Source organism: Hibiscus syriacus, unplaced genomic scaffold (genome assembly GCF_006381635.1).
Source record: "Hibiscus syriacus cultivar Baekdansim isolate YM2019G1 unplaced genomic scaffold, ASM638163v2 tig00003454_pilon, whole genome shotgun sequence".
NCBI lineage: Eukaryota > Viridiplantae > Streptophyta > Magnoliopsida > Malvales > Malvaceae > Hibiscus > Hibiscus syriacus.
Genome location: NW_024061972.1, coordinates 1,226,200 through 1,298,288, shown reverse-complemented (window position 1 = coordinate 1,298,288; position 72,089 = coordinate 1,226,200).

Genomic DNA, 72,089 nt, shown 5'->3' with positions numbered 1-72,089 from the left:
GCATACATTGGAATATTAGACTATACTTGAATTATCATAACATGTGCATTCATTCATTATGTCCTATAGTTTGCATCATTGATTGATAGTCAAGCATATAATCTATAGTTATAATAACAATGTTAATTTATTATCATATGATGCATGAGTTATTATAATTTATAGTTCACATCTTTATAATATAAGTTATTTACTTTTCATACTTAGCTTATAAATGCTTTCTTTTGTCGGAACATGTTTGGCCACATGATGGGAGCAGACTTAAAGCTAGCATTGAAGTCATTGAGATAAGGAAACTTGACTAAGACAACTCCAGGACAGCTCAACGACATTTTGAGATGAAGTTACCAGCTGACCCCCGAGCTCATAGCTGACTTGAGCTGGACTTTTGAGCTAGCTAGAGACCTCATTTCAGCTGGAGAGTTGCACCATCATCTTCACCACACAGAGCACTACAAATATGGTCTAGGTGAAATTTTGTGGATTCATACCTTTCCGCAAAGAGTTACCATTCCGAGAAGTGCCTTTTCACAAGGAGCTATCCTAAGACTCATCTACATATCCTTCATCTATGTCCAGCTTATCTTCAGCTCAAACACATGGGAAATAGCTCAAATGATGAAAGATTACCTTACACACATGTGACCTTTCATGACAAGTTGCTTCCCATTGAAGACCATGACACCTATATGCACGTTGGAAGCTAAGTCATGCCTAGTTGCTGCCTATCTTGATTCCATGGACTTCAAGACATAATCCGATGGTTAAAACCTCACCAAAGCATTACAAGAAGACCTATGTGCATTCAAGTAGGCTGCCATGTGCATCATTCTAGCATGTGCACTCCATGTGACATCAAATTGGTGCCAAAACACCAAGGGATGCTTCCTATTCGCCCAAAGAATCTTTCCTCTTCATTTTGGAGCCCAAATAACTTCCAAATGCCTTCAAATCATCCTTAGGGCAGAACCAACACATAATAATTCGACCAAGAGCGTGTTTCTTAATTTAAATCATGTAGTTTCATCAAAAATCATGTATTTTCAAAGGGGTTTCAACCTAGGCCGAACCATCAAGTATCTATTCGGCCTAAACCCTTTGAAAACTAAAAATAGGCTATTGATTTCATTTATAGCTAAACCCTTTGATAAATTAAAACTCTTGTGAGATTATTCTCTCTTCAAGTTCTTTTTAGAACTGTAATGATTAAGCAAGCTTAATTCTTAAGTTTGTGGCATCATTCCTTCCCCTTGATACTTCTGGTTCCTAGTTCATATAACTGATGGGTCAAAGTCCTTGCTACCGTCCCTTATAAAACTTATAAGAAACGGGTCTTTGCTCTTTTATAGCATTGGTTCCTTCTTAGTTTTATAAGATATTATCTATAACATCACCATCTTCCATATCACGCCTATATCATCACCATCTTCCATCTCCATTTCATGCCTATATATAATCACCATCCCAATATCATCTATTCACCATTAAATCATCCTTCATCATCAACAAGGCATACATCCATTACCACCATTGGAGGTTGAATTCATCAACACTTGAAGGATATTTATTCAACTATTCCGCAGCATACATTGAAATCATTTCTTTCCATTTCCTTTCTTATCATTTCGTTTCTTCTTACATTTCTTATTTATATTTCCATCTTAATCATTTCTTTCTTTTAATTTTGCAGATTACTTATCAATTTAAACTTTAGCATTTGGTGTCTCTCCTAGATCGGGAAACAACAAGGTTGCCAACTTCTCCATTATTGAAGAAGCCTGGTTAGCCTTACATCAAAATGTCACTTGAAGAATCAAGAGTTGTGTTTGTTGACATTCCAAGTGCATTGCCAATTATGAAAAGAATTCAGCAACCAACTCCCATTAAACATCCACCCTGGTTTCATATTTCCATTCATATTGTCAATAGTTTTTCATTTACTTATTTTGATTAATTTTGCAGTAATTCGATTCATGTATGTGGTATTATCTTATCAATTTGTGATGGCAAGGATGATTCAAAAGACACAATTTGTCAAGGCAAAGAGCCAAGAGACGTCACTCATAAAGGCTTAACGGACGTGACCATTCAAGAGCATAAAATTGTGAATTTTCATGATCCAAGGGACATGAATTTTGGGATGCCAAGGGACATGATCATTCAAAGCAACATGTCTTCAAAATTGTGAAGTACAACTTTCAATTATTTGTATTCAATCGTGTTTTTACTTATGAGAGTTATCTTTCTTTTCAGGTCATGTACATTCAATGCACTTATTCAAAAGACATGACTTATGAAAAGAATCTTTTCATAAAGATCCCTGTTGCATCTATTGGATGGGACGAAACTAAGGAGAAGTCACATTTCGATTTTCGGACAAATCACCCAAAAGAAGGGGAAAATGATGTGATCCTATCTAGCTCCAACTTTCTCCATGATTTGATCACACCATGGATGTTATTCAAAGCTGATTCTAAGGGAGTTCTTCCTTACTTTATCCTTTATTATCTTCTTTATGCATCACTTAATGTTATAAGCATGTTTTTTCTCTTTAAACTATACTTGAATAATCATATTTTATCATTCACTTTCATACTATATGATTTTCATGCATAACATATATTTCCACATCTATACTTAGCTTTATATTATGTTTACATATGTTTTAGATTATTTTATTATGAATTACATATCATTTACATATCATGGAAACATGTATTCATTCATTCATTAACTCATGTCATGTTATTCTAGCACATGTTATGTTTACATTAGCTCACTAGCTTTAAATCCATGTTTCTTTAGCTCATTTGCATGCATGCATCTATTTTCTAGCTCATATATATTTTCATGAAGGTCATGAATATCCTATGCCTTCTATCTAGCTTATATACATGTTATCTTAGCTTCTAGGCAATCATTCATAGCTCATATCACTCAAACACGTCACGATAACATGCATTTTAACTTAAATGAACTCACACATTGCTTATTTGATTTGTTTGTTGATTCCTATAGGTGAAATAGAAAGGAAGGGATATTATGGTAGCATGGTTAGCTAAAAGGACAAGCATAGCAGCTAACAATAGCTCTTGAATGTTATGGCAGCTCATTTCATCATTTAAGGAGCTTTAACTTAGCTAGAAGAGCTAGCATGTAGCTGAACTTAGCTGGAGGAGAGCTTTGAACCAAATTACTGAAAAGTTGACTAAAGGTATCTGAAAGTAGCTGGGAGAGTAGATGAGGAACTGAGAAGACCAAAGCTAACTAGCTTGAGTTCATCAAGCTATAACTCACCTAGTTAGCTGCCAAGACACTCAACTAGCTTACCTTGAAGCTAGTTCATCTCTAGGCTTCCCATGGACTTCAAGACATCATCCTATGGTTGCAACCTCACCAAATCATTGCAAGAAGACCCATGTGCATTCATGTAGGCTGCCATGTGCATCATTCAAGCATGTGCACTCCATGTGACATTAAATAGGTGCCAAAACACCAATGGATGCTTCCTATTCGGCCAAAGACTCATTCCTCTTCGTTTTGGCGCCCAAATAACTTCCAAATGCATTCAAAACATCCTTAGGCCGAACCAACACCTTACTATTTGGCCAAGAGCATTTAGCTCCATTAAAATCATGTATTTTCATTAAAAATCAAGTATTTTCAAAGGGGTTTCATCCATAGCCAAACCATCATGTATCTATTCAGCTTAAACCCTTTGAAAATTATAAATAAGATATGGCATTTCATTTGTAACACAACCCTTGATTAATATATACTCTTTGTGAGAAATTCTCTGTTCAAGTTCTTTAAGAACTATATCGATTACGCAAACTTTCTAAGTTTGTGGCGTCAACCCCTTCCATTGATACTTTGGGTTTCTAGTTCTTATAAATAGAGGGTTCAAGTCCCAATATACCACCCCTTACTTAAGTTTATAGAGAACAGGGATAAGCTTTCTATAGCTTTTCTTCTTCTTTGACTTATTTAAGATACTACCTTCATCCTTCCATATCCCATCACCTTCACGCCAACATCAAAACCATTCCATTACCATTTCTTCACCATTGAATCATCCTTCATCTATCATCAAAGTCAATGTCCATTATCACCATTGGAGGTTGAATCATATTACATTTGACGGATAATTCTACAACACTTCCACATCCTATCTTTGATAAGATCTCTATTCCTTCATTTCATTTTCAATTCATTCCTATCTTATTTTTCTTACTTCCATTTAATTATTTCTTTCCATTATTTGTATAGATTGCTTATTAATTCAAGTGTAGCATTTGGTGTCTCTCCTAGATCGGGAAACAACAAGGCTGCCAATTTCTCCATCATTGAAGAAGCTTGGATAGCCTTACATTAGGAAGTCTAAGCTTTTGCCAATAGGTGATGATCTATTTTAGATTATCGAGAAGATCAATGACAATGCATATAAATTGGATCTTCCCGGATAATACAATGTAAGTGCAACTTTCAACATAGTTGTCCTTTCTCCATTCAAGGATGATGACGATTTGGGGATAAATCGCATCAAAGAAGGGGGATGATGTGAACACACCAACGCCATCTTCAAAGGACATAGAAGTAATGCCACAAGGACCGATCATTCGATCAAGGGCTAAATTATTCAGGGAAGCTCTTACTTCTAAATGCATTAAAACCTTTGAATCTTTTAAAAATGCATCCTCAAGCAATAGATTATATATTATGTTTCATGTAAATATATATTATAATCTATGAACCACATCTTTACATGTTTATTGCTTTTAAAACTTAGCTTATATTATGCTTTCTTTTGTAGGTACATAGCCGGCCACATGATGGGAGCTAACTTAAAGCTAGCATTGGAGTCCAAGAGCTATGAAAACATGACTAGGATAACTCTGGGTAAGCTCAAGAACATTTTGGGATAAAGTTGTCATCTACCTTCCGAGCTCATAGCTTGGGAAGAGGAAATATAAAATAAAATTGTTACTAAAAGAATTGAAATGTGAAAATTAGGACCTTACCAAATTCACACAACAAAACCTCACGGTCACTCCAAAAAAAAATTGTGATGTCACTCTACTCAAGCACTCGTGTTTTACTTGGGAATATGCCTTTGGCTTTTGTAATTCCCCTTCTGATCTCACACGCTCTTTATGCCTTTTTCCACTCGTTTCTCTCTTGTTAAGCTCTAAAATAACTAACTCAAGACCTTCAAATGAAGTGCGTAGGCGTTTGCTGCAAAATGATGTTAGGTAGAAAAAACAAATAGATGGTAAAAGGTTGGCTTAAGAAGAAAGGAAATAAATTGATAGAAGGAAAGGGGTTCTTACTACAAGACACTAACAACCTTCCCTAGCCCTTGACCTTCAAGGAATTTAGCTCATATAAGCTCAATGCAATGGACTTACCTTGTTTCCTTGCACATGTAGGTACATTAGAGCATGACACACGTCGGGGTAGCTTGGTGGATTATTTGGACATCATATGCAGCTCACAAATAGCTCACAAATTACATGGTAGCTCTTGGAACACTAAGGAAAGTTCAACCCAGTTGGAGGAGCTCAAGGCTAGCTAATCTCAGCTAGTTTGATCATTTGAAGCCATGTTGATAAAAGTGAATCAAGTGTAGCTTAATATAGTTGATTGTGTTGATATGAAGCTTGCAAGGTCTCGGCTAGGAAGCTCATTCACAACCAGCCCTTGCTTGCTAGCTAGCTACACACTCAAGCAAACTTGGAGGAAGACACATGCACACCCAAGAAGATGCACATGACCAACCTTCATCCTATGCACAAGGTTGCACCACAAGGCTCCCTTGAACACCCATGTGTGTACCATAGGACCAGCCCTCATGTGCCTTGCATATGGTCTCATTTAGGCGCCAAGATGAAGAGTCATCTAACCATTCGGCCAAGCATCATCTCCTCTCCATTTTGGTGCCAACTTGAAGGGATACAAGAGATATTTAGCCAAGGGTTATTACCCTTCATTTAAACCAAACCATCATCTCTTTTTGTATTTAAATTATGAATTTATAGGGAGACACAAGGGATGGCTGAACCACCATGTGTCTATTCGGCCATGCCCCTCTAAAACCTACAAATAGGCCATCATATTTCATTTGTAAATAGACCTTTTTTATTAATTAAAGTGAGATTATTCTCTTTGCTTATGTCCTTGTGACTTTTATCGACTTATCAAGTATTTTAATACTTGTGGCATCAATCTTTCCCTTTGATATTTGTGGTTCTTATCTCCATATAGATAGTGGGTCCAAGTCCTTACTACCACCCCTTAAAGAAGCAATATAAAGTATGGGTCATTGCTCTCTATAGCATTGGTTCATTAACCTCATGAAAGTACTAGGGCCATTGGTTAATCCAAAGGGAATAACCAACAATTCATACAATCCTTGCTTTGTTTTGAAAGCGGTTTTCCATTCATCTCCTTCTCGCATCCTAATATGATGATATCCACTTTTAAGGTTAATTTTGGAGAATATAGTGGCACCACATAGTTCATCTAGCATATTGTCAAGCCTTGGAATGGGATGTCGATATTTGATGGTGATCTTATTAATTGTTTGGTAATCTACACACATTCTCCATGAACCATCCTTCTTTGGTACAAGTAGAACTGGAACATCAGTTTTTGAAGTTCCTTTGTTTCCTCCGGATTACTTCTATAGGCTAGTTTATTTGGAATGGTAGCACCGGGAATGTAATCGATTTGATGATCAATTCCTCGAAGGGGTGGAAGTCCTTTTGGTATATCTTCTGGGAATAGTGCTTTAAATTCCTATAAACGATAAACAACAGAAAAAGGCAAGCCTTCTTGGAAATTAGTTAAATGTAGACTTTCCTTGTACATTAGTACAATTAAAGCCTTGTGTGACAACAAGTGTTTTCTAATCTCCTTTCTTCTAGTATAGATGTTCAATGCTTTAGTTGTCTCTACTTCAACGTTTTTGAATGATTCCATGCTTTTCTTCAAATGGTTTTGGTCTTCATTCACTTGACTAGGAGAAAGTGGCGCCAAAGTGATTTTCTTACCATTATGGATGACATAATATCTGTTTGTAAACCCATAATGGATTGCTCGTTTGTCAAATTTCCATGGTCTTCCCAAAAGTATATGTCCAACATCAATTGGTACAACATCACAAATAACTTCATCTTGGTATTTACCAATTGAAAACAAAATGAAAACTTGCTTTGTGGCCTTTACTTCTCCTCCTTCATTTAACCATTGAAGTTTATATGGATTCGGGTGCTTAGATGTATTCAAGCCAAGCTTTTATACCATAAGGGTACTAGTAACATTCGTAAAATTTCCTCCGTCGATGATCATGAAACAAACTTTGTTGTTTACATGACGAGTATGAAAGATGTTTTCTCTTTGGTCATATTCTAAGATTTGAGTGCTTAAAACCTTTTTAACGACAATAACTTGTCTTGAAGCTGTATGAAAATAAGCAACTCTTGTGACATGGTTAGTGAAATAAAAATAAATTGAAAACCTTACCAGCACGCTCACAAAGCCTAACTTGGTTTCTCCAAAGAAAATTCAGATTTCACTCCACTCACACTCGTGTTTGCACTCAGTGATATGGTTCTTGGCCTTTTTTTCTGATCCCCCTTATGTTTTCACCCTCTGTTGACTTTTTCCTCTCAATTCTCTCTTGTTGGGTCCTTTAGATAACTGACTCAAGATTGAGTAAGTTTCGTTTGTACGTAAGCTAAAAAATGGTTATGGTATAGAAATGGATATGGTAAATGTAAGATAGAATTGGCAAGAAGAGATAAGGTAATGAATAGGAAATAATGAACGAAAAGGTAATGAATATAACTTACTGATAGGGAAGCAGTGGCGGATTGATGAACGTTGCTCTTGTTGAAGAATCAAACCTAGAAAAGATCTAGACTCGATGAAGAAGAATAAGGGATGAATGAGAAAGGTGGCGGCAATAGATAGGGTTCTTTAGGATTTCTTTTTGGTGCTGGAAACAAGATAAAAAATAAGATTAAAAAAAGATAAAGAAAATATAAAGGAATTGCAAATAAAATAAGATAACCAAGAAATCAAAAGATCTCCCTTATGAAGGTGAACGGTAAAGATGATTGCTGACGTGGATGGATATGTGGAAAATCGATGGATAATGTCATATCGAGCCCTCCTGGTCGCAATGAAAAGGCAAACACGATAATACGGCTCTAACCAACCCACCTAGTTGCGATGAAAAGGCAAATTGGAGTGTGAAGATTAATCTCCCTCACAAGAACTTGAAAGAACTCAAGGAGAAGAAGCTTCGAAGGTACAAGGCAATCAGCACTTGCAAAAATGAACTCTCGTTGTATTATTAATCAAAGAAATCTTCAATTACAAAGTTTAATGAAGCCTCCTTTATATAGAGGCTGAGTTCTAAAGGCCTTAAACAACTAATGAATAAAATAATAATAAACTAAACATATCTTAACTCTAATTCCAAATAAAATAATAATAACTAAAGATAATATTTTTAACCCAACCTTAATTCCTAATAAAATAATAAATCTAATCCTAAAAGATAATGCATCATCCTATATTAAGTTATATTAAAAATAATCAATAAAAAAATTGAAAATTCGTAATATTTACAAAATCCCGTATTAATCCCGTATAGGATTTTCTGCATGCACTGTCTTCAGTAAAATAGCCATATCTTGAGTTTCCGATATTGGATTGATGCGATTCAAGAACCGTTGGAAATATAAGAGACATACGATTGTATCTGCAGAAGACATCTTGATAAAATAAGATCAGGATTCCATTCAAAAAGTCGTTGTAAATCTGCTTCTGTTCTGATCTTCTTTTCCAATGCTTGGACGAGTGGATCATTTGGAAGAGTTATTACTTCTTCCTTTGATGTGAGCCTTCTGATGCATGTATCATCCTCCCTTTTGTCAAAAAGATTCGACCTCGAATCTGAAACATTAAAGGGAGCAACATTAGAATCGTTTAATGATTCATTCACATTATACTTACCGAATAGATGTGCTTTGAATCTTCAAGACTTTGATCTTCTAATAGGTTCGAGTAGAAACATTAGTCCAAAGAAGCATGTATTATGGAATCTAGTACATGTATCATTCCCCCACTCCTCAAAAGGATTCGTCCTCGTATCTAAAAATCCAAGAGAAAGAGACTTAGATGTGTTGAAAGGAAAACTTGTGACACATTTACCAGGATCAATGTGATGTGTCTTTATGTGTTTCAGTCGAGGTTTCTTCTTTGTAGGAACTGATTTCTTGTAGTCTTGAAATCCTCTTTTGCATAAAAGTCTTGTAATATGATGTTTAGGTTAAAATTCAACATGGTGTCAGCCACTATTTGCTTTCTGTATGATTTCTTCAGATAATTTCTCCATGGTTTTATTCGTGTGTGGTGAGAATGAGTGTTTAAAAACCATGTCAACTGGTTTTTTAAAGTAATCCCTTAAGTCTCCTAAGTGTGATTTATGAATTAATAATTCTCGGTAGGAGATTTGTGGATTGTAGAACCTATTTAGTTGGCAAGGAAACTCATATACAAGATAAAACTCATTAAAAGTACTTTTAAAAGTATGGGTAGAAATATCAGAAATATCTGAGTTATCGTGATATACATCTTTTATATGTTCAATTCTTGGAATAGTAGTATGCTTAAAAATATACCTTCGTGGTAGTGCATCGTCTAATGTATTTTGCTTTCCTCGGTCAGCTACACACTTAAAGGAGTTGTGTTTAGTATGGATGACAACTTCACGAGCCTTACCTTGTAAGAATGAGAAGAAGTATGTTACAATGTTATTAAAATGAGTAATAAAATACTTACCTTTGGACACTCGTAAATCGTAACTCTTCATTGATATGGCATAGTGATTAGGGTTTTCAGGTGGTAACCCGTCAGGAGGGTCACCTAATATTATTCAACAGCTCTTGGCTATGGAAGATGGTGTGGGCCAGTCTCGTGTTGCTTTTACTATTTCATCATTTACAAGGATTTCCTGTGCACGAACTATAAAGCTTGTAGAGTTGTTCAAATCATGTTTCGTCATTAAGATGGCGTCACGACTAAGGCTTTCCTGGAAGTAGCCTTTTTGTAACAAATCCAACTCTTTGGTTTCTTCGAGATTGTATGTTTGACGAGGTATGATGGAACATTGAATTAGATTGCTTTGTCGTTGTCTTCCTCTTTTTAGTGGTAGTTCGTTAGGTAGATCACCTAACACTTCTCGATAATCTTGTAAAAGAGATGAAAACACACTAGGCAAATCCTTGTTATTGTTAGAAATCGAAAAAATTGATTCCCTAAAGCGAACAAGGATGCAAGGCTGTTTGTAAAGAAGGTTCTCTCTTAATTCTTTTATGCTCACACATAGATTTTGAGTCACTATTTTCTTCTCACATTTAGGTTCACTCACCTCCCATGGGTCATTATTCTTTTTGCTATTATAACTAGTGACCTCTTTTGCTTTTGCCTCTTTCTCAACTTTTTCTTTTTTTTACTTTCCGTACCTCCTCATAAACTATCATTTGATCATTAGGGACTAGAAGTGTCATTCTTTGCTGGTCGTTCTTTCTCCTTGTCAGGTTTGTCATCTCTTGGTTTTTTTAACAAAGATGGAGTAGAAGATGAGGAAGGATTTGAAGGATTACCTTGGTAAGAGGATGAAGTACCTTGGTTATGTTCACTGAATCGATATCTCCTTTGGATTTGTGCTTTGATTGTCAGTGCTTTCTATAGTGCGTCTTCAAGGTATTCGTACCCTTGTAGATCAAGAAGATTAATGATGTTTGAGTTTAAGACGACGATGAATCTTGACACGGTGACCTCTTCGTTTTTGGTTATGTTAGCCCTATTGAGTAAGGACTGCATCTCCTTATAGTATTCTTCAACTGAACTTCTACCTTGTCGAAGTCGGTCTAGTCGTAGTTTAACTTCTCGTGTATAATGTGTCGGTAGGAATCACTTCCTCATTGTTTGTTTGAGGTCGGTCCAAGAAGTGATTGTTGGAATTTGGAAGATCTGGATCTTTTTCCTTGTTTGCATCCACCAAGTTCGAGCATATCCTTCGAATTGTGTGGCGATGAGGTGAACTTGTTTAGCTTGGGGGCAGTCATGGTGATGTGATACGATTCAACATCATGTTTATAATGGCTATTCCACCCTTACAATGGAATAAACTTTCTAAATTTACACATATATATTTTTATTTCAAGTATTTTAATATAGTTATTTTCATTTTCATTTACATATACTATATCTATAGCTATTATGATGATAACTTAACCATTAATATGTAAGATATAAGTTATCATAATATACTATAGTCACATTCTTATAATATACACATTATATAGTTTATATACTTAGTTTATTTTCTTATGTTATGCATGTCGGCACATTTGGCCAACAATTGGGAGCTGCATTAGAGCTAAATGGAGCATGTAACATCAAGGAAACTTACATGGGATTGATTAGGAGAGCCCAAGGAACAATTGGTGAAAAGTTATCCGAAGGCCGTGAGCTCATATATGGATTGAGCCGAAGATTTGAGCTACAAGATGACTTTATTTCAGCTGGGGAGTTGCACCATCAACATCACCACATAGGACACTTCAAATATGTCCTAAGTCAAAATTTGTGAAATCATACCTTTTCGCGAATAGTTGCCACCTCAAGAGGTACCTTTTAACAAGGATCTGCCCAAACGTTCACAATGTTACAAGTCATCTATGGCCAGCTCACATTTAGCTCATTCACACCCAAAGTAGCTTAAACATAAAGGGTTACCTTTCCCAAACATTATGACCTTTCATTAATGATGCTGCCCATGAAGATGCCTTTTCATCTAGGAGCACGTTGGTGAAGGAATTGCTAGCATTGGAAGCTTAAATCACCAAGAGACATGAGATAGATCTCCATGCCTATTCGGTCACACCACATGCCTTGCACATGGAAGCTTTGGCGCCAAACATGATAAGGCACGTGACTATTCGGCCAAGGAGAGGAGTTTGGTGCGAAGATGAACAAGCATGTACCATTCGGCCGAGGGAGATATCTCTCCACCCTTTGACCGAATCATTAAGGCCTTTCATGAAGAGTTAGCCGAACCATCACAAGCCCAAAGGACTTAATCATTCATCTCAAGCATTATGTATTTTCCTAAAGACATGTATCTAGTCGAAACATCGTGTAACCATTCGGCCAAGCCCTCTCATTTCCTATAAATAGAGTGGCTTGCCTTCATTTTTACTCATCACATCTCTTATATAAAATATACTCTTGTGAGTTATTTCTCTTCAAAGTTCTTTGTGAACTTTATCGATTGAGCAAGTATAATTCATATACTTGTGGTGTCATTCATTCCATCATGATTCCAAAATTCCTATATTGATATCTAGTGGGTTGAAGACACTATCACCACCCCTCAAACAAGTTTGTGAAGATCAGGATTGTTCTCGTTAGCATTATTTCATCTTTGGCGAGTTTGAGATACAAATCAACACCATCTCCATTTCATCATTGCCACCATCAATAACATCCATCAATACCATCAATTCCCCAGCCATCTCTATCCAATCTTTATTTCATTTCATTACTTTTATTATTATTCCTTTATTTAAGTCCATTATTAATCATATTTTCTTATCTTATTTTTTATCCCAAACTTATAAATTCAAGGACATCAGTACTTGTCAATCCTAGATCGGGACACAATAAGGCTATCTACTCTCTTCTCCCAAAGCGTGTAGATCAGCCTACATCAAGCGGTAATCAGAGCATAGTTGGATTGACAACAAAAGTGTCATTGACGTTCAAAGCAAAAAGAAGTTCAAAAGCAAAAAAAAAAGGCTCCTTCAACAAAATTGGAGTGCAAAAAGAAAAAAAAAGACAAAGAAAAAAAAAATTCAGAAAAGAAAAAGAAATTTCAAAGAGAAAGCAAGCCAAGGAAAGTGCTCTGCCATTGTAAGTACATCAAAGAGGCCTATATACACTAAGAGAAGATAACCTTATTGTTTCTTAAGAAAGGTTGCAGTAAGTGCTGTTTATTGAATTGTAAGTCACCTATTTGTTTTCCATAATTTCATTTTCCTTATCTTTAACCATTTCCTTCTTTTAAAATACCTTTGAATACTTTATTCTACCTTCCCATTTCTTCTATTTTCTACCATAACCTATTTGCAGCCGACGCACACAAGGAAAGAATTAACTTGCTCTAATCTTGAGTAAGTTTTTCAAAGGACTTAGAAAGAGAAATTGAGTGGAAAAAGGCTATTGAGATAATGAGATCAGAAGGGGAATTGTTAAAAGCCAAATATATATATTCCCGAGAGTAAACATGAGTGTTGAGTGGAGTGATCTTATCTTTTGTTTGGAGTGAACTTGTGATACTTTGTGAGTGTGCTGGTAAGGTTTATTTTTGTTTTTATTTACTAACCATGTCTCAAAGTCCTAAAGGAAATGCAGGTCAACCCAATTTGCAAATGCAAGAACTGATTGGAGAAATGATGAGAATGTTTCGAACAGAATTTGATGCTCTCCATGAGAAACTAGACCAAAGATAATATCAACCACAAACTAGAAACAATGATACTCCTCAGAGGCAACAACCTCTTCCAGAAGATGATGTTGCAAATCCTAATGATGAAGAAGAACCAGCATTGATACAAGGACTTAGGCGTGCCAATGTTGATGATAATATGAGCAACATCAAAATCAAAATTCCTCAATTTCAAGGGAAGACTGATCCAGAAGCCTATCTTGAATGGGAAAGTAAGGTGGAACATGTGTTTAGTTGCCATAACTATTCCGAACTCAAGAAAGTCAGATTGACAGCTATGGAGTTTGTTGATTATGCTTTGATATGGTGGGATCAACTTACTATTACCCGGAGGAGGAATGGAGAGAGACCAATCTTAACATGGCTCGAAATGAAAGGTATCATGCGTAAACGTTTTATTCCTACTCATTATCACCGGGATATGTTTCAGAAATTACAGAACCTGAAGCAAGGCCAACAGACTGTAGAGGATTATTATAAGGAAATGGAAGTGGTAATGATCCGAGTTAATATTGAGGAGGATCGTGAAGCAACCATGGCTCGATTTCTTCCTGGAATCAATCCCGAGATTGCCAACACACTAGAGTTGTACAATTACATAAAACTTGATGAATTGGTGCAAATGGCTATGAAAATAGAAAGACAACTACGGAGAATACCTATCTCTCGTACTTCAATGCCTAAATTTTCAAGATGGAGTCCAAACAACAATTTGAGGAAGTCTACCCCTATTCCTACCAAAGAGAAGGTTGAATCATCAAATGCTTCCCAAATTGGTAAGGAGAATCGAGGAAAATAGATCCCTGAACGATCAAGAGACAATTATTTCTTTAAATGTCTTGGGAGGGGACATATATCCACACAATGTCCCAATAGAAACACCATTTTACTACTTGGAAATGGTGAGATAGAATCTGACCATGAAGAAGAAGAAGTGCCACCACCACCAACAGAAGTTGAGGAAGAAACAGAAATTAGTGCTCCGGTAGAAGGTGAAGCCTTAGTGGTTAAAAGAAGTCTGAATGCTCAAGTAGTAGAAGATGACGCACAACGAGAAAACATCTTTCATACTCGATGCCATGTGAATGAAAAGGTGTGTTTCATGATTATAGACGGTGGGAGTTGTACTAATGTTCCCAGTACCATCATGGTGGAGAAATTGGGATTGCAAACGGTTGAAACATCCAAATCCCTACAAACTACAATGGCTCAATGAACGAGGTAAACTTAATGTCAACAAACAGTTGATGGTTCCTTTTTTAATTGGTAAGTACAAGGACAAGGTTATGTGCGATGTTGTTCCTATGCATGCTAGCCATTTACTCCTTGGAAGACCATGGCAATATAATAGGAGGACCATTCATGATTATTTTACCAATCAATATTCATTAAACCATGGAGGGAAGAAGATCATCCTAACACCCTTTACGCCTAAACAAGTCCAAGTTGATCAAATCAAGATGAAATAAAGTGTTGAGGCCATGAGGAAAGGAAAATCGAAGTTAAGCCATGAAGAAAACATTCCAAAAACAAGTTCTTATACATCTAAGCGCTTGTTACAAAGATGTTTACTAACGAGGCGCAAGATCAATGAAGATTTTTCTAACTTTGACAATGTAGGAATTTCCTTTGATTTGCAGGATGATCCAAGTGACACAATCCATCAATTTGGGAAACTAAAGGACGTGACCTTTCAAGAGTCAAAAGGTGCGATTTTTGAAAAGAAAAGAGTGGTAATTCTTCATCGAAAGGACGTGATCCTTCAAGAATCAAGAGTTATGCCTAATGAAAATCAAAGGGAAACGATTTTTCAACAAAGGGGCGTGACTTATGAGAACATCACCATTCCAAGAGTCATCATCTTTCATGAATCAATGCATTTATCTATGGAAAGGGGCATGATTTTTGGAATACAAAAGGGCACCAACATTCAAAGCCAAATGTCTTCAATAGACATGAACTTTGAACCTACATCTTTCAGGAAGTATTTATTAACCTTAATTTTATTTGATCACAAACATACTAATGAAAGTTTTCTTTCTTTTCAGATCAAGAACTTACAAGGCATTCTTTCCAAAGATATGAATTTTTTTATAAAGGTACTTATCGAATGGAATGACTCAAAGAAAATAAGATCTTTCGATTTGAGGACAAATCGATTAAAAGAAGGGGAGGATGATGTGATCCGATTCAGCATCATGTTTATCATGGCTATTCCACCCTTACAAGGGAAGAAACTTTCTAACTTTACACATATATATGTTTATTTCAAGTATTTTAATATAGTTATTTTCATTTACATATACTATATATATAGTTATTATGATGATAACTTAACCATTAATATGTGAGATATAAGTTATCATAATATACTATAGTCACATTCTTATAATATACACATTATATAAGTTTATATACTTAGTTTATTTTCTTATGTTATGCATGTAGGCACATTCGACCAGCAATTGGGAGCTACATTAGAGCTAAATGGAACATGTAACAGCAAGGAAACTTACATGGGATCGATTAGGAGAGCCTAAGGAACAATTGGTGAAAAGTTATCCGAAGGCCGTGAGCTCATAGTTTGATTGAGCTACAAGATGACTTTATTTCAGCTGGGGAGTTGCACCATCATCATCACCACTTAGGACACTTCAAATATGTCATAAGTCAAAATTTGTGAAATCGTACCTTTTCGTGAATACTTGCCACCTCAAAAGGTACCTTTTCACATGGAGCTGCCCAAACGTTCACCATGTTACAAGTCATCTATGGCCAGCTCACTTTTAGCTCATTCACAGCCAAAGTAGCTCAAACATGAAGGGTTACCTTTCCCAAACATTGTGACCTTTCTTGAATGATGCTACCCATGAAGATGCCTTTTCATCTAGGAGCACGTTGGTGAAGGAATTGCTAGCATTGGAAGCTTAAATCACCAAGAGACATGAGATAGAGCTCCATGCCTATTCGGTCACACCACATGCCTTGTACATGGAAGCTTTGGCACCAAACATGATAAGTCACATGACTATTCGGCCAAGTAGAGGAAATTAGTGCCAAGATGAACAAGCATGCACCATTCAGCCAAGGGAGATGTCTCTCCACCCTTTGACCGAATCATTAAGGCCTTTCATGAAGAGTTAGCTGAACCATCACAAGCCCAAAGGACTTAATCATTCATCTCAATCATTATGTATTTTCCTAAAGACATGTATCTAGCCGAAACATCATGTAACCATTCGGCCAAGCCCTCTCATTTCCTATGAATAAAGTGGCTTGCCTTCATTTGTACTTATCTCATCTTTTATATAAAATATACTCTTCTGAGTTATTTCTCTTCAAAGTTCTTTGTGAACTTTATCGATTAAGAAAGTATAATTCATATACTTGTGGCTTCATTCATTCCATCCTGATTCCAAAATTCCTAGATTGATATCTAGTGGGTTGAAGACACTATCACCACCCCTCAAACAAGTTTGTGAAGACCGGGATTGTGCTCGTTAGCATTATTTCATCTTTAGTGAGTTTGAGATACAAATCAACACCATCTTCATTTCATCATTTCCACCATCAACAACATCCATCAATACCATCAATTCCGCAGCCATCTCTATCCTATCTTTATTTCATTTCATTACTTATATTATTATTCCTTTATTTAAGTCCATTATTAATCATATTTTCTTATCTTATTTTGCAGCCCAAACTTATAAATTCAAGGACATCAGTACTTGTCAATCCTAGATCGGGACACAATAAGGCTATCTACTCTCTTCTCCCAAAGCATGTAGATTCAGCCTACATCACATGGTATGCGAACATGAGATCAACTTTTCCTTCCCATTCGATGTAACTGTCTGGATCATTGTCTCCTTTGAAAGATGAGACCGTGAACTTTGGTTTTGCAAAGAGTTCGAGTGCTTGAAAACGTGGTTTTTCTCACCCGGGAACCAAATGTTTAACTTGGATTCTGGTTTGGTAGACCCAGTTGTGGTTTTTGTCGTTCTCTCACGATTTCATCAAATCTTTCAACTTGAGTCATGAGTCGGGTAAGTGTGGCTAAGATAGTCATAAGTGTCTTGTTGTTATTGTCGCCCATCCTGAAATCATAACACTCAAAAGAAAATTTTAAAGTAAAATAAAAATAAAAGGAAGAAAATTCAACAAAACAAGAAACCTCACAAGTCACTCCAAGAAAGTAACACAACGAGAGGCAAGTAAGCCGATCTTGTACTCTTTAAAACTCAATTTACCAAGTAGTCTTCCACAGTTCGTATCGGAGTTTGATTACTAGCAAAGGCGATAAGAAAAAACTTAAAAGTTCTAAGAGGCCAAACAAGGGTTAGACTCCAAGAGAACGAGAATGCAAGGAAGGAAGAAGTATGCAAACTCTTTAGTACTACTAACACAAGAAAGATAATGTGTTAGATAATGCACAAGAACAATAAAAAGAAAAAACAAAAGAACTTAAAGCACTAAGAGTCAGAAAAAAAATAACCAACCCAGAAACCTGGAAAACGCTGGATCAACTTGAGCAACGTTTTTGAGGGTGTTACCAGTGTCCAAAAATTTTGGGAAAATTCTTGAATGTCTTTCGATGCGTCAAGAAACCACCTGTAAAATGTCATAACCAAATACCTTCATTAGTATCTAGTGGACTCTGTTGAACGGTAAGTCCTCAAACAATCTATTTTTCTTGATCACTTTGTTCGAAGGTGTTCTTGATCTCCAAATATTCTGATTTTTTGTGAAACTAATCTTCAATATATGAAGTTTCAATCTGGAAATTTTCACCACGAAATTACTCCTGTATAATTTTAAAGAAATTCGACAAGATCCTAGACCGAATCTACCGATGAATCTTGAAGAATGTATTTGAAGGCTCTAATGAACTCCGATTTGGGTGAATTTCGGACTGGAGAATTGTATTAGGATAAATATGATATCTGGAGAAAATAAGCCCTAAATACCTTTGTTTACATTTTTTTTTTTGAAATTTCCCTTTTTTTGTTTGCCTTTTTTTTGTTTTTTTCTAAAAAAATAGAAAACTAACAAGAAGGATTTGAATATAAATTAAAATTAAAAAAAAGAACCTGAAACAATGAATCTTCTCTGGACTAGCTCTGTTGGGATACCTTGACGGTTTTGTGTGTAAGAACAAGCAAGATTACTTGCTTCTTTCCATGAATCGGCCCAAATATGATACCAATTGATAGGGAAGCGGTGGCGGATTGATGAACGTTGCTCTTGTTGAAAAATCAAACCTAGAAAAGATCTAGACTCGATGAAGAAGAATAAGGGATGAATGGGGAAGGTGGCGACAATAGATAGGGTTCTTTAGGGTTTCTTTTTGGTGCTGGAAACAAGATAAAAAATAAGATTAAAACAAGATAATGAAAATATAAAGGAATTGCAAATAAAATAAGATAACCAAGAAATCAAAAGATCTCCCTTATGAAGGTGAACGGTAAAGATGATTGATGACGTGGATGGATATGTGGAAAATCGATGGATAATGTCCTATCGAGCCCTCCTAGTCGTAATGAAAAGGCAAACAAGATAATATGGCTCTAACCAACCCTCCTAGTCATGATGAAAAGGCAAATTGGAGTGTGAAGATTAATCTCCCTCACAAGAACTTGAAAGAACTCAAGGAGAAGAAGCTTCGAAGGTACAAGGCAATCAACACTTGCAAAAATGAACTCTCGTTGTATTATTAATCAAAGAAATCTTCAATTACAAAGTTTAATGAAGCCTCCTTTATATAGGGGCTGAGTTCTAAAGGTCCTAAATAACTCATGAATAAAATAATAATAAACTAAACATATCTTAACTCTAATTCTTAATAAAATAATAATAACTAAAGATAATATTTTTAACCCAACCTTAATTCCTAATAAAATAATAAATCTAATCCTAAAAGATAATGCATCATCCTAAATTAAGTTATATTAAAAATAATCAATAAAAATATTGAAAATTCGTAATATTTACAAAATCCCGTATAGGATTTTTTGCATGCACTGTCTTTAGTAAAATAGCCATATCTTGAGTTCCTGATATGGGATTGATGCGATTCAAGAACCGTTGGAAAGATAAAAGAAATACGGTTGTATCTCCAGAAGAAATATTGACTAAATAAGATCAGGATCGCATTAAAAAGTCTTCGTAAGTCTTCTTCTGTTCTGATCTTCTTTTCCAATGCTTGGACGAGTGGATCATTTGGAAGAGTTATTACTTATTCCTTTTATGTGAGCCTTGTGATGTATGTATAACTTACAACCCAAGATGTAACACATATTATCTTCCTTCACAAGATACAACAAGGATACCTCCTTCAAGTTTGATGTTAGGAAGATTGTAATGTGCTTCCTTTTTAATATAATTGCAACTTCTCTTCAACATTTCTTTGTTGGAATTTTGCTTTTGAATTCCTTCTTTTCTTTTCTTTTCTTTTTTGTACTCCAAATTTAATGTAGGAGTTCTTTTGTTCTGTTTTTTGTTTTTTTTCTTATTTCTTTTTGTTGCAGAACTTTGTATGTCAATCCAACTAAGCTATGATACCACTTGATGTAAGGCTATCCAAGCTTCTTCAATGACAGAGAAGTTGGCAGCCTTGATGTTTTCCAATCTATGAGAGAAACCAAATTCCACACTTTAATTTATAAGTAATTTGTACAAGTAATGAAAGAAATGATTAATGGAATAAGAATGAATGAAAGAAATGAATTTAAGAAGAAATAAAGGAATGAAATGGTTATCAAAGTGTGATGTGGAAATGATGAAGAAGTATCCTTCAATGGTTCATGAATTGGCCTTCAATGATGTTGTTGGGTGTTGCCTCAATGATGAGTGAAGGACGGCTTCAATGGTGATAAAATAGTGATGGTGTTGGCATGAAGAAGATGGTGATGGTGATGGTTTAGAATAGTATCTTAAATAAGCCAAAGAAGAAGAAAAATTATAGGAAGTTTAACCCGTTTCCTAATAAACTTAAGTAAGGGATGGTATAATAGGACTTGAACCCTCTAGTTATGAAAACTAGGAACTCAAAGTATCTAGGAAAGGGATTGATGCCACAAACTTAGAAAGTTTGCTTAATCGATAAAGTTCTTAAAGAACTTGCAAGAGAATTTCTCACAAAGAGTTTATATTAATGAAATGATTGAGTTTACAAATGAATACGCCTTTTTATTTATGGAATTTCAAAGGGTTGGCCGAATAACTACATGCCTATTCGGCTAAGTACATAACTTAATTAAAAGTGCATGATGTTTAGGATGAATGATAATTTTCTTTGGCCTTGGTGTTTCTTAGGCTAACTCTTCATGTAGAAGAATGACCATTCGGTTGAAGATACATCTCCCCTGGCCAAATGATTAAGTGCTTTGTCACTTTGGCGCCAAGCCTTGGGCATGTGCTAGGCGTGTGCTAAGGGTTTTGCTGAATGGTGGTTAGGGTTGCCTCGTGTCTCCTTACAAATTAAGCTTCATTTGGTTTCAATAAGCTCACCAATGTGCACCTATGTGACATGGCATCCAATGGACAGTCACTTGTTATGAAGGGACACATTGTGCGTAAGGTAACATTTCATTATTTGAGCTATTTCCCATGTGTATGAGATGAAGATGAGCTGGTCATAGATAAATTACATGAAGATGAATCATTGAACAACTCCTTGTGAAAAGGCAACTCTTGAAATGGCAACTATTCGTGAAAAGGTATGATTTCACAAAAATCGAACTAGGCCGTATTTAAAGTACTCTGTGTGGCGGTGGTGATGGTGCAACTCTCTAGCTGAAATGAGATGTCAAGCTAGATCAAAAGTTCAGCTCAAGTCAGCTATGAGCTTGGAGGGTAGCTGACAACTTTGTCCCAAATTGTTCTTGAGCTGTCCCGGAGTTGTCCTAGTCATGTTTCCATAGATCTTGGACTCCAATGCTAGCTTAAGTTAGATCTCATCATGTGGCCGCCTATGTACCTACAAAATAAAGCATAATATAAGCTATGTATTAAACATATAAAGATGTGGTTCATAGATTATATTAGATGTTAACATGAAACATAGTATATAATCTATTGCTTGAGGATGTATTTTTAAAGGATTAAAAGGTTTTAATACATTTAGATGTAAAAGCTTCCCTGAACAATTTAGCCATTGATCGAGTGATTGATCCTTGTGGATCACTTCCATGTCCTTTGAATATAGCATTAGTGTGCTCACATCAATGTATCATCCCCCTCTTCTTTAAGGTGATTTGTCGTCAAATCGAAGCTCTTCGCCATTGATTGTTTCTTTTGTGGAGAATGAATCTACTCCATGTAGAACGTTCAACTCCATTTGTTCAGATTCTCCCCTTGCATAAGCATGTGTCTCTTGAAAACCTCTATTGTGTCCTTTTGAATCATTGTGTATGTTTGGAAATTCATCAACCTTGGTGATAGGACATAATCCTTTGAAGTTTTCCTTTGAACCATCATGTGCCCTTTGATGAATCTCTAACTCTTCAATGAAATCATCTCATTTGCGGGTGATTAATCTTACCTTTTTGCTTGAAACTACACATTTGATTGAAAAGGCACAAGTCCATTGTGATCCCTCTTTAGAAACGTGATGTGCTTTTGGAATAGGACTTGTCTTTTGGATTACTTGATACATGCATCACAAGGCTCACATCAAAGGAAGAAGTAATAACTCTTCCAAATGTTCCACTCGTCCAAGCTTTGGAAAAGAAGATCAGAATAGTAGTAGATTTTCGATGACTTTTTGAATGGGATCCAGATCTTATTTGGTCAACATGTCTTCTATATATACAACCATATGTCTCTTATCTTTCGAATGGTTCTCGAATTGCATCAATCCGATATCAAAAACTCATGATATGGCCATTTTACTGAAGACGGTGCATGTAGGAAATCCTATACGGGATTAATACGTGATTTTGTAAATATTACGAATTTTCAATATTTATATTGATTATTTGTAATATAATTTAATATAGGATGATCAATTATATTTTATGATCAGATTTATTATTTTATTAGGAATTAAGGTTGGGTTACAATAATATTTTTAATTATTATTTTATTAGGAATTAGAGTTAAGACATGTTTAGTTTATTATTATTTTATTCTTTAGTTATTTAGGATCTTTAGAACTCATCCCCTATATTAAAGAGGCTTTGTTTAACTTTGTAAACAAGATTTCTTTGATTAATAATACAACGAGAGTTCATTTTTGTAAGTGTTGATTGCCTTGTTCCTTTTAAGCTTATTCTCCTTGAGTTCTTTGAAGTTCTTGTGAGTGAGATTAATCTTCACACTCTAATTTGCCTTTTCATCGCGAATAAGAGGGTTGGTTAGAGCCATATTATAATGTTTTCCTTTTCATTGTGACTAAGAGGGCTCGATAGGATATTATCCATCGATTTTCCATATATCCATCCACACCATCAATCTTCTTTATCGTTCACCTTCATAAGGGAGATCTTTTGATTTCTTGTTTATCTTACTTTATTTTCAATTTCTTTATCTTTTGTTTATTTTGTTTTAATCTTGTTTCTTACCTTGTTTCCAGTATCTAAACGAAACCCTAATAACCCTACTTACTGTTGCCACCTTCCCCTATTCATTCCCCATTGTTCTTCATCGAGTCTAGAGCTTTCTAGGATTGATTCTTTAACAAGAGCAACATTCATTAACCCACTACCACTTCCCTATCAATTGGTATCAAATTTGGGCCGATTCTTGGAAAGAAGCAAGCAATATTGCTTGTTCTTGCACATAAACTGTTAGGTACTCCAACAAAGCTAGTACACAAAAGATTCATCATTTCATGTTCTTTTTATTTAATTTTAATTTAGATTCAAATCCTTCTTGTTAGTTTTCTATTTTTTAAAAAACAAAAAACAAAAAAGGAAGAAGAAAAAAGTCAAAATTTAAACAAAATAGCAAAAGAAGGAATTTAGGACTTGTTTTCTCCAGATATCATATTCATTCTAATAATAATCTCCAGTCCAAATTTTACCCCAATCGGAGTTCATTAGAGCCTTCAAATACACCATTCAAGTCTCATAGGCAGATTCGGCCTAGAATTTTGTCGAATTTCTTAAACATTATATAGGAAGAATTTCTTGGTGAAAATTTACAGATTTAAACTTCATATATTCAAGATCATTCAAACAAAAAATCAAAATATTTGGAGATCAATAACACCTTCGAACAAAGTGATAAAAATAGATTGTTTGAGGACTCACCGTTCAACAGAGTCTACTAGATACTACTGAAGATATTTGGTTCTGAAATTTCACAGGCGGTTTCTTGAAGCATCGAAAGACATTCAAGAAGTTTCCAAATTTTTTGGACACAGGTAACCCCCTAAAAACATTGCTCAAGTTGATCTAGCATTTTCTAGGTTTCTGGGTTGATTCTTTTTATTTCTTTGGCTCTTAGCGCTTTATGTTCTTTTGTTTTTCCTTTTTATTGTTCTTTTGCATTATCTAACACATTATCTTTCTTGTTTTAGTAGGACTAAAGAGTTTGCATACTTCTTCCTTCTTTACATTCTCGTTCTATTGGAGTCCAACCTTTGTTTGGCCTCTTAGAGCTTTTAAGTTTTTCTTATCGCCTTTGCTAGTAATCGAACTCTGATACGAACTGTGAAAGACTACTTGGTAAAGTGAGTTTTAAAGAGTATAGGATCAGCTTACTTGTCTCTCGATGTGTTACTTTCTTGGAGTGACTTGTGAGGTTTCTTACTTTGTTGAATTTTATCTTTTATTTTTATTTTACTTTAAAATTTTATTTTAAGTGTTAAGATTTCAGGATGAGCGACAATAACAACAAGACACTTACGGCTATCTTAGCCGCACTTGCACGACTCACGACTCAAGTTGAAAAATTTGATAATATCGTGAGAGAACGATAATAACCACAATTGGATCTACCAAACCTGAATCCAAGACCAAACAATGATGAACTTTTGGTACCCAGGCGAAAACAACCACATTTCCAAGCACCCGAACTCTTTGCAAAACCAAAGTTCATAATCTCATCTTTCAAAGGAGACAACAATTCAGACATGTACATCGATTGGGAAGGAAATGTTAATCACATGTTCTCATACCATGACTTCCACCAAGCTAAACATGTTCCCCTCATCACCATGCAATTCGAAGGATATGCTCGAACTTGGTGGATGCAAACAAAGAAAAAGACCGAGAACTTCCAAATTCAAGCAATCACTTCTTGGACCGACCTCAAACAAACCATGAGAAAGCGATTCCAACCGACATATTATACAATAGATGTTAAACTACGACTACACCGACTTCGACAAGGTAGAAGTTCAGTTGAAGACTACTATAAGGACATTCATTCCTTCCTCAATAGGATTAATAATGTGATCCAATTCAGCAACATAAATAGACTTGTATCTCCAACCTTTCACAATACTCAAAGGGGGATTTTCTTTAACTTAATCTTTCCTTATACTATAGTTATAATAATAGTTTACATACATTATATTTATAGCTATGATGATAATATTATGAATGTATGAAGTTATTATTATGAACCATATATTTACATAATTATATCTTATATTACTTAGCTTATAAATGTTTTCTTTTGTAGGTACATGTTTTGCCACATGATGGGAGCTAACTTAAAGCTAGCATTGGAGTCTAAGAGCTATGGAAACTTGACTAGGACAACTTCGGGACAGCTCAAGATCATTTTGGGACAAAGTTACAAGCTGACCCCCGAGCTCATAGCTGACTTGACTTTTGAGCTAGCTAAAGACCTCATTTCAGCTGGAGAGTTGCACCATCATCTTTACCACACAGAGCAATACAAATATGGTCTAGGTTAAATTTTGTGGATTTGTACCTTTTCACGAAGAGTTGATATTCTGAGAAATGCCTTTTCACAAGAAGTTGTCCTAAGACTTATACACATGTCATTCATTTATGGCCAACTCAACTTCAGCTCAAACCCATGGGAAGTAGCTCAAATGATGAAAGGTTGCCTCACTCAAATGTGACCTTTCACAGAAAGTTGTTGCCCCATTGATTCCATGTCACCTAGAAGCAAGATGGATGCCGTGTCACACCTAGTTATTTCTCATCTTCACGCCAAGGAGAAGCCACACCATAAGCACCCTATTCCACCCATGTGTGTGCCTCGTGACCAGCCCACACATGTGCCTCGTGACCATCCCACACATGTGCCATACATATGGATGAAATGGGTGCCAAAATGAAGAGGGTTCTCTCTATTCGACCAAAGCATTATCTTGTTTCAAAGTTGGCACCAATATGAAAAGCAAGGAGACCATTCAGCCAAGAACATCTCCATTCATTAAAACAACATGTATTTACATTTAAAAGTCATGTATCTAGCTGAATGGACACCTATTTATTCGACCAAACCTATGCAAGCCTATAAATAAGGCTTTGGCATTTCATTTGTACACAACCCTTTGATAAATTATATCCTTGTGAGATTATTCTCTCTTCAAGTTCTTTTTAGAACTATATCGATTAAGCAAGCTTAATTCTTAAGTTTGTGGCATCATTCCTTTCCCTTGATACTTCTGGTTCCTAGTTCTTATAACTAGTGGATCAAAGTCATTTCATACCATCCCTTATAAGACTTATAAGAAACGGGTCTTTGCTACTTTATAGCATTGGTTCCTTCTTAGTTTTAGATACAAGCACGTTTTCAATAATAAAAGGAGTACTCTTGAACACCTTTATATTGAAATTAATATATATTAGTTATATACTATATGCTTTTATAATACAATTCATGATAAAAATTCTTGTTATGTAGTTAAAGAATAACTTAGTATGAACACAGTATGCACATTGATATTTAAGAATATTAGGATAGTCTTATAATCATATTAAACATGATTACCTTATATACATCAAGGCAACATCATTATAATTCATTTTATTAGTTCACATGCATTCATATTAGCTCTTAAACTTCATGCATTATCTTACACATATTATGAGAATATATATTTAGCTCATGACCTTCAATCATAGCTCACATTACCATATTCTTACATAGAAGCAATGTATTTAGCTTATAACATCCCAAATATCATAGAATTACCTTGTTTCCTTACACATATAGGTACATTGGAGTGTGAAGCACGATGAGGTAGCTTGATGAATGATTTGGACATCATATGCAGCTCACAAACAGCTCACAAAGTACAAGGCAACTCATGGGACACTAAGGAAAGCTCGGTTTAGTTGAAGGAGCCTAAGGCTAGCTAAACTCAGCTAGTTGGTCTATTTCAAGCTGAGTTGCCAAAAGTGATGTCAAAGGTAGTTGAATGTAGCTGAACATGTTATTATAGAGCTCATAAGGATTCGGCTAGGAAACTTGTTCACAAACAGCCCATGCTTGCTAACTAGCTCCACACTCAAGCTAGCTTGGAAGGAGACACATGCACGCCCAAGATGGAGCACATGACCAGCCATCATTCCATGCACAAGGCTGCACCACAAGGTTCCCTAGAACACCCATGTACATGCGATATGACCAGCCCCCATGTGCCTTGCATGTGGTCTCATTTAGGCGCCAAGATGAAGAGCCCTCTCCCTATTCAGCCAATCAACATCTCCCATTCAATTTGGCGCCAACATGAAGGGACACTAGAGCTATTCGGCTAAGGGTTATCACACTCCATTTAAACTGAACCATCATCTCTATTTTGTAATTAATTATGTCTCTATAGGAAGGCACAAGGCTGGCCGAATCCCCTTGTAACCATTCGGCCATGCCTCTCTATTTCTTATAAATAAGCATATATCATTTGTATTTAGACCTTTTTGATTAATATAAGTGAGATTATTATCTTTCTTAAGTCCTTGATGTGACCCAATTCAAAATCATGGTTATTACACCCTTAAAAGGGGAGAGATTTTCTAACTTTACACATATATATGCTTATTTCAAATATTTTAATATAGTTATTTTCATCTACATATACTATATCTATAGTTATTATGATGATAACTTATACATTAATATGTGAGATATAAGTTATCATAATATACTATAGTTCATATTCTTATATTATACACTATATAAGTTCATTTACTTAGTTTATTTCTTTATGTTATGCATGTAGGAACATTCGGCCAGTACTTGGGAGCTACATTGGAGCTAAATGGAGCATGTAAAAGCAAGGATGCTTACATGGGAACGATTAGGAGAGCATAAGGAGTAAATTAGTGAAAAGTTATTTTGACGCCGTGAGCTCATAGCTGGATTGAGTTGAAGATTTTAGCTACAAAGTGACCTCATTTTAGCTGGGAAGCTGCACCATCATCACCACAACTTAGGACACTTCAAATATGTCCTAAGTCAAAATTTGTGGAATCGTACCTTTTCGCGAATAGTTGCCAACTCAAGAGGTACCTTTTTCACAAGGAGCTGCCATAATATTCACCATGATACAAGTCACCTATGGCCATCTCACCTTTAGCTCATTCACACCATAAGTAGCTCAAACATAAAGGGACACCTTTATCAAACATTGTGACCTTTCATGAATGATGTTTCCCACAAATATGCCTTTACATCCAAGAGCATGCTAATGAAGATATTGTAAACATTGGAGGTTTAAATCACCAAGGAACATGATATAAAGCTCCATACCTATTCGGCCACACACATGCTATGCAGATGAGAGCATTTGGTGCCAACATAAGGAGGCACATCACCATTCGGCCAAAGAGAAGCATTTGGCGCCAAGATGAACAAGCATCACCATTCGGCCAAGGGATATGCCTTCCCATCCTTAGTCGAATCATCAAGTCCCTTTATAAAGGGTTAGTCGAACCAACACCAAGCCTATAGACATGTTCTTTTATTTTGAAGCATTATGTATCTTCCTAGATCCATGTATCTAGTCGAAACATCATGTAACCATTCGACCAAGCCTTCTCATTTCCTATAAATAGAGTGGCTTGCCATCATTTGTACTTATCTCATCTCATATATTAAAATTACTCTTGTGAGTTAATTTCTCTTCAAAGTTCTTTGTGAACTTTATCGATTAAACAAATATAGTTCCTATACTTGTGGCGTCATTCATTCCATCCTGATTCTAAAATTCCTAGATTGATATCTAGTGGGTTGAAGACACTATCACCAACCCTCAAGCAAGTTTGTGAAGACCAGGATTGTGCTTCATAACATAGTTTCCTCTTTGGCGTGTTAGAGATATAACATCACCTCCATTTCCATTTCATCAACATCCTTCATCAAGACCATCATCAATTCCATAATTTCGCAGCCATCTCTATTCTTATTCTTTCATTTCATTACTTATATTATTATACCCTTTATTAAGTCCATTATTAATCATATTTTCTTATCTTATTTTGCAGCCCAAACTTATAAATTCAAGGACATCAGTACTTGTCAATCCTAGATCGGGACACAATAAGGCTATCTACTCTCTTCCATCAAAGCGTGTAGATCAGCCTTACATCAGTCCTCGTGACTTTTATCGACTTATCAAGTATTTTAATACTTGTGGTGTCAACCCCTTTCCCCTTGATACTTCTGGTTCCTAGTTCTTATAACTAGTGAGTCAAAGTCCTTTATAACACCCCTTAAAGAAGCAATATAAAGTCTGGGTCTTTGCTCTCTATAGCATTGGTTCTTCTTTAAGTCTTCTTTAAGATACTACCTCATGACCATTCCTTTGTTTCATCAACCATAAACCATAGCCATATCAACCATCTTTTGATTCCATCTCTCATTTTAAACAACCCACCTATTCACCATACGTCTACCACCCTTAACCTTCTCTTTTTGAGCCATTCACTTGTGTATGTTGTTTTGCTTCCTTCCTAGATCCACAATCAATTGTTAAGGTACAAGTACCTTACATCAAGCGGTAATCAGAGCTATTGGTGGAAGAAAGCAACGTGAAACAACAACAAAAAGAAAAATACAAAAAGAAGTGCAAAGTCGAAGAAAAAGAAAAATCATAAAAGAAAGTGAAGCACTCAAAATAAAAGAAAAGAAAGAAAAGAAGTTGAAGCACTCATCAACAATTATCATCACCAAGCAATTCAAGTAAGCCATTTAAATTGATTGTGGTGATAGAATGTTGTGAAGTGACTTGTGTTTTCTGTTCTCTTCTTTCTATTTCTAAGCCACCATTTCATTATATTTGTTTTTTCCCTTCCTATTAACCTTTTTGCAGCCAACGCCAAACAAGTAAAAAATATACTTGATACGGTCTTGAGTAAAGTTCTCTAGAACTTGGGATAAGAGAATTGAGAGGTAAAAGGTTGGAGCGTGTGTGAGATCAGAAGAGGACAAGTAAAAGCCATAAGTCATAGAGTGCAAACACAAGTGGATTGAGTGACATTCAAGTTTCCTTGGAGTGACTCGTGAGGCTTTGTGAGAGTACATTCTAGTCAGGACTTTTACGCATCTTATTCTTTTCTTATTTCACTAACTATGTCTCGAAGTCTAGGATAAACCCCTGAAAGAGATGCCCCTAATTTGCAAACTCAAGCAATCATGCATGAAATGGCTAGATTGTTAAAATTAGAATTAGAGCCTTTGCATTATCGTATGGACCAATTTGAAGCATCTTTAGGCAATCGAATAGTAAATCGCCCTAGAATGGAAGAAGAATTCGAAGAAGATGAGGCTGAAGTAACATCAGTAGCACGAATAGATGCTCATCAAAATCAGAATGGCAACTTCAGCAACATCAAAGTGACCATTCCTCCATTTCAAGGATGAACTTATCCTAAAGCCTATCTTGATTGGGTAATCAAGATTGAACATATTTTTTAATTCCAAAATTATATGGAGCAAAAGAAGGTCAGGCTTGCTGCTATGGAATTCATGGATTATGCCTTAGTTTGGTAGCACCAATTGGTGAGTTCCAGAAGATGAAATAGGGAACATCCCATCAAAACATGGGAAGAAATGAAGGCCATTATGAGGAAAAGGTTTGTGCCTACTCACTATCACCGAGATCTTTACCATAAATTACAAAATCTGAAACAAGGAAGCAAGGGCGTTGAAGATTATTTCAAAGAAATGGAGATAGCCATGATCCGAGCCAATGTTGATGACGACAGAGAAGCAACCATGGCAAGGTTTTTATCTGGCCTAAATCCTGATATTGCTAACCTTGTTGAACTTCAGCATTATGTAGAGATTGAAGAGATGGTACATGTGGCCGTTAAAATTGAAAGGCAACTCAAATAAAAATCCTACAGTAGGAGCAGTCCAAGTTTGGACATTAAATGGAAGCAAGAGCCTATTACCTTCAGGAAACCAATTCCATCACAAGCAAAGGATCATATAGAAGTTACCAAGACTAAACAAGTGGGCGAATCTAGTAAGGGTAAAGAAAAACAAACCGATATTTTTGAGAGATCCAGAGACATCAAATGTTTTGGAAAAGGACATGTTGCTAGTCAATGTCCCAACCGAAATGCCATGATGGTACTTGACAATGGATATATTGTATCGGATTCTAACGAGCCTATATTTTATGAGGAACCTGAAACAATACAAGACGAAGAAACTGAAGAAAATTCAGATCTTGGTGAGATGCTTATTTTGAAAAGGTGCCTACAATCACAAACATCCCAAGAGGATATTCAAAGAAACAATATTTTCCATACAAGATGCCATGTCAAGGACAAGGTTTGTACAATGATCATCGATGGAGGAAGTTACACAAACGTAGCCAGCAGTCTTTTGGTTGAAAAACTTGGATTGGCAACATCAAAGCATCCCACTCCATATAAACTCCAATGGCTCCATGAAGGATTAGAGTTAAATGTTACCAAACAGGTTCTAATTCCTTTTTCAGTTGGTAGGTACAAGGACGAGGTGCTTTGTGATTTTGTCCTTATGCATGCTAGCCACATCTTACTTGGAAGACCATGGCAGTATGAAAAAAGGGCCATTCATAATTGTTATCACAATCAATACATTTTTAAGCATGATGGACGCAAGGTAACCTTGATGCCTTTGACACCATAAGAGGTACAACAAGATCAGTTCATATGCGAAATAGTGTACAAGCATGGCGTAAAGATAAAACCCCAATGAAGAATGAAGATGAATGAAACATGACACCAAACTTCTTTATAGAGAAACACGATGGTTCAAGGATGGAAAATGAAGGGGTTCCTACGAAAATTGGTGATGATTGGAATTTAAAGACACAACTCTTCACCAAGGGTTTTACTCACCAAAAGGTAAGTAACCCTTCATTTGAAACCTCTTCTCTGCTCACTTTTCAGGACCAATCACGTAAAATGTTACTTCCAAAAGGGATATCCTTAAAGAAAGATCACTCTCAAAAGGTATTTGTTGGTAAATCAAATTCCAAAGAAAGGCCTAAAGGGAAATCTTATGAAAGGATACCTAATGGAAGAACACAACTGTTCAAAGGATGCTTTCTTTTAGCAAGGAGACGTGAAGCTATGCAAGGATAGAATGAACTCAATTTGAGGACAAATCGCCCTAAAGAAGGGGGGATGATGCAAGCACGTTTTCATCAATAAATGGAGTACTCTTGAACACCTTTATATTGAAATTACTATATATTAGTTATATACTATATGATTTTATAATACAATTCATGATAAGAATTCTTGTTATGTAGTTAAAGAATAACTTAGTATGAACACATCATGCACATTGATATTTAAGCATATTAGGATAGTCTTATAATCATATTAAACATGATTACCTTATATACATCAAGGCAGCATCATTATAATTCATTTTATTAGTTCATATGCATTCATATTAGCTCTTAAGCTTCATGCATTATATTACACATATTATGAGATGATATATTTAGCTCATGACCTTCAAACATAGCTCACATTACAATATTCTTACATGGCAGCAAGGTATTTAGCTCATAACAGCCTAATATCATAGACTTACCTTGTTTACTTGCACATATAGGTACATTGGAGTGTGAAGCACGATGAGGTAGCTTGGTGAACGATTTGGACATCATATACAGCTCACAAATAGCTCACAAAGTACAAGGCAGCTCATGGAACACTAAGGAAATCTCGATTCAGTTGAAGGAGCTTAAGGATAACTAAACTCAGCTAGTTGGACTATTTGGAGCTGAGTTGCCAAAAGTGATCTCAAAGGTAGCTGAATGTAGTTGAACATGTTGTTATGGAGCTCATAAGGATTCGGCTAGGAAACTTGTTCACAAATAGCCCATGCTTGCTAACTAGCTCCACACTCAAGCTAGCTTGGAAAGAGACACATGCACGCCCAAGATGGAGCACGTGACCAGCCATCATTCCATGCACAAGGCTGCACCACAAGTTTCCCTAGAACACCCATGTGCATGCCATATGACCAGCCCCCATGTGCCTTGAATGCGATCTCATTTAGGTGCCAAGATGAATAGCCCTCTCCCTATTCGGCCAAGCATCATCTCCCATCCAATTTGGCGCCAAAATGAAGGGACACTAGAGCTATTCAGCCAAGGGTTATCACCCTCCATTTAAACTGAACCATCATCTCTATTTTGTAATTAATTATGTCTCTATAGGAAGGCACAAAGCTGGCCGAATCCCCTTGTAACCATTCGGCCATGCCTCTCATTTTCCTATAAATAGGAAAGCATACATCATTTGTATTCAGACCTTTTTGATTAATATAAGTGAGATTATTATCTTTCTTAAGTCCTCATGACTTTTATTGACTTATCAAGTATTTTAATACTTGTGGCATCAACCCCTTTCCCCTTGATACTTCTGGTTCCTAGTTCTTATAACTAGTGGGTCAAAGTCCTTTGTACCACCCCTTAAATAAGCAATATAAAGTCTGGCTCTTTGCTCTATATAGCATTGGTTCTTCTTTGAGTCTTCTTTAAGATACTACCTCACGACCATCCCTTTGTTTCATCAACCATAAACCATAGCCATATCAACCATCTTCTGTTTCCATCTCTCATTTTAAATAGCCAACCTATTCACCATACATCTACCACCCTAACCCTCTCTTTTTGAGCCATTCACTTATGCAGGTTATTTTGCTTCCTTCCTAGATCCGCAATCAATTGTTAAGATACAAGTGCCTTACATCAGTTTTATAAGACACTATCTAAACCACCACCATATTCCATTACTTCACGCCTACAACATCTTCACTACCATCACCATTCCATCACCATAAAACATCATTCAATTATCAATAAGGAAAACATCCAACAACATCATTGTTGGCCGAATTCTCTTACATTTGAATTCTCTTACATTTGACGGATAAGTCAACATCACTTCCGTAAACCATCTTTGATAACATTTCTTTCCATTTCTATTTTCTTTTCTTAATTATCCATTTAATTAACCAATTCTTCTTATTTCATGCAGATTACTTTCAATTCAACGTGTAGCATTTGGTGTCTCTCCTAGATCGAGAAATAATAAGGCTTCCGACTTCTCCATTATTGAAGAAGCCTGAATAGCCTTACATCAAGTGGTAATCAGAGCTTTGTTGGATTGACAAGCAAGTACTACTACAACAACAAAAAGCAACAAGAAAGAAGAAAAACAAAAAGAAAAGAAAAAGACTCCTACATCAAAATTTGGAGTGAAAAAGAAAGAAAAAAAGTAAAGAAAGTTGCAAAGTACACTCAAAGAGAAGCACAATACAATCTGCCCAACAATAAACTAGAAGAAGGTATCCTTATTGTTTCTTGTGAAGAAAGATAGTAAGTGTTTCAATTTGAGTTGTAAGTTATCTTTATTTTTCTTACTATTTTATTTTCTTATTCTTTCATATTTTCTTATTTTCATTACTTTATCCTTTTTCTTAACCTTTTCTATTATGCCCCTATCATAACCATTTCTATACCCTAACCATTTCTTTCTAATCCGGCGCACAAACTAAGAAACTTACTCAATCTTGAGTTAGTTCTTAAAAGGACCCACAAGAGATAATCGATCGAAAAAAGGAAAACGAGAGGGTCAGATCACAAGGGGGCTCAGAAAAAGCCAAGAATATATCCCTGAGTGCAAACACAAGTATAAGTGGAGTGCAATCTGAAATTTCTTTGGAGTGATCAAGTGAGGTTCTTGTGAGTGTGTTGGTAAGGTTTTAATTTATTTTATTACACTAACCATGTCTCAAAGCCCCAGAGAAAATGTATGAACACCAAACTTAAAAATACAGGAACTTATTGGCGAAATGATGATAATGTTTCGTGAAGGTTTTGATGCTCTTCATTAAAAGATGGATCAACGTCAAGATCTACCACCAACCCATAATAATAGATCCCCTAAAAGACAACAAACACCACCACCTCCAAAAGAAGATGTTCAAGAAAATTTTGACGATGGAGAACAAGCAACACTCGAAGGCCCTAGACGTGCCATTGTTGATGAAAATTTGAGCAATATCAAGATCAAAATTCCTCAATTCCAAGGAAAGACTGATCCTGAAGCCTATCTCAAATGGGGAAGCAAAATGTAACACGTTTTTAGTTTCCACAACTATTCTGAGATGAAGAAAGTGAGATTGGCAGCCATGTAGTTCATATACTATGCTTTAATATGGTGGGATCAACTTACCATTAACCGAAGAAGGAATAGAGAAAGGCCAGTCTCAACTTGACATGAAATGAAAGGTATTATGCAAAAATGATTCATTCATGTTCATTATCACCGGGATTTGTTCCAAAAGTTATAGAATCTTAAACAAGGCCAGAGGAGTGTGGAGGACTACTACAAAGAAATGGAATTGGCAATGATCCAAATCAATATTAAAGAGGATCGTGAAGAAACTATGGTGAGATTTCTTACTGGACTTAATCTCAAAATTGGCATCACCTTGGAGTTGTATCATTACATCGAAATAGTTGAGATGGTGTAAATGGCAATTAAAATCGAAAGACAACTAAAGAGGAGGCATACATCTCGCAATATTGTGCCCATATCATCCAAATGGAGTCCAAACAACATTAAGAAGCCAACTCCTCCTCCTGTCAAAGATCAAGCCGAATCTTCAAAGACTTAGCAAGCAAGTAAAGACCCCAACTGAGGAAAGCAAACTACTAAACGTTTAAAAGACATTAGGTGCTTTAAATGTCTTGGGAGGGGAAACGTATCTACATAGTGTCCTAACAGGAACACCATGCTCTTACTTGGAAATGGTGAAATAGAATCTGAATCTGAATCTGAAGAATAAGAAGAGGCACCCACTGAAGTCAATGAAGAAATAACTCTTACATATCATGTTGATCAAGGAGAAGCCTTGGTAATTGAAGAAGTTTGAATCTTCAAGTCACGAAAGATAATGCATAGTGAGAAAACATTTTCCATACCCGATGCCATGTAAATAAAAATGTATGTTTTGTTATTATAGATCGTGAAAGTTGTACTAATGTGGCTAGTACAAAAATGGTTGAAAAGCTTGGTTTGAAAACAATGAAGCACCTTAATCCATATAAGTTGTAGTGGCTCAATGAACGAGGAGAACACAATATTAGCAAACAGGTGATAGTTCCTTTTTCCATTGGCAAATACAAAGATAAGGTTATGTGTGATGTTATCCCTATGCACACTAGCGATCTACTTCTTGGAAGGCCATGGAAATACGATAAAAGAACTATTCATGATTATTTTACCAATCAATATTCATTCAGCCATAAAGGGAAGAAGATTATCCTTACTCCTTTAACGCCTAAACAAGTCCAGAATGATCAAGCCAAAATGAAGCAAAGTGTTGAGGCTATAAGGAAAGGAAAAACAACAACCATGGATGAAACAGATTCGAGAACAAGTGCTTATTCTTTAAAGTACTTGATTCGAGAATGCCTATTGACAGAATGCAAGGTTGAAGATGATTATTCTAACTTTGAACATGCAGATTTTTTCTTTGACTTGCAGGATGTACCAAGATACACCATTTGCCAAAAAGAAGGTTTAGGAGACGTGACCTTTGGGAATCCTAAATATGTGTCCAATAAACAGCAAAAGGATACCATATTGCGTTCAAAGAATGTGTCTTTGGAGGAACCAATGGACGTGACCTATGAGGACTAAATGATAATGCCTATTGGCATATTAGGAAACACCACTTTTGGGGTATCAAGGGATCTAAATGTTCAAAGAAAAATTACATGGGCATATCTTACGCAAGTTTCTATTGAATGGATCTCTACTTTTGACAAAACAACAACTATGGAATGGAGGAACGTTGAAAAAAAACCCCTTCGATTTGAGGACAAATCAATTTCAAAAAGGGGGATGATGTGATCCAATTCAGTAACATGAATGAACTTATATCTCTAACCTTTCACAATAGTCAAAGGGGGATTTTCTTTAACTTAATCTTTCCTTATACGCTAGTTATAATAATAGTTTACATGCATTATATTTATAGCTATGATGATGATATTATGAATGTATGAAGTTATTATTATGAACCACATATTTACATAATTATATATTATATGACTTAGCTTATAAATGTTTTCTTTTGTAGGGACATGTTCAGCCACATGATGGGAGCTAACTTAAAGCTAGCATTAGAGTCCAAGATCTATGGAAACTTAACTAGGACAACTCCGAGACAGCTCAAGATCATTTTGGGACAAAGTTGCCAGCTGACCCCCGAGCTGGACTTTTGTGCTAGCTAAAGACCTCATTTTAGCTGGAGAGTTGCACCAAAATCTTCACCACACAGAGCACTACAAATATGGTCTAGGTTAAATTTTTTGGATTCGTACCATTTCGCGAAGAGTTGTCATTCCAAAAAGTGCCTTTTCATAAGGAGCTGTCCTAAGACTTATACATATGTCCTTCATCTATGGCCAGCTCAACTTCAGCTCAAACCCATGGGAAGTAGCTCAAATGATGAAAGGTTGCCTCACTCAAATGTTACCTCTCATAGAAAGTTGTTCCCCATTGATGCCATGTCACTTAGAAGCAAGATGGATGCCAAGTCAAACCTAGTTGTTGCTCATCTTCACGCCAAGGAGAAGCCACACCATAAGCACCCTATGCCGCCCATGTGTGTGCCTCATGACCAGCCCACACATGTGCCATGCTTATGAATGAAATGGGTGCCAAAATAAAGAAGGTTCTCTCTATTCGGCCAAATCATTATCTTGTTTCAAAGTTGGCACCAAGATGAAGAGCAATGAGACCATTCGTCCAAGGAAATCTCTATTCATTAAAACAACATGTATTTACATTTAAAAGTCATGTATCTAGCCGAATGAACACCTAATTATTCGCCCAAACCTATGCAAGCCTATAAATAAGGCTTTGGCATTTCATTTGTACACAACCCTTTGATAAATTAAATCCTGGTGAGATTATTCTCTCTTCAAGTTCTTTTTAGAACTATATCGATTAAGCAAGCTTAATTCTTAAGTTTGTGGCGTCATTCCTTTCCCTTGATACTTCTGGTTCCTAGTTCTTATAACTACTGGCTCAAAGTCCTTTCATACCATCCCTTATAAGACTTATAAGAAACGGGTCTTTGTTCCTTTATAGCATTGGTTCATTCTTAGTTTTATAAGATACTATCTAAACCACCACCATATTCCATTACTTCACACCTACAACATCTTTACTACCATCACCATTCCATCACCATAAAACCATCCTTTAATTATCAACAAGGCAAACGTCCAACAACATCTTTGGTGGCCGAATTCTCTTACATTTGAAGGATAATTCGACATCACTTCCGTAACCCATCTTTGAAAACATTTCTTTCCATTTCTATTTCCTTTTCTTAATTATCCATTTAATTAACCAATTCTTCTTATTTCATGCATAATACTTTCAATTCAACGTGTAGCATTTGGTGTCTCTCCTAGATCGGGAAACAACAAGGCTTCCGACATCTCCATTATTGAAGAAGCCTGAATAGCCTAACATAAGCTAACATAATCGAGAAAGAAGAGGTCACCATGTTAAGATTATTCGTCGGCTTAAATTCAAACATCACTGATCTTCTTGATCTCCATGGGTACGAAAACCTTGAAGATACGCTAAAGAAAGCAATGACAATCGAAGCACAAATCCAAAGGATATTCCAATTTAGAGAACATTACCAAGGTACTTCATCTTCTTACCAAGGTAACCCTTTAAATCCTTCCTTATCTTCTACTACATCGTTTCTAAAGCCGAGAGATGACAAACTTGACAAGGAGAAAGAATGTCCAGCTAAGAATGACACACTTTCAACCCCTAAAGATCAAATGATAATTTATGAGGAGGTAAGGAAAGCAAAAAAAAGAAAAAGCTGAGAAAGAGGCAAAAGCAAAAGAGGTCACTATTTACAGAAGCCAAAAGAATAATGACCTATAGGAGGTTAGTGAACCTAATTGTGAAAAGAAAAGAGTGACTCAAAATATATGTGTGAGCACAAAAGAATTGAGAGAAAATATTCTTTATAAACAGCCTTACATTCACTTTAGGGAATCAATTGTTTCGATTTCTAACATTAACAAGGATTTGCCTAGTGTGTTTTCATGTTTGTTACAGGATTTTTGAGAAGTGTTGGTGATCCACCTAACGAATTACCACTAAAAAGAGGAAAATAACAGCAAACTAATCTAATTCAAGGTTCCATCATACCTCATCAAACATACATTCTCGAAGAAACCAAAGAGTTAGATTTTTTACAAAAAGGTTACATCCAGGAAAGCCTAAGTCGTGACGCCATCTTAATGACGAAACATGACTTAAAGAACTCCACATGATTTATAGTTCGTGCTTAGGGAATCCATGTAAATGATGAGAAAGTAAAAGCAACACGAGACTGGCACACACCATCTTCCATTGCCAAGAGTTGTCGAATACTGCTAGGTGACCCTCCTAACGGGTTACCGCCTGAAAGCCCTAATCACTATACCTTATCAATGAAGAGTCACGATTTACGAGAGTCTAAAGGTAAGTATTTTATTACTCATTTTAATGATATTGTAACGTACTTCTTCTCCTTTTAACAAGGTAAAACCCTTGAAGTTGTCATCCAAACTAAGCATAACTCCTTTAAGTGCATAACAGACTGAGGTAAGCAAAACATAGTGATGCACTACCACAAAGGTATACTCCTAAGCATATTATTATTCTGAGAATTGAACATATCAAAGATATATATCATAATAACTCGAATATTCATATTAATTCTAACCATACTTTTAAAAATGCTTTTAATGAGTTTTATCTTGTATATGAGTTTCTTTGCCAACTAAACAGGTTCTATAGTCCACAAATCTCCTCCCGAGATGATACAGTTCAACCTAGCCTCACTTGGATGGATGGTGAAGTAAAGGTTGTACCTTTGATTGTTTTGTTCTAGAAAAGCAACAAGGATCTTGCACAAACAAGAAAACTAAAAAAATAGTTAAATGGAAGTAATGAAATGGAAAGATAAATATGGCAGCGGAAAATATATATATAAGTTGGTGATATGTTAAAAGGAAATGATGAAGTATGGTAATGGAAGTAGAATAAAGGTGATGGAGATGAATATGAAAAGTAGTATCTCAAAGAAGACCCAAAGAAGAACCAATGTTAAAGAACAAAGACCCAGACTTTATATTGCTTCTTTAAGGGATGGTAAACAAGGACTTTGACCCACTATCTATAAAGAGATAGGAACCAGAAGTATCAGGGTGACATAGATAGGGGTGACGCCACAAGCACAAGCTTGATAAGTCAATAAAGTTCACTTAAGAACTAAAGAGAGAAACTCTCACAAATATTTGATTAAACAAAGTGAATTCATTTCTTTTACAAATGAATGGAAATCTATTTATAGGCCTAAGAGTGCATGGTGTGAATACAAAACATTTAATGAGTGAATCTTCATGGATGAGTGTTCATACTTTAAGTAGATACAAAGCATGGCTTAGGTGAATGAATTTTGATGAATGGATGTTCATCTTTTAATGGAAAACATCCTTTGGCTGAATTCATCCCACCTTGTATGAACTTGTTGATTTTTCTTCTATGGATGAATGTTCATGAATGTATCTTGGCTGAAATTATTCCCCCTTGTGTGAACATGACTATTTGGCTTCTTGCATGAATATGCATGAATGGATGAATTTAAAAGCCTTTGAATGAATCCTTGCACCTCCTCACAAATTTTCTGATTCATTTTAATATTCTTTTCTCGTCCATGCATGTCTTCATTAATTCCTCCCATGCATAAGTCCTTTGAAGGAGATGAATGGTTGCAAATCCCGTATTAATTTCCAGCCTGCACTGTCTTCATTAATCTGGGTATATCTCAAGCTCCCGATATCGGATTGATGTGATTCAAAATGCTTTGGAAACATACGAGATAGGGGATTAAATGTTAAGAAGACTTCATCACCCAAAGATGCTTGAAACATGTTAAAAAATATAGATCAATCTGACTGACGTGAACTGTCCAACCAACTCTTCAATTGCCTTTACTCTTCTTAGCATCCAATGACCCTAGAAAAAGTATGTAAACAAATAATTAGATAGTAATTTAGCTATGATAATTATGAATGCATGCTTCCACATATGTTAGTAATGCAAATGAGCTAACTATGAATGCATATGCATTGAATGAGTTATATAAAGATGTGAATTAATAAGTCATGCATGAATATCATATATTATACATATAAATGAAAGCATATAACATTCATGCATAATTAAGAATAAGATAAACATATTCACATGACATGTAATGCATAAATAAGTAAATAAATAATAAAATAAGGCAAGACTCCCTTATAATCATCATGGAAGAACTTCAAAGTTGTGAGCATGTTTTGTTTGAACCTGGTGGTCGGTAAGATCACATCACGAGAATTCTTAATTCATGAATCACACTTAGGAGACTTAAGGGATTACTTTAACAAACCACTTGACATGATTTTTAAACACTCATTCTCGCCACACATGAATAATATCATGGAGAAATTATCTGAAACAATCATACAGAAAGCCAACAGTGGTCGGGGCCTTGCTGAATTTCAACCTAAACATTAGACTACAAGACTTGTATGCAAAAGAGGATTTCAAGACTACAAGAAATCAATCCCTACAATGAAAAAACCTCGAATAAAACATTTGAGGACGAATCCTTTTGAGGAGTAGGGGAATGATACATGCACCAGGGTATATAATGCATGCTTCTTTGGACTAATGTTTCTACTCAAACCTATTAGAAGAACAAAGTCTCGAAGATTCAAAGCATATCTATTCGTTAAGCATAATGTGAATAAATTATTAAACTATTCTAATGTTGTTCCCTTTAATGTTTCAGATTCGAGGTTGAACCTTTTTTGAAGAAAGGGAGGATGATACATGTATCATAAGGCTCACATCAAAGGAAGAAGTAATAACTCTTCCAAATGATCTACTCGTCCAAGCTTTGGAAAAGACGATCAGAACAACAGCAGAATTGCGATGACTTTTTGAATGGGATCCAGATCTTATTTGGTCAACATGTCTTCTATATATACAACCTTCTGTCTCTTATTTTTCCAACGGTTTTTTAATCGCATCAATCCGACATTGGGAACTCAAGATATGGGAATTTTACTGAAGACAGTGCATGCAGGAAATCCTATACGGGATTAATACGTGATTTTATAAATATTACGAATTTTCAATATTTATATTGATTATTTGTAATTTAATTTAATATAGGATGATGAATTATCTTTTAGGATCATATTTATTATTTTATTAGGAATTAGAGTTAAGACATGTTTAGTTTATTATTATTTTATTCTTTAGTTATTTAGGACCTTTAGAACTCACCCCCTATATAAATGAGCCTTCATTCAACTTTGTAAACAAGATTTCTTTGATTAATAATACGAGAGTTCATTTTTGCAAGTGTTGATTGCCTTGTGCCTTCGAAGCTTCTTCTCCTTGAGTTTTTCAAGTTCTTGTGAGGGAGATTAATCTTCACACTTCAATTTGCCTTTTCATCGTGACTTTGAGGGTTGGTTAGAGCCATATTATCATGTTTGCCTTTTCATTGCAACTAGGAGGGCTCGATAGGACATTATCCATCGATTTTCCACATATCCATCCAACATCAATCATCTTTAGCATTTACCTTTATAAGGGAGATCTTTTGATTTATTGGTTATCTTACTTTATTTTCATTTTCTTTATCTATTGTTTATCTTGTTTCTTACCATATTTTCAGCACCTAAAAGAAACCCTAATAACCTTACTTATTACTGCCACCTTTCCCTATTTATTCCCTATTGTTCTTCATCGAGTCTAAAGCTTTCTAGGTTTGATTCTTCAACAAGAGCAACATTCATTAACCCACTACCACTTCCCTATCGTTACTCCTTTAAACTTTGTACCTTTCCAAATGATGGCTTTTGATTTGGTGGATAATTCTCGATTCATCTCTTTGAATTGTTCAACAAAAGTGAAAATAACTCCATAGATATGAATCCTTTCACTGTAAAATAAACAAAAGTTAGAAAATGAATAAACAAGATGAATGTAAATAGGAAACCAGGGTGGATGTTTAATGGGCGTTGGTTGCTTGATGATGGAAAACTCCATTGGTTGCTGAATTCTCTTCAATAGTTGTATTGCACTTGTAGCCTCGATGATCATAACTCGTGGCACTTCAAGTGACACATCTTTTTGAACTTCAAGTGGCATAACTATTGAAACGTCAAAGGACATGTCTTGTGGATTACCAAAGGTCACACCTATTGGTTCTTCTAAAGACATATTTCTTGAATCTTCAGCTTGAAAAGATATGTCTCTTTGAATATGATGTAAGGCAATTATACCTGTTCAATTGATTGTGGATCTAGGAAGAAAGCAAAACAACCTGCATAAGTGAATGACTCAAATAGATGGTTTGGGTGGTAGATGTAAAGGTGAATAGTTAGCTTTGGTCTTCTCATCTCCTCAGCTACTCCCAGCTACCTTTAGTCCACTTTTCAACAATTTAGTCCAAAGCTCTCCTCCAACTAGGATCAGCTACGTGCTAGCTCCTCCAGCTAAGTTGAAGCTCTTTAAGTGATGAAATGAGATGCCATAACGTTCATGAGCTAGTGTGAGCTACTATGCTTATCCTTTTAGCTAACCAAGCTACCATAATATGCCTTGCTTTGTGTTTCACCTATAAGAATTAACAAATAAACCAAGTAAGCAATGTGTTAGCTCATTTAATGTAAAATGCATGCTGTCATGAGGTGTTTGAGTGATATGAGCTATGAATGATCATCTAGAAGCTAAGATAACATGTATATAAGCTAGATAAAGGCATAGACATTCATGAGCTTTAGAAAACATATATGAGCTAGAAAATAGATGCATGCATGCAAATGAGCTAAAGAAACATGGATTTAAAGCTAGTGAGCTAATGTAAACATAACATGAGTTAGAATAACATGTCATGAGTTAATGAATGAATGAATACATGCTGCCATGATATTTAAATGATATGCAAACATAACAAATGAATATGAAACATACGTAAGACATAATATAAAGCTAAGTAAAGATGTGAAAACATATGTTATGCGTGAAAATCATATAATATGCAAGTGAATGATAACATATGATTATTCAAGCATAGTTTAAAATGGAAATGTATGCTCATAATAATATATATAGTATATAAATGAGTAAATATAATATAAAGTAAGGAAGAACTCCCTTAGATTGATTTTGATGGATCTTCAATGATGTAAGCATGTCATGCAAAAAGTTGGTGCTAGACAGGATCACATCAAAGTCTCTTTAGTTTGTGCGTCGTCTTAAAAGAAATGGTTAGGTATAGAAATGGTTATGGTAGAGGTATAATAGAAAAAGGTTAAGAAAATAATAAGGTAATGGAATAAGAATAGATGAAAGAATAAGGAAATGAAATAGAAAGAAAGTGAAGATAACTTACAACTCAAGTTGCAACACTTACTATCTTCCTTCACAAGAAACAACAAGGATACCTCCTTATAGTTTGTTGTTGGGCAGATTATTTTGTGCTTCTCTTTAAGTGTACTTTGCAACTTTCTTCACTTTTCTTTTCTTTTTTTTTGAATTTTTCTTCTTTTTCTTTTCTTTCTTTTGCACTCCAAATTTGTTGTAGGAGTCTTTTTTTTTTCTTTCTTGTTGCTTTTTGTTGTAAAACTTGATTGTCAATCAAACAAAGCTCTGATTACCGCTTGATGTAAGACTATTTAGGCTTCTTCAATAATTGAAAAGTCGGTTGCCTTGTTGTTTCCCGATATAGGAGAGACACCAAATGCTACACGTTGAATTGAAAGTAATATGCAAAAAATAAGAAGAAAGGGCTAAGTAAATGGATAATTAAGAAAGGAAATAGAAATGGAAAGAAAAGTTATAAAAGATGGGCTACGAAAGTGATGTTGAATTATCCTTCAAATGTAAGAGAATTCGACCACCAATGTTGTTGCTGGACGTATGCCTTAATTGATGAAGGAAAGTTGCTTTAATGGTGATGAATAAGGTAAAGGAATGGTGGTTCAGTTGGCGTGAAAGTGATGATGGAAGATGGTGATGAACATATAGTATCTTATAAAACTAAAAAGGAACCAATGCTATAAATGAGCAAAGACTCGTTTCTTATAAGTCTTATAAGGGATGATAGTAAGGACTTTGACCCACTAGTTATAAGAACTAGGAACCAGAAGTATCAAGGGGAAGGAATGACGCCACAAACTTAATAATTAAGCTTGCTTAATCGATATAGTTCTAAAAAAGAACTTGAAGATAGAATAATCTCAAAAGGATTTATATTATCAAAGGGTTGAGTACAAATGATATGCCAAAGCCCTATTTATAGGCTTGTATAGGTTTGGCCGAATAGTTATGTGTCTATTCGACTAGATGCATGTCTTTTTTAATGAAAATACATGTCTTAAAATGAAAATAGATGAGCTTAGATGAGGGGAAATGTCCTTGGCCAAATGGTCTTCTTGCTCTTCATCTTGGGGCCAATTTTGAAACAAGATGATGCTTAGGCCGAATAGAGAGAACCCCTTTCACTTTGGTACCCATTTCATCCACACGCATGGAAAATGGGTGGCTGGTCATGAGGCACTCACATGGGAGGCATAGGGTGCTTATGGTGTGGCTTCTCCTTGGCGTGAAAATGAGCAGCAACTAGGTGTGACTTGGTATCCAACTTGTATCTAGGTGACATGGCATGAATGGGGCAGCAACTAATTATGAAAGGACACATTTGTGTGAAGTAACCTTTCATCTTTTGAGCTACTTCCCATGAGTTTGCGCTGAAGTTGAGCTGGCCATATATGAAGGACATGTGTATGAATCTTAGGACAGCTCCTTGTGAAAAGGTACTTCTCGGAATGGTAACTCATCATAAAAAGGAACGATTCCACAAAAAATTAACCTAAACCATATTTGTAGTGTTTTATGTGGTGAAGATGTTTGTGCAAGTCTCTAGTTGAAATGAGGTCTCTAGCTAGCTCAAAAGTCTAGCTCAAGTGAGCTATGAGCTCGGGGGTCAGTTGGCAACTTTGTCCCAAAATGTACTTGAGCTATCCCGGAGTTGTCCTAGTCAAGTTTCCATAGCTCTTGGACTCCAATGCTAGCTTTAAGTTAGCTCCCATCATGTGGTCGAACATGCATCTATGAAGGTTTTAACGCATTTGGTTGTAAGAGCTTCCCTGAAAAATTTGTGGTTCATAGATTATATTATATGTTAACATGGAATATAGTATATAATCTATTGTTTGGGGATGCATTTCTAAATGATTCAAAGGTTTTAACGCATTTGGTTGTAAGAGCTTCCCTGAAAAATTTGGCTCTTGATCGAGTGATTGGTCCTTGTGGCATTACTTCTATATCCTTTGAAGTGTGCTCACATCACTACGTTTGTGCAACTCCCTCCATCTATAATCATTGTGCAAACTTTGTCCTTGACATGGCACATGGTATGGAAAATGTTGTTTCTTTGTAAATCTTCTTGAGATGCTTGTGATTATAGGAAGCTTTTTAAAACAAGCATTTCTCCATGGTCGTCATTCTCTTCTGATTCTTCTTCTTGAATTGCTTCAGGTTCCTCATCATATTAGGGTCTTCAGAATTTGAGACAACATCTCCATTATCAAGTATAACAGTTCGGTTGGGACATTGACTGGCCACATGTCCTTTTCCAAAACACTTAAAGCATTTGATGTCTTTGGACTTCTCAAAATAGTTAGTTTTCTTTTCTTTTCCTTTGTTGGATACACCCACTTGTATAGTTTTGGTTACCTCTACACGATATTTTGCTTGGACTGAAGTTGGCTTCCGGAAGGTATTAGGCTATTGTTTTTATTTGGGGGCTGAATTTGGACTACTCCAGGTAAAGGCCTTCCTTTTAATCTTTCGTTCAATTTTCATGGCCCTATGTACCATCTCCTCAATCTCTACATAATGTTGCAGTTCAACAAGGTTAGCAATATCAGGATTTAGGCCTGATAAAATCCTTGCCATGGTTGATTCTCTGTCTTTATCAACATTGTCTCGAATCATGGCTATCTCAATCTCCTTGAAATAATCTTCAACGTTCTTGCTTCCTTGTTTAAGATTTTGTAGCTTATGATAAAGATCTCGGTGATAGTGAGTAGGCATGAACCTTTTCCTCATAATGGCCTTCATTTCTTCCCAGGTAGTGATGGGGCGTTCACCATTTCGTCTTCTTGAACTCACCAATTGTCCCACTAGACTGAGGCATAGTCCACGAATTTCATAGCAGCAAGCCTGACTTTCTTTTACTCTGTATAGTTTTGACATTCAAAAATGTACTCGATCTTGATTACCCAGTCAAGATAGGATTTAAGATCAGCTCGTACTTGAAATGGAGGAATGGTTACCATAATATTGCTAAAGTTATCATTCTGATTTTGATGCACATCTCTTCTTGCTTCTGACGTTACTTCAACCTCTTCTTCCTCAAATTCTTCTTTAGTTCTAGGGTGATTTATTCTCCGTTTTTCTAAGGATGCTTCAAAATGATCCATACGATCATGCAAAGGCTCCAATTCTAATTTCAACAATCTTGCCATTTCATGCATAATTACTTGCATTTACAAATTAGGGGCTTCTCTTTCAGAGGTTCGTCCTGGACTCCGAGACGTGATTAGTGAAATAAAAAAAAGAAAATTATGTGTAAAAGACCTTACCAGAAAATACTCTCACAAAGCCTCACAAGTCACTCCAAGAAACTTGAATGTCACTCAATCCGCTCGTGTTTGCACTCTAGGACTTCAAGGCTTTTACTTGTCCTCTTCTAATCTCACACATGCTCAAGCCTTTTTCCTCTCGATTCTCTTTATCCCAAGTTCTAAATGAATTTACACAAACTGTATCAAGTAAATTTTACTTAGTGTGCATCGGCTATAAAAGGGTTAGTAGGAATGGAAATCAAAATATAATGAAATAGAAAGAAGAGAACAAAAGGGTTACTTACACAAAGTCACTTCACAACTTTCTATCACCACAATCAATTTAAAGGCTTACTTGAATGACTTGGTTATGAGAATTGTTGATGAGTGCTTCAACTTTTCTTTCATTTTTTTTAGTGCTTTTAATTTATTATTTTGAGTGCTTTGATTTCTTTGCTGGATTTTGATTTCTTCACATGCACTTCTTTTTGAATTTTTGTTTTTATTGTTGTTGCACGTTGCTTCTTCCACCAAAGCTATGATTACCGCTTAATGTAAGGCAATTCTACCTCTTCAATTGATTGTGGATCTAGGAAGGAAGCAAAACAACCTGCATAACTGAATGGCTCAAATAGATGGTTTGGGTGGTAGATGTAGAGGTGAAATGGTAGGTTATTCAATAAATGAGAGATGGTAGAGGAAGGATGTTATGGCTATGGTTTGGTTAATTGAAAAAATGGAATGGTTATGAGGGTAGTATCTTAAAGAAGACTCAAAAAAGAACAAATGCTATAGAAAGCAAAGACCTAGACTTTATATTGCTTCTTCAAGGGGTGGTAATAAGGACTTGGACCCACTATCTATATAGAGATATGAACCACAAGTATCAAAGGGAAGGGTTAACACCACAAGTATTAAAATACTTGATAAGCCGATAAAAGTCACAAGGACTTAAGCAAAGAGAATAATCTCACTTTAATTAATCAAAAAGGTCTCCTTACAAATGAAAAATGATGGCCTATTTATAGGTTTTGGAGGGCCATGGCCGAATAGATACAAGGTGGTTCGGCCAGCCCTTGTGTCTCCCTATAAAGTCATAATTTAAATACAAAAAGAGATGGTGGTTCGATTTAACTGGAGGGTAATAACTCTTGGCCGAATAGCTCTTGTATCCCTTCAAGTTGGCGCCAAATGTGAGAGGAAATGTTGCTTGGCCGAATGGTTAGATGGCTCTTCATCTTGGCACCTAAATGATACCACATGCAAGGCATGTGGTGACTGGTCATATAGAACACAAATGGGTGTTCTAGGTAGCCTTGTGGTGCAGCCTTGTGAATAGGATGAAGGCCGATCATGTGCATCTTCTTGGGCGTGCATATGTCTTCCTCCAAGATTTCTTGTGTGTGTAGCTAGCTAGAAAGCAAGGAATATTTATGAATGAGCTTCCTAGCAGAGACCTTGCAAGCTTCATATCAACATATTCAGCTATACTTTATGTTTAGCAACTTAGCTTCAAATAGTCCAACTAGCTGAGATTAGCTAGCCTTGAGCTCCTCCAACTGAGTTGAACTTTTCTTAGTGTTCCACGAGCTGCCATGTACTTTGTGAGCTACATATGATGTCCAAATAATCCACCAAGCTTCCCCAACGTGTGTCATGCTCCAATGTACCTACATATGCAAGGAAACAAGGTAATTCCATGGCATTGAGATGATATGAGCTAAATACCTTGCTGCCATGCATGATTATGGTAATGTGAGCTATGATTGAAGGTCATGAGATAAATATATCATCTTATAATATGTGTGAGCTAATGTATAAAGCCTAAGAGCTAAAATGAATGTATATGGGTTGATAAAATGAATGATAAGTATGCTGCCATTATATAAATGCGATGAATCATGCTTAATATGTTTGCAAGATTATTCTAACATTCTTAACATATCTAAATAACAATGTGCATCTATTGTGAAGATGTGTTCATGGTAAGTTATTTATTAATTGCATAACTAGTAACCTTAACATGAGATGTATCATAATAATATATATCATTAAACTAGTATAAAGTAAATATAACATAAAAATGTTCAAAAGTACTCCCTTATTAGGTGAAATTGCATCAGAATATCCTGCAAGGAAAAGAAATAGTAGAAGAAGATATTTTCGGTAAAATTTGTCCTTTACTCTACTTCTCTTCTCTACCCTCATCCTTTCCAAATTTGTCACTTTCAATTTGCTCCACTACTTGCAAAACATCTTTTCCAACTCCAACAGATTCATTTCCAAATGTTCTCATCTCTTTATAACATTCTTATTCAAATCTTCTTTTTATGGCCTTTTATTTCTCCCATTCATCTATGCATGATTTAAGGGTCACTTGGAATTCATGGACTTGACTTGGAAGCATAGGCGCCAATATGATTTTCCTTCCTTGATGTTGAAAGGAATACTCATCGAAAAATCCATCATGTGTAGCATTCTTGTCAAATTGCCAAGGTTTTCCTAATATAATGTGGCTTGCACTCATGGGCACCACATCACAAAGAATTTAATCCTTGTATCTTCCAATTGAGAAAGGGACAACAACTTGTTTGGTTACCTTTGTTTCCCCCACATCATTGAGCCACTGAAGTTTGTAAGGATGAGGATGCTTGGAAGTATTTAGGCCTAACTTTTCCACCATGTGAGTACTTGCTACATTTGTACAACTTCCTCCATCAATGATCACCACACAAACTTTATCTCCTACGTGACATTTTGTATGGAAGATATTCTCTCTTTGTTCATCTTCTTGACTTTGAATGTTCAAAGTCCTTTTAACTACAAAGATGTTGAATGGAATAGACATGTTAGAAAATAAGAAAAAGAAAATGTGTATAGGACCTTACCAATAATGCTCTCACAAAGCCTCATGAGTTCACTCTAAGGAAACTTGAATGTCACTTTATCCGCTCGTGTTTGCACTCTAGGACTTCAAGGCATTTACTAGTCATCTTCTAGTCTCCCACGCTTAAGCCTTTTTCCTCTCAATCTCTTTGTCCCAAGTTCTATGTAACTTTACTCAAAACTATACCAAGTAAAGTTTACTTGTTGTGTGTTGGCTGCAAATGGTTAGTAGGGATGGAAAGCAAAATATAATGAAAAGGGTGGCTTAGAAATAAGAAAGAAGAGAATAAAGGGGTTACTTACACAAAGTCACTTCACAACCTTTTCTATCACCACAATCAATTTTAGATACTTACTTCAAATTACTTAGTGATGAGAATTGTTGTTGTGTGCTTTCAACTTTTCTTTCTTTTCTTTTGTTTTTCTTCTTTTTGTTTTCTTCTTTTGTGTGCTTGCAATTTCTTTGCTAATTTTTTTTATTTCTTTGTTTGCACTTCACTTCCACTTCTTTTTGTATTTTGTTTTTGTTATTGTTGCATATTGCTTCTTCCACCAAAGCTCTGAATACCGCTTGATGTAAGGTACTCTAACCTTAAATTGATTGTGGATCTAGGAAGGAAAAAAAACAACTTGCATAAGTGAATGACTCAAATAGATAGTTTGGTGGTTGATATAATTGGTGAAATGGATGGTTATTTATATTGTGATAATGGTAGCGGAAGTATATTGATATGGTTATGGTATGGATTATGAAAGAAAGGATGTTTTGTGAGGATATTATCTTAGAAATACCAAGGATGAACTAGTGCTACAATGAGAAAAGACCTAACCTTACAAATCTTCCTAAGGGGTGGTAACAAAGGACTTGGATCCACTATCTATAAGGAGATTGGAACCACAAGTATCAATGAATAGGGGTTGATGCCACAAGTAACTAACTTTCTTGATAAGTCGATAAAAGTCACAAGGACTTGAGAAAATACAATAATCTCACTTATATTCAATGAAAGGTGTGCTTACAAATGAATAGGACTAGCCTATTTATAGATTTTGAAGGGACTTGGCTGAATGGATACATGGTGGTTCAACTAGCCCTTGTGTCCATCTAAAATGACATAATTAATTAATAAATAACATGAAAAAATAGGTGCTGGTTCGGTTGACTAGGGGGCAAGTCTCATGGTTGAATAGTGCTTGAATCCCTTCATGTTGACGCCAATTTGGAGGAAAAAAGATGCTTGACCGAATTGTTATGTTGTTATTCATCTTGGCACCTAAAAGAGGTCACACACATAGCACATGGCGTGGCTGGTCAAAAGGCGTGCACATGGCTCTCTAGGATGCTTGTGGTGTAGCCTTATGCATAGGATGAAGACCAAGCATGTGCAGTAACCTTGGGCGTGAGTTGGGCTATCTTCAAGCTTGCATGTGTCTAGCTAGCTAGCAATGCAAGGGCTGGTGGTGAATAATCCTCTTAGACTTGATCTTCCAAGCTTTATAGCATCACATTCAACTATGTTCAGCTACAATTGATTGTCACTTTAAGCAACTTGTCTTTAAATAGTCCAACTAACTGAGACTAGCTAGCCTTGAGCTCCTCCAGCTGAGTTGAGCTTCCAATTGTGATCCACGAGCTGCCATGATGTTTGTGAGCTGATTGTGAGCTGTATATGGATCCCAAATACTCCACAAATATGTCCCAATGTGAGTCATGCTCCCATGTACCTTCATATGAAAAGAAAATAAGGTAAGGCAAAGGTTTTGAGCTTGTATGATCCAATTACCTTACTGTCGTGCATGATTATGACCTTGTGAGCTATGAATGCATGTCGTGAGCTAAATACATCATTATATAACATATGTAAACTAATGTATAAGATCTATGTGGTACAATGAATGTACATGAGCTAACAAATGAATGAATAAGCATGCTGCCATTTCATGAATGTAGTGAATCATGGTTAAATGAATGCAAGACTATTCTAACATACTTAACATAACATTGTGTATCAATCATAAAGATATGGATATGTTGTATGCATCAATATCATATAACATGGTATTCATAATAAATGATAAATAGAAACATGTAATAATAATATCCTAAGAAATGATATGTAATCATAACATATATTTGAATGATATGAAAAACATGATCAACTAAGCATAGAATGGAATTAATAATACGATAACTAATATGTGAATGCATGCTTATGATAAAATAGAATGTATAAATGATATAATATAAGATAGGGTAAGGGATAACTCCCTTAGAAACAATAATGAAAAACGTCCATGGAATAATATACTTATGGAGAACTTTGGGCATGATCATGCATGTATCACTTGCCTTCTTCTATCTCCATTCTTTTGTATGAATTTGAAGACATATTCCCTAAAGAAATCCCATATGGTTTACCACCAATTAAGAGAATTGAAAATCAAATTGATTTCATTCCATGAGCCATCATTCCTAATTAACCAGCATACAGAAACAATCCTGAAGAAACTAAGGAATTACAAAAGCAAGTCAAAGAACTACTAGATAAAGGATACATTTGGGAAATTTTAAGTCCTTGCATTGTACCAATTTTGTTGGTACCAAAGAAAGATGGAACTTGGAGAATGTGTGTGGATTGTAGGGTCGTGAATCAAATCACCATCAAGTATAGACGTCCTATACCTCAGTTGGATGATATGCTTGATGAACTCAGTGGTGCCAGTATCTTCTCCAAAATTTATTTGAAAAGTGGCTACCATTAGATTAGAATGAAAGAAGGCGACGAGTGGAAAACCATTTTCAAGACCAAAAAAGGTTTGTATGAATGGTTAGTCATACATTTTGGCCTAACTAACACACCCAGTACTATTATGCGTTTGACGAATCATATCCTTCACCCTAACATTGGTAAGTTTTATGTCGTTTACTTTGATGGCATTTTTATATACAGTAAGTCCCTAAACGAACACACTGATCATTTAAAGTCTATTCTTGGCACTTTGAGAGAATAACACTTATATGCTAATCTCAAGAAGTATTCTTTTTGTACTGATAAAGTTACCTTCTTAGGCTTCATTGTAAGTTCCCAAGGTTTGGAGGTTGATCCAAAGAAGATCAAAGCAATTCAAGTGTTGCCAAGACCTACTAGCATCAGTCAAGTCCGGAGTTTCCATTGTTTGGCTTGTTTCTACCGAAGGTTTGTACCAAACTTTAGTTCTATTGTTACCCCCTGGACATGGATTATTAAGAAGAATTCAAACTTCTCTTGGGGTAAAGAACAAAAAATAACATTCAACGAACTCAAGGACTGTTTAACAAAGGCCTCATTACTAGTTTTGCTAAATTTTGATAAAACCTTTAAAATTGAATGTGACACCTCTGGGATTGGAATCGATGTTGTTTTAAGTCAATAAGGAAAGCCAATTGCTTATTTTAGTGAGAAACTTAATGGCACAAGTATGAATTATCAAACTTATAAAAAAGAGATGAATGTACTCATCTAGCATTGGAGACTTGGCAACACTATTTGTTACTAAGGGAATTTGTCATCCATATTAATCATGAGGCATTAAAACACATCAAGGGACAACACAAGCTTAATAGGTGCTTGGAGAAAAGTATGCTACTGAATTGGACTTTGGAGAAAAGTATCATTTATGTGAAACAGGTGCTCATAACAAATACTACTAGCATGATGGCTATCTTTTCAAAGAGGGGAGACTTTCCATTCCACAAGGCTCCATACGAGAAGTACTTACCAAAGAAGCACACGAAGGGGGACTCATGGGACACTTTGGCATTGAAAACACACTTAACATCTTGAAAGAACATATATTTTGGCCAAAGATGAAAAGGGACGTTGAAAGGGTATGTGAAAGGTGCTTAGTGTGAAAAAGGGCAAAATCAAAAGTTATGCCCCATGGATTATACATGCCTCTGCCAATTCCAACTATGCCATTGATAGATATCTCTATGGATTTTTTTTTGGGACTACCAAAGATCAAGAGTGGAAAAGATTCAATATATGTTGTGTGTCCGCTTTTTGTGAGTACTATATATGGATGCGGAAATATGTGCAAGTATACACAATCGAACAAGTAATACAGTGATAAGTGAGTATCGTATCCACAGGGATTGAAGAGATCTTGAGTAAAGTTTATGCACTATTCTAAAGTAACTAAGTATAGCTAATGATATTCACAAATGAGAATATTGTGGCAAAATAAATGGGGATGTCCTGACAAATTAAATTGTGTTTAGTGCAAACAAATAGAAATGCAAAGGTAATATAAAATGTAAATACTGGATTTAATTATAGGGACTTTAGACTCCTCACACGACATGCTACTATGGTAATGAGTGATGGGAGTTACCTAGGAAAATCTAAGTCCACTTCTCGGAATGATTTTACTTCTATGCCTTAACTGCCCGACAGAGTTTACTAAGGGTGCCCTATACTATCTCTAGTTAAGGGACTCGACAGATTGAAGATGCCTTGGCAAAATTGATTGGCGTTAGCTACTACAGGGATCCTATTGGTCCAGATAACAAGATATGTCTCGGTAATACCTTTTTGCGGCAGTATTAAAATCTAACCTATCGCTCATGCACAACTCCTTTTAGTCGAATGAAATCCTAGCCTTATCTCTAAGGTGGATTAGGCCTAGTTACTATCTAGAACCCCTTGCTTATATGGTGTCTCCCTAGTTCCTCTCGAATACTAAGGATATGCTACTTATGCATTCTCTCGAACACTAAGTAATCACCTAAGGAATGGATACTCTCATCGCTCCTACAACCTTAAGGCATTAAAATTCATAAGCAAAACAAATTATAACATAGAAAAACAATAATTCATTAAAGCAAATCTTAAATATCCAAAATAAACTCCCACCAAATAGGATTAGTTCATGGTGGGGTTCGAAATAAGTAAGCACAAAGCAAGTTAATCCGTTCTTTACAACCCAAATAATAAATAACGAAAGCAAAGACCAAAGGGAATGAGGAAAAGCCTTCGACGTGCATTGTCGGAGCTTCCCTCGGCCACCACGAACAGTCCCAGCGATCTAGCTCCTCTCGGACGCCTAGTTCGCCACTTCCTATAGCCTGTCAATGGAGGAATGCCACGACAAAAAAGATTAACAGGAACAAGAGAGAACTTTTTCTCTGAATTTTTAGGCTATTGGCGGCTGTCTAAAAATCTCCAAATCTCCTCAAAAAGCCAGGCTTCATCTTCTATTTATAGGGGAGAATGAACCTAGGGTTTTGTGTTAAAATTACACTTGCACCCTAAAGTTCATTCCTTTTATGTGAGTGATGTAAGGCTCTTCTGATGCCTTAAAAAATGATTGTGGATCTAGGAAGGAAGCAAAACAACCTGTGAAGTGAATGGCTCAAAACAAAATGGTTAAGGGTGGTAAACGTAAGGGTGATTAGGTGGGCTGTTTAATTGAGAGATGGAAGCGGAAGATGGTTGATATGGCTATGGTTGTGGTTTATGAAACAAAGGGGATGGTTGTGAGGATAGTATCTTAAAGAAGACTCAAAGAAGAACCAATTCTATATAGAGCAAAGACCCAGACTTTATATTGCTTCTTTAAGGGTGGTATGAAGTACTTTGACCCACTAGTTATAAAGAACTAGGAACCAGAAGTATCAAGGTGAAAAGAGAAGGGGTTGATGCCACAAGTATAAATTATACTTGATAAGTCAATAAAAGTCACCAGGACTTAAGGAAAAGAATAATATCACTTTAATTAAACAAAAGGCCTGTTTACAAATGATGAATGCTTTCCTATTTATAGGAAATAGAGAGACATGGTCGAATGGTTACAAGAGTATTCGGCCAGCCTTGTTCCTTCCTATAGAGACATAATTTAATTACAAATAGAGATGATGGTTCGGTTTAAATGGAGGGAAATATCCCTTGTCCAAATAGTTCTTGTATCTCTTCAAGTTGGCGCCAATTTGTATGAGAGATAATGCTTGGCCGAATAGGGAGAGAACTCTTCATATTGGTGCCTAAATGAACCACATGCAAGGCACATGGGGGCTGATCATATGCAAAGCACATGGGTGTTCTAGGAAGCCTTGTGGTGCAGCTATGTGCATGGAATGATGGCTGGTCATGTGCTCTCTCTTGGGTGTGCATGTGTCTCCTCCAAGCTAGCTTGAGTTGTGGAGCTAGCTAGCAAACATGGGCTGTTTGTGAACAAGCTTCCTAGCTAAGTTCTTGTGAGCTCCTTATCATTATGTTCAGCTACATTCAGCTACCTTTGACATAACTTTTGGCAACTCAGCTCCAAATAGTCCAACTATCTAAGTTTAGCTAGCCTTAAGCTCCTTTAGCTGAATCGAGGTCCCCTTAGTGTTCCATGAGATGCCTTGTACTTTGTAAGCTAATTGTGAGCTGCATATGATGTTCAAATCATTCACCAAGATACCTCAACGTGCATCACACTCCATTTTACCTATATGTGCAAGGAAACAAGGTAAGTCCATGATATTGAGATAAGACGAGCTAAATACCTTGTTGCCATGTTTGATTATGGTAACGTGAGCTAAGTTTGATGGTCATGAGATAATTATATCATCTCAAAATATGTGTACGATAATTCATAAAGCTTAAGAGCTAATATGAATGCATATGAACTAATGAAATGATTTATAATGATGTTGCCTTGATGTATATATGATAATCATGCTTAATATGGTTATAAGACTATCCTAACATGCTTATAACATTGTGTATCAATCATAAAGATATGAGTATATGTTGTATGCATGAATATCATATAACATGGTATTCATAAATGATAAATGGAAACATGTAATAATAATATCCTAAGTAATGATATGTAATCATAGCATATATTTGAATAATATGAAAAACATGATCAAATAAGCATATGATGGAAATAATATGATAATTTATACTAACATGTGAATGCATGCTTATGATACAATATAATGTATAAATGATATAGTATAAGATAGGGTAATGAAGAACTCCCTTAGAAACAACTTCGAAGAACATTCATGGTGTGTTCAAGTCATGGAGAAAGTTGGAGCTAGTTTGGATATTATCATCCTCCCCTTCTTTTAGGCGATTTGTCCTCAAATCAAAGTAGTTTCTCATTGAAGATCGTCTTGATGTAGGAAGGATTGAATCCTTGTGTTTTCCTCCAATACATGAATCACACGAAATGTTCAACCTCTTGGCTTTAAATCTGGTAACTTCACATCCTTTGAAGGGAGGACACAATGTTTGGGAACCATCACATGTCCTTTGAATGGAAAAGACATATCCCTTCACGAACCAACTTGATCCTTTTATTTTATTCTTTGAATAATCACAATGCTTGGAAAGGACCTCTATCTCTTTAATTCCTCCTTTTAATTCTCCATGCTTGTTAGTGAAAAGGTTTGTCTCCTGGTTGGAGTCATCACGTATCTTGGTGAAAATAATTGTTCTTTGAATGACTCCTTGGTGCTGATTTAAATGATCATGTCCTTTCACCTTTGTGCTTCTCCGAATGATTGCCTTTAAGGTTGGTACTATTTCCCCATAAGGATGAAAGAAGTTGCTGCAAAACAAATCAAAGTTAGTAAATGAAAAACTATTAACAATATGAATGGAAATAGCAAACCACGGAGGATGTTTAATGGGTGTTGGTTGCTTGATGATGAAAAATTCCATTGGTTGCTGAAATCTCTTCAATAGTTGTAATGTACTTGGAGCCTCAATGATCACAACTTGTGGCACTTCAATTGGCACATTCTTTTGATTTTCAAGAGGTACATCATTTGAAATGTCAAAGGACATGTCTTGTGGATCAACAAAAGTCACATCTATTGATTCTTCAAAAGACATGTTTCTTGAATCTCCAGCTTGAAAAAATATGTCTGTTGGAATATCCTGTAAGGAAAAAGAAATAGTAGAAGAAGTTTTGATAGGTAAAATTTGTACTTCACTCTGCTTCTCTTCTATACACTCATCTTTTTCAAATATGCCATTTTCAATTTGCTCCACTACTTGTAAATCATCCTTTTCAACTTCAACAGATTCATTTCCAATTCTTCTTGTCTCCTCAAAATATTCTTCTTCAATGGTATTTTCTTTGATTTGCTTATTTCTCCTCATATCTTCAATACTTTTCTTCATGGCCTTCATTTTCTCCCATTCTTCTATGTGTGACTTAAGGGTCACGTGGCATTCATGGACTTGACTTGGAAGCATCGATGCTAATATGATTTTCCTCCCTTTGTGTTGGAATGAATACTTATTAGAAAATCCATCGTGAGTAGCCTTCTTGTCAAATTGCCAATGACGTCCTAATATAATGTGGCTTGCACTCATGGGCACCACGTCACAAAGGACTTCATCATTGTATCTTCCAATTGAAAAAGGAAAAATAACTTGTTTGGTTATCTTGGCTTCCCCCACATCATATGATTTTCCTCCCATGGTGTTGGAATGCATACTTATTAGAAAATCCATCGTGAGTAGCCTTCTTGTCAAATTACCAAGGACGTCCTAATATAATGTGGCTTGCACTCATGGGCACCACATCACAAAGGACTTCATCATTGTATCTTCCAATTGAAAAAGGAATAATAACTTGTTTGGTTATCTTGGCTTCCCCCACATCATTGAGCCACTGAAGTTTGTAAGGATGAGGATGCTTGGAAGTCGTTAGACCCAACTTTTCCACCATGTGAAAACTTGCTATGTTTGTACAACTTCCTCCATCAATGATCACCACACAAACTTTATCTCCCACGTGACATCTTGTATGGAAGATATTCTCTCTTTGTTCATCTTATTCACTTTGAATGTTCAAAGTCCTTTTGACTACAAATATGTTGGATGGAAGAGACATGTTAGCAAATAAGGAAAAACGAAATGTGTGTAGGACCTTACCAGAATATACTCTCACAAAGCCTCACGAGTCACTCCAAGGAAAACTTGAATGTCACTCAATCTGCTCGTGTTTACACTATAGGACATTAATGGCTTTTACTTGTCCTCTTCTGATCTCACACACTCTCCAGCCTTTTTCCTCTCGATTCTTTTGTCTCATGTTCTAGAGAACTTTACTCAAGACTATATCAAGTAAATTTTACTTGTTTGGCGTCGGCTGCAAAAGGGTTAGTAGGAAGGGGAAAACAAATATAATGAAAGGGTGGCTTAGAAATAGAAAGAAAAGAACAAAAGGGTTACTTACACAAGTCACTTTACAACCTTTTATCACCACAATCAATTTAAAGGCTTACTTGAATGGCTTGGTGATGAGAATTGTTGATGTGTGCTTAAACTTTCTTTATTTTCTTTGTTTTTTCTTCTTTTTGAGTGCTGGATTTTTCTTCTTTTGGAGTGCTTTCTTTTATGATTTTTCTTGATTTCTTTCACTTTGCACTTCACTTGCACTTCTTTTTGTATTTTTGTTTTTTTTGTTGTTGCAGGTTGCTTTCTTCCAACAAAGCTCAGATTACCGCTGATGTAAGGCTCTTCTGATGCCTTAACAAATGATTGTGGATCTAGGAAGAAAACAAAACAACCTGCGAAGTGAATGGCTCAAAACAGAATGGTTAAGGGTGGTAAACGTAAGGGTTATTAGGTGGGTTGTTTAATTGAGAGATGGAAGCGAAATATGGTTGATATGGCTATGGTTGTGGTTTATGAAACAAAGTGATGTGATCATGTCTAGCACCAACTTTCTTCATGACACACTCACATCATTGAAGATTCATCATGCTCAATATAAGGGAGTTATACCTTACTTTATATTATATTTACTCATTTATGCACTATATATTATTATGAGCATACTTTTGCATCTTAAACTATGCTTGAATAATCATATGTTATCATTCACCTGCAACTATATGATTTTCATGCATAACATATGTTTTCACATCTTTACTTAGCTTTATATTATGTTTATATAAGTTTTAGATTCATTTATTATGTTTGCATATCATTTAGATATCATGGCAGCATGTATTCATTCATTCATTAACTCATGTCATTTATTCTAGCTCATGTTATGTTTACATTAGCTCACTAGCTTTATTTAGCTCATTTGTAGGCATGCATCTATTTTCTAGCTCATATATGTTTTATTAAAGCTCATGAACGTCCTATGCCTTTTATCTAGCTTATATACATGTTATCTTAGCTTCTAGATTATCATTCATAGCTCATATCACTCAAACACCTCATGACAGCATGCATTTTACCTTAAATGAGATCACACATTGCTTACTTTGTTTGTTTGTTAATTCCTATAGGTGAAACACAAAGCAAGGCATATTATGGTAGCTTGGTTAGCTAAAAGGATAAGCAAAGCAGCTCACACTAGCTCATGAACGTTATGGCAGCTCATTTCATCACTTAAAGAGCTTCAACTTAGTTGGAGTAGCTAGCATATAGCTGAACCTAGTTGGAGGAGAGCTTTGGACTAAATTGTTGAAAAGTGGACTAAAGGTAGTTGGGAGTAGTTGAGGAGCTGAGAAGACCAAAGCTAACTAGCTTGAGTTCATCAAGCTATAACTCACCTAGTTAGCTACCTAGACACTCACCTAGCTTACCTTGAAGCTAGTTCATCTCTAGGTTGCCCATAGACTTCAAGACATCATCCTATAGTTGCAACCTCACCAAAGCCTTGCAAGAAGACCCATGTGCGTTCAAGTAGGCTACTATGTGCATCATTCAAGCATGTGCACTCCATGTGACATCAAATAGGCGCCAAAACACCAAGGATGCTTCCTATTCGGCCAAAGACTCCTTCCTCTCCATTTGGCGCCCAATTAACTTCCAAATGCATTCAAATCATCCTTAGGGCCGAACCAACACATAACCATATGACCAAGAGCATGTATCTTTATTAAAATCATGTATTTTCATCAAAAATCATGTATTTTCAAAGGGGTTTCAACCTTGGCCGAACCATCATTTGTCTATTCAGCCTAAACCCTTTGAAAAACTATAAATAGGCTAGTGCATTTCATTTGTAATCATCTAATCTCTTACATAAAATATACTCTTATGAGTTATTTCTCTTCAAAGTTCTTTGTGAACTTTATCGATTAAGCAAGTAAAATTCATATACTTGTGGCGTCATTCATTCCATCCTGATTCCCAAATTCCTAGATTGATATCTAGTGGGTTGAAGACACTATCACCACCCCTCAAACAAGTTTGTGAAGATCGGGATTGTGCTCGTTAGCATTATTTCATATTTGGATAGTTTGAGATACAAATCAACACCATCTCCATTTCATCATTGCCACCATCAACAACATCCATCAATACCATCAATTCCGCATTCATCTTCATTTCAGCATTATTTCTTATTTTGCAGCCCAAACTTATAAATTCAAGGACATCAGTACTTGTCAATCCTAGATCGGGACACAATAAGGCTATCTACTCTCTTCTCCCAAAGCGTGTAGATTCGCCTTACATCAAGCGGTAATTAGAGCATAGTTGGATTGACAAAAAAAGTGTCATTGGCATGCAATGTAAAAGAAAAACAGAAGAAAAAACTCCTTCATCAGAATTGGAGTGCAAAAAGAAAGAAAAAGACAAAAGAAGAGAAAAATTAGAAAAGAAGAAAAGAAAATAAAAAGAAAAGTTCAAAAAGAGAAAGCAAGCCAAGGAAAGTGCTCTACCATTGCAAAGTACATTAAAGAGGCCATCTACACTAAGAGAATATAACCTTATTGTTCTTGAGAAAGGTTGCAGTAAGTGTTGTTTCTTGAATTGTAAGTCACCTCCTCATTTTCTATCCTTTCATTTTCCTTGTCTTCAACCATTTCCTTCTTTTAATACCTTTGAATCCTTTCTTCTACCTTTCCATTTTTTTTTCTACTCTTCCTACCCTAACTTATTTGCAGTCGACGCACACAAGGAAGGAATTAACTTGTTATAATCTTGAGTAAGTTCCTCAAAAGACTTAGCAAGAGAAATTTGAGTGGAAAAAGGCTATTGAGAGAGTGAGATCAGAAGGGGAATTCTTAAAAGCCAAATTATATTCCCGAGAGTAAACACGAGTGTTGAGTGGAGTGATCCTATCTTTTCTTTGGTGTGAAGATTGTGAGGCTTTGAGAGTGTGCTGGTAAGGTTTTAATTTTCTTTATTTTATACTAACAATGTCTTGTGATCTTCCATCTTTCCAAACATTAGAGGACGAATAACAAAGGACAAACACCTTTCACACTCGTTGCCATGTAGATGGTAAAGTGTGTCTTATAGCTATTGACGGAGGAAGTTATGCAAATCTTGCAAGCACATACATGGTCACGAAGTTGGGACTTACAACATTCAAACATCCCAGCCCATATGTTTTACAAGGATTAAATGAAGATGAAGAGTTAGAAGTCACAAAGCAAGTTGTCATCCCGTTTTCAATTGGCAAATACCAAGATAAAGTTCTTTCTGATGTTGTACCAATGGATGTCAGGCATATACTTTTGGGATGGTCATGACAATTCGACAAACGAGCAATCCATGACGGGTTTACAAACAGATATGCTATAACCCATAATGGTAAAAAATTAACTTTGATGCCACTTTCTCCTAGTCAAGTGAATGAAGACCAGCACTATTTGAAGAAAAGAATGGAATCATTCAAAAACGTTGAAAATGATGAGAATCAAAGAGTGGATGAAGAAGACGTTAAAGTTGAAAATGAGAGAGTTGAAAGTGATGAATTTGGAGACAAAGAGGAGAATGAAGAACATATTTTAACTAACCTTACTCTTTCATCTATTCTTCATATTGTTTTGCAGGTTAATCCAAGAGACATATCACTTCGAGTTGATGATTCAAGAAACATGTCTTTTGAAGAACCAATAGGTGTGACCTTCGGTGTTCCACAAGACATGTCCATTGACGTTCCAACAGTTATGGCACTTGAAGTTCAAAAAGATATGTCACTTGAAGTGCCAAAAGTTATGATCATTGAAGCTCCAAGTTCATTACAAATATGGAAGAGAATTCAGCAACCGATGGAGTTTTCTATCATTAAGAAACCAACGCCCATTAAACATCCACCCTAGTTTGATATTTCTTTTCATCTTAACAATAGTTTTTCCTTTACATGTTTTGATTTATTTTGCAGCAATTCAATTCATGTATATGGTATTATCTTATCAATTTGTGATGGCATGGTCATTCAAAAATGCCTATGGAAGATACGAAAGATCAAGGATTATTCTAACCATGAAAGTGCAGAATATTTCTTTGATTTTCAGAACAATCTAAAAGGCACAATTTGTCCAATGGAGGAACCAAGAGACATGATCCATGGAAGTTTAAAATACTTAAATTTTCAGTTGCCAAAGGATGTGACTCTTCAATCAAAGGACATGACCTTTGGAGTACAAAAGAATGTGTCTTTTGGAGTGCCAAAAGTTATGATCGTTCAAAGTAACATATCTTGTGATTCAAAAGACATAACTCTTGGTCATCCAAAAGATATGAAAAGGGAGTATATCTTTAACTTACTAATGATTAATACTTACCTTACTTATGAAAGTCTTCTTTCTTTTCAGGACAAGGAGGTTCAATGTACTTATTCAAGATTCATGACCTTTCATGAGGAACCTTTCATAGATCATTTCAAAAGGAAATATCTTGAACAATTTGCTATTAAATGGATACATTTTGAAGTCAAATCAGCAAAATTTGAATGGAAAGACACTAAGGAGAAGTTACCTTATGATTTGAGCACAAATCGCCTAAAAGAAGGGGAGGATGATGTGATCATGTCTAGCACCAACTTTCTTCATGACACACTCACATCATTGAAGATTCATCATGCTCAATATAAGGGAGTTATACCTTACTTTATATTATATTTACTCATTTATGCACTATATATTATTATGAGCATACAGTTGCATCTTAAACTATGCTTGAATAATCATATGTTATCATTCACTTGCAACTATATGATTTTCATGCATAACATATGTTTTCACATCTTTACTTAGCTTTATATTATGTTTACATATGTTTTAGATTCATTTATTATGTTTGCATATCATTTAGATATCATGGTAGCATGTATTCATTCATTCATTCATTAACTCATGTCATTTATTCTAGCTCATGTTATGTTTACATTAGCTCACTAGCTTTCTTTAGCTCATTTGTAGGCATGCATCTATTTTCTAGCTCATATATATTTTATTAAAGCTCATGAACGTCCTATTCCTTTTATCTAGCTTATATACATGTTATCTTAGCTTCTAGATGATCATTCATAGCTCATATCACTCAAACACCTCACGACAGCATGCATTTTACCTTAAATGAGCTCACACATTGCTTACTTGGTTTTTTTGTTAATTCCTATAGGTGAAACACAAAGCAAGGCATATTATGGTAGCTTGGTTAGCTAAAAGGATAAGCATAGCAGCTCACACTAGCTCATGAACGTTATGGCAGCTCATTCCATCACTTAAAGAGCTTCAACTTAGCTGGAGGAGCTAGCATATAGCTGAACCTAGTTGGTGGAGAGCTTTGGACTAAATTGTTGAAAAGTTGACTAAAGGTAGTTGGCAGTAGCTGAGGAGCTGAGAAGACCAAAGCTAACTAGCTTGAGTTCATCAAGCTATAACTCACCTAGTTAGATACCAATACACTCACTTAGCTTACCTTGAAGCTAGTTCATCTCTAGACTGCCCATAGACTTCAAGACATCATCCTATGGTTGCAACCTGACCAAAGCCTTGCAAGAAGACCCATGTGCGTTCAAGTAGGCTGCCATGTGCATCATTCAAGCATGTGCACTCTATGTGACATCAAATAGGCGCCAAAACACCAAGGGATGCTTCCTATTCGGCCAAAGACTCCTTCCTCTCCATTTTGGCACCCAAATAACTTCCAAATGCATTCAAATCATCCTTAGGGCCGAACCAACACATAACCATTCGGCCAAGAGCATGTATCTTCATTAAAATCATGTATTTTCATAAAAAAATCATGTATTTTCATCAAAAATCATGTATTTTCAAAGGGGTTTCAACCTTGGCCGAACCATCATGTGTCTATTCGGTCTAAACCCTTTGAAAACTATAAATAGGCTAGTGCATTTGATTTGTAATCATCTCATCTTTTATATAAAATATACTTTTGTGAGTTATTTCTCTTCAAAGTTCTTTGTGAACTTTATCGATTAAGCAAGTATAATTCATATACTTGTGGTGTTATTCATTCCATCATGATTCCAAAATTCCTAGATTGATATATAGTGGGTTGAAGACACTATCACCACCACTCAAACAAGTTTGTGATGATCGGGATTATGCTCGTTAGCATTATTTCATCTTTGGCGAGTTTGAGATACAAATCAACACCATCTTCATTTTATCATTGCCACCATCAACAACATCCATCAATACCATCAATTCTGAAGCCATCTTTATCCTATCTTTATTTCATTTCATTACTTATATTATTATTCCTTTATTTAAGTCCATTATTAATCATATTTTCTTATCTTATTTTGCAACCCAAACTTATAAATTCAAGCATATCAGTACTTGTCAATCCTAGATCGGGACACAATAAGGCTATCTACTCTCTTCTCCCAAAGCGTGTAGATTCAGCCTATATCACAAAGGGGATGGTTGTGAGGATAATATCTTAAAGAATACTTAAAGAAGAACCAATTCTATATAGAGCAAAGACCCATACTTTATATTTCTTTTTTAAGGGGTGGTATGAAGTACTTTGACCTACTAGTTATAAAGAACTAGGAACCAGAAGTATCAAGGTGAAAAGAGAAGGGGTTGATGCCACAAGTATAAATTATACTTGATAAGTTGATAAAAGTCACCAGGACTTAAGGAAGAGAATACTCTCACTTTAATTAAACAAAAGGTCTGTTTACAAATGATGAATGCTTTCATATTTATAGGAAATATAGAGACATGGTCGAATGGTTACAAGAGTATTCGGCCAGCCTTGTGCCTTCCTATAGAGACATAAATTAATTACAAAAGATAAATAAACGGAAGATGAAATAAGATAATAAAGAAATCAGAAGATCTCCCTTATTAAGGTGAACGGTAAAGATGATTGATGGTGCGAATGGATTTATGGATAATAGATGGATAAGTGTCCTATCGAGCCCTCCTAGTCGCAATGAAAAGGAAAACACGATAAATGGCTCTAACCAACCCTCCTAGTCGTGATGAAAAGGCAAATTGGAGTGTGAAGATTAATCTCCCTCACAAGAACTTGAAAGAACTCCAGGAGAAGAAGCTTCGAAGGCACAAGGTAATTAGCACTTGCAAAAACAAACTCTCGTTGTATTATTGATCAAAGAAATCTTCAATTACAAAGTTGAATGAAGCCTCCTTTATATAGGGGCTGCGTTCTAAAGGCCATAGATAACTAATGTATAAAATAATAATAAACTAAACATGTCTTAACTCTAATTCCTAATAAAATAATAATAACTAAAGATAATATTTTAACCCAACCTTAATTCCTAATAAAATAATAAATCTAATCCTAAAAGATAATGCATCATCCTATATTAAGTTATATTACAGATAATCAATAAAAATATTGAAAATTCTTAATATTTACAAAATCTCGTATTAATCCCGTATAAGATTTTCTGCATGCACCATCTTCAGTAAAATGGCTATATCTTGAGTTCCCGATATCAGATTGATGATATTAAAGAACCGTTGGAAAGAGAAGGGATAGACGGGTTTATCTCTAGAAGACATGTTGACCAAATAAGATCAGGATCCCATTCGAAAAGTCGTCGCAAGTCTGCTTCTGTTCTGATCTTCTTTTCCAAAGCTTGGACGAGTGGATCATTTGGAAGAGTTATTACTTCTTCCTTTGATGTGAGCCTTGTGATGCATGTATCATCCTAACTTTCTTAAAAAAGATTCAACCTCGAATCTGAAACATTAAAGGGAGCAACATTAGAATCGTTTAATGATTCATTCACATTATACTTACCGAATAGATATGCTTTGAATCTTCGAGACTTTGTTCTTCTAATAGGTTCGAGTAGAAATATTAGTCCAAAGAAGCATGTATTATGGACTCTGGTGCATGTATCATTCCCCCACTCCTCAAAAGGATTCGTCCTCGAATCTGAAAATCCAAGAGAAAGAGACTTAGATGTATTGAAAGGAAAACTTGTGAAACATTTACCAGGATCAATGTGATGTGTCTTTATGCGTTTCAGTCGAGGTTTCTTCTTTGTAGGAACTGATTTCTTGTAGTCTTGAAATCCTCTTTTGCATACAAGTCTTGTAATCTGATGTTTTGGTTGAATTTCAACATGGCGTCAGCCACTGTTGGCTTTCTGTATGATTATTTCAGATATTTTTTCCATTGTTTTATTAATGTGTGGCGAGAATGAGTGTTTAAAAAACATGTCAACTGGTTTGTTAAAGTAATCTCTTAAGTCTCCTAAGTGTGGTTCATGAATTAATGATTCCCAGGAGGAGATTTGTGGACTGTAGAACCTGTTTAGTTGGCAAGGAAACTCATATACAAGATAAAGCTCATTAAAAGCACTTTTAAAAGTATGGGTAGAAATATCAGAAATATTCGAGTTATCGTGATATACATCTTTGATATGTTCAATTCTCGTAATAGTAGTATGAGTTTGATAGGTAAGAGTATACCTTCGTGGTAGTGTATCGTCTACTATGTTTTGCTTACCTCGGTATGTTACGCACCTAAAGGAGTTGTGTTTAGTATGGATGACAACTTCACGAGCCTTACCTTGTAAGAAGGAAAAGAAGTACGTTACAATGTCATTAAAATGAGTAATAAAATATTTACCTTTGGACTCTCGTAAAACGTGACTCTTTATTGGTATGGCATAGTAATTAGGGTTTTTAGGTGGTGACCCGTCAGGAGGGTCACCTAGCACTATTCGACAACTCTTGGCGATGGAAGATGGTGTGGGCCAGTCTCGTGTTGCTTTTACTTTCTCATCATTTACATGGATTCCCTATGAACGAGCTATAAAGCATGTGGAGTTGTTCAAGTCATGTTTCGTCATTAAGATGACGTTACGACTAAGGCTTTCATGGATGTAGCCTTTTTGTAACAAATCTAACTCTTTGGTTTCTTCGAGATTGTATGTTTGACGAGGTATGATGGTACCTTGAATTAGATTGGTTTGGTGTTGTTTTCCTTTTTCCAGTGGTAATCCGTCAGGTGGATCACCTAATTCTTCTCGAAAATCCTGTAACAAAGATGAAAACACACTAGACAAATCCTTGTTAATGTTAGAAATCGAAACAATTGATTCTCTAAAGCGAACAAGGATGGAAGGCTGTTTGTAAAAAAGGTTCTCTCTCAATTCTTCTGTGCTCACACATATATTTTGAGCAACTCTTTTCTTCTCACAATTAGGTTCACTCACCTCCCATGGGTCATTATTCTTTTGGCTTTTGTAACTAGTGACCTCTTTTTCTTTTGCCTCTTTCTCATTTTTTTTCTTTTTTTGCTTTCCCTACCTCCTCACAAATTATCATTTGATCTTTAGGGGCTGGAAGTGTGTCATTCTTTGCTGGTCGTTCTTTCTCCTTGTCAGGTTTGTCATCTCTTGGTTTTTTCAGAGAAGATGGAGCAGAAGATGAGGAAGGATTTGAAGGATTACCTTGGTAAGAGGATGAAGTACCTTGGTAATGTTCTCGGAATCTCCTTTGGATTTATATTTCGATTATCATTGCTTTCTTTAGTGTATCTTCAAGGTTTTCATACCCTTGTAGATCAAGAAGATCAGTGATGTCTGAGTTTAAGCTGACGATGAATCTTGACACGGTGACTTCTTCTTTTTCGGTTATGTTAGCCCTATTGAGTAAGGACTGCATCTCCTTGTAGTAATCTTCAACAGAACTTCTACCTTGTCGAAGTCGGTGTAGTTGTTGTTTAACTTCTCGTTTATAATGTGTCGGTAGGAATCGGTTCCTCATGGTTTGTTTGAGGTCGGTCCAAGAAGTGATTGTTGGAATTTGGAAGTTCTGGATCTTTTTCCTTGTTTGTATCCACCAAGTTCGAGCATATCCTTCGAATTGTGTGGTGATGAGGTGAACTTGTTTAGCTTGGGGGCAGTCATGGTATGAGAACATGAGATCAAATTTTCCTTCCCATTCGATGAACCTGTCTGGATAATTGTCTCCTTTAAAAGACGGGATCGTGAACTTTGGTTTTGCAAAGAGTTCGGGTGCTTGAAAACGTGGTTGTTCTCTCCCGGGTACCAAAAGTTCAGCATTGTTAGGTCTTGGATTCTGGTTTGGTAGATCCAGTTGTGGTTTTTTTTTGTTCTCTCACGATTTCATCAAATCTTTCAACTTGAGTCGTGAGTCGGGTAAGTGTGGCTAAGATAGCCATAAGTGTCTTGTTGTTATTATCGCCCATCCTGAAATCATAACACTCAAAAGAAAATTTTAAAGGAACATAAAAATAAAAGAAAATAAATTTAACAAAGCAAGAAACCTCACAAGTAACTCCAAGAAAGTAACACAACGAGAGGCAAGTAAGCCGATCTTGTACTCTTTAAAAATCACTTTACCAAGTAGTCTTTCACAGTTCGTATCGGAGTTTGATTACTAGCAAAGGCGATAAGAAAAACCTAAAAGCTCTAAGAGGCCAAACAAAGGTTAGACTCCAAGAGAACAAGAATGCAAATAAGGAAGAAGTATGCAAACTCTTTAGTCCTACTAACACAAGGAAGATAATGTGTTAGATAATGCAAAATAACAATAACATGGAAAGACAAAAGAACCTAAAGCACTAAGAGTTAAAGAAAAAAAAGGACCAAACCAGAAAACCTAGAAAACGCTGGATCAACTTGAGCAAAGTTTTTGAGGGGGTTACCGGTATCCAAAAATTCTGGATATATTCTTGAATGTTATTCGATGCGTCAAGAAACTACCTGTAAAATTTCAGAATCAAATACCTTCAGTAGTATCCAGTAGACTCTGTTGAATGGTGAGTCCTCAAACAATCTGTTTTTCTTGATTGCTTTGTTCGAAGTTGTTCTTGATCTCCAAAAATTCTGATTTTTTGTGTGAATGATCTCCAATATATGGAGTTTCAATCTGGAAATTTTATCCACAAAATTCCTCCTGTAGAATTTTCAAGAAATTCGAAAATATTCTAGACCAAATCTGCCGATAAATCTTGAATGATGTATTTGAAGAATCTAATGAACTCTGATCAAAGTGAATTTTGGACTGGAGATTAAACATAATACGACTATGATATCTGGAGAAAATAAGCCCTAAATACCTTCGTTTGCAATTTTTTTAAATTTTGGCTTTTTTGTTTTTTTTGGCCTTTTTTTGCGTTTTTTTTTTGAAAAAAATAGCAAACTAACAAGAAGGATTTGAATCTAAATTAAAATTAAATAAAAAGAACCTGAAACGATGAATCTTCTCTGAACTAGCTCCGTTGGGGTACCTTGACGGTTTTGTGTGCAAGAACAAGCAAAATTGCTTGCTTCTTTCCGAGAATCGGCCCAAATCTGATACCAATTGATAGGGAAGCGGTGGCGGATTGATGAACGTTACTCTTGTTGAAGAATCAAACCTAGAAAGCTCTAGACTCGATGAAGAACAAAGGGGATGAATAGGGGAAGGTGGTGGCAGAAGCTAGGATTCTTTAGGGTTTCTTTTATGTGCTATAATCAAGGCAATAAGATTAGAATAAAATAAACAAAAGATAAATAAACGGAAGATGAAATAAGATAATAAAGAAATCAGAAGATCTCCCTTATGAAGGTGAACGGTAAAGATGATTGATGGTGCGAATGGATTTGTGGATAATAGATGGATAAGTGTCCTATCGAGCCCTCCTAGTCGCAATGAAAAGGCAAACACAACAAATGGCTCTAACCAACCCTCCTAGTCGTGATGAAAAGGCAAATTGGAGTGTGAAGATTAATCTCCCTCAAAAGAACTTGAAAGAACTCCAGGAGAAGAAGCTTCTAAGGTACAAGGAAATCAGCACTTGCAAAAAAAAACTCTCGTTGTATTATTGATCAAAGAAATCTTCAATTAAAAAGTTGAATGAAGCCTCCTTTATATAGGGGCTGAGTTCTAAAGGCCTTAGATAACTAATGTATAAAATAATAATAAACTAAACATGTCTTAACTCTAATTCCTAATAAAATAATAATAACTAAAGATAATATTTTAACCCAACCTTAATTCCTAATAAAATAATAAATCTAATCCTAACAGATAATGCATCATCCTATATTAAGTTATATTACAAATAATCAATAAAAATATTGAAAATTCGTAATATTTACAAAATCTCGTATTAATCCCGTATAAGATTTTCTGCATGCACCGTCTTCAGTAAAGTGGCTATATCTTGAGTTCCCGATATCGGATTGATGCGATTAAAGAACCGTTAAAAAGATAAG